The sequence below is a fragment of the Lygodium microphyllum genome, chromosome 22 (genome assembly GCF_053477565.2).
Source record: "Lygodium microphyllum isolate KBCC chromosome 22, Lygodium_microphyllum_v1.1.10, whole genome shotgun sequence".
In the NCBI taxonomy this organism is placed as follows: domain Eukaryota; kingdom Viridiplantae; phylum Streptophyta; class Polypodiopsida; order Schizaeales; family Lygodiaceae; genus Lygodium; species Lygodium microphyllum.
The window spans coordinates 65861388-65933476 of record NC_141156.1 but is presented as its reverse complement, the minus strand read 5'-3'; the positions used below and the strand labels follow the sequence as shown (position 1 = coordinate 65933476).

The 72089-nt window shown below is 39.8% G+C and overlaps 1 protein-coding gene across 4 annotated transcripts; it reads left to right on the top strand.

Annotated features, from left to right (window-relative positions):
- The first annotated feature begins 32866 nt into the window (after positions 1-32866).
- Positions 32867-45889, top strand: LOC148017244 (uncharacterized). 4 transcript variants are annotated; one of them, XR_015687870.1, is made up of 8 exons: positions 32867-33826; positions 34963-35166; positions 35494-35691; positions 35782-35862; positions 39391-39500; positions 44175-44394; positions 44498-44540; positions 45735-45889. XR_015687870.1 is itself a non-coding variant. In XM_087662877.1 (6 exons), exons 1-5 carry the CDS (start codon positions 33118-33120, stop codon positions 39465-39467), a joined length of 1269 nt encoding a protein of 422 aa, XP_087519003.1. In that variant the 5' UTR covers positions 32867-33117; the 3' UTR covers positions 39468-39500; positions 44175-44419. The 4 variants fall into 4 exon arrangements, 3 of the variants coding, with proteins under 3 accessions (XP_087519003.1, XP_087519004.1, XP_087519005.1); XM_087662877.1 differs by lacking the exons at positions 44498-44540; positions 45735-45889 and having other exon boundaries at positions 44175-44419; XM_087662878.1 differs by lacking the exons at positions 44175-44394; positions 44498-44540; positions 45735-45889 and adding an exon at positions 40104-42252.
- The last annotated feature ends 26200 nt before the right edge of the window (positions 45890-72089 follow it).

Here is a 72089-nt window from a genome sequence, read left to right as displayed (position 1 = left end):
AAGAGAGAGGTGAAGAGAGATACAAGACGCCAAACGTGGAACCCCAGAAGTGTGTCAACTGAGCACACATGATAGGAATATATAGAGGGGACCTGGGGCGCTATATATAGACGGACTATATATAGCTAACACCCCCGCTCAAATAAAGGTCCCTTACTATGGATGAAAAAACCCTTGGGGGCTCAAGGGAAAAACCCACAACTCTATATAAAATATAAAATTACAAAGTTGAACTTACAAGAGCCTATTCATAGGCATCAAAGGAGCTACATCACTCGTGAATTACAACATCAACAGATGTGTGAACTTACAAGAGCCTATTCATAGGCATCAAAGGAGCTACATCACTCGTGAATTACAACATCAACGGAGAAGGAGCTACATCACTGCAAAAGATAAAATCTCCAAGAAAGTCCTGCAACTGAACGCGGGATGTAAGCAGTATATCTGTCACATCAAAACTTACAAAAAAACGTTACAGTGACATTAGAACAACACAAGGTCTATAGAGACGGTTCGTGACGCCGCTCTATAGACAACATAACACATGTGGAGCCCCATGAACAGAATATAAATAAAACAATTTGTCATCAGCTAGAATATAGACATCCATCAGCTGGAAAGAATATAAATGAAATAATGTATCATCAGCTGGAATATAGACCCTCATCAGCTGGAAAGAATATAAGCCTTGAGTACAGGCAATCTAGCAAGTGCTTCTGACTGTGTATGTTGTTGACGACAACATGGAAGCTTTCCTCAAAGCTGAAATAAAATGGAAGACCCTCATCAGCTGGAATAACGAACGAAAAGTCGAGACATTAAGAAACTCTCACAATGAGTACCCTGAATTACTACCATTGATAACAATCAGCTTGAGAAACTACTCTTGAACTCAAAACATGACCAAAACGAGGCAAACTGTAACTCCCTGGTGATAGGGTCTCTGGTGGCCACCGACATTCTCAGCCTCTAGAGCCTGATAGGTCAATGCATTGTCTGCAATCCCACAATCAGCATAAGCTACAATCAGTGTATTCCATGAGACTGTACTCTGCGGGTGCTAAGCAAACACATCATGTGCTTCTGCAAGTAAGCCACACTTGGTGTACATATCAACCATTGTGTTGGTGACAAGCTGGTTTGTTTCCAGTCCCTTTTTGAAAAATCAGTGCTTAGTCGTTGGCCTACTTCAATGGATTGCATATCAGCACAAGCCTTGAAGCTATAGGCAAATGTGATGACATCTGGAGGTGCTTCTGCAAGTAAGCCACACTTGGCGTACATATCAACCATTGTGTTGGTGACAAGCTGGTCTATTTCCAGTCCCTTTTTGAAAACATCAGTGCTTAGTCGTTAGCCTACTTCAATGGATTGCATATCAGCACAAGCCTTGAAGCTACAGGCAAATGTGATGACATCTAGAGGTGCATCTTCCAATTGCATCTGTTCAAAACAACCCAGTGCTTCCTTACCAAGGCCATGTTCAGCATATCCTGAAATAAGAGAATTCCAAGAAACTATATCCCGAAAAGGAAGCTTTCCAAACACACTACATGCTTCTGGAAATGAGCCACCTTTAGCGTACATATCCACCAGACTGTTACCAATGTATTGGCCATTTTCTAGTTCATTTTTAACAATATCAACATGTATGCCTTTGTTTCGTTCCATGTCTTGTAGCTTAGTACGAGCTTTGAGCAGGGCAACAAACGTGTAATTGTTAGGTTGTATGCAAGCCTCTTGCATTTTCTAGTTCAGATGGAAAGCATACTCTGTTTCCTCATAATTGATATAGCAGAAAATAAGGGAAGTCCAAGAGTACACATTGTGACAGGGGCAAACTATTGAATATATGTTGCGTATCAAGCATGCCAAGTCTTGCATACACGTCCACCAGGAGGTTGCCAATCAGAAGATCTGCATCAAATCCATGTCTGATGATTTCGGCATGGATTTTTCTCTTTCTGTCAGCATCTTCTTGTTTTACACAAGCTTTGAGCAGGGCTACAAATGTGTAGTTACTCGGTCGTACAAACTCATCTTGCATGCCATGATACAGAGAACAAGCGTCCTGCACTTCTCCACATTCTGCAGCGGCAGAGATGAGGGATGTCCAGGAGTAGACATGGTGATGGGGCAATTTTCCAAAGATCTGCAGGGCATCGCACAGGGCACCACACTCGACAAGGAGCGGCACAAGGTAGTTGCCAATGAATCGATGAGCATCGAGGCCGTGTGCAAGCATATATGCATGTAAGTGTCGAGCCATACACAGGTTCTTTTGATGCCTGCATTTCTACAACAAGGAGAGGCTCGAGGCGATGGAGCTGAAGATCATGAGCATGGCCGTGATGCCGTAGACATACAACACATTACATCCCTCCTTAAAATGTTAATATGCTTTTGCATACATTCACAACCTTTGACTCTTTCAACAGTGTCTTCTCTCTCACAATTATGCTCTTCTGCCAAAATGTCAACAGCCTCATACTCTACAAAGCACTTGCTAAACCAGTGCATTTTGTAAAATCTATCTTTGATTTGCACCTTTTCCATCAGAGTTTCAGCCAATTCTGCCAATTCATCTGTATTTTCCATAATGGGATCATCATCCTCGGAAGTGATAGGAGGCAGCAGAGCCGTTGTTGGGCATTCATTTTCAAAGACATGCTTCAACTTTTCATCCAACTCTCTAGAAGCTTCCATAGCCTTGAGCTCCTCAAGGCCACCAACGAAAACTTCATTGAACAAGACTTGTGGTAGGGAGGATGTCCATGTCCTTTCCTCGAGTTCGAGGGTAAATATCAACATTGATCTCCACAAAAATGGCCTGAGCCCCTGGATTCGCGATCCCGTCATCCTCTCTTTCTACACCACAGATTCACTTCCGTTTTGCTGTCGCCGCCACTGCCTCCTCAAATACCATGAGTTGTTTCAGAGGCACCCAAGTCATGTCAGATCCCTCGATGGAGTATGTGTATGTAGAAATGGTGCTCACAAAGTCTTCCAAAACTTGAAGGGGGGATCCAGCGATGAGAGCATGCTTTCAAGGTTGAAGTTCTTAGAGAAAACCTGGAATATCTCATCACCTTGGTTGGCAAAGATAGTCTCGTGGATCCACTCATCAAAGTGTGCGTGAGCATCCATCGTAGCAGGTAGGAGGGATGTGGTGGATATAAAGAGATGAAGAGAGAAAGTGTGAAATGAAACAATGAAACAAGAACTAAACTAGTTTTACCTTAAAAATCTTAAGTTTTAAACCATTAAGGGTTGTTTGCATGTGATATTTAGTTATGGCTTTACTTACGTATTTGTAAAGTTTACATACATATGTAAATGTGTTGATGTGGAAAGTGTATAACAAGTGTATGATTCTATTGACCAAAAAAATCCGAAAATTTATAGATGTTGGATATTACAACTTGTGGTGTTAGGATTTTTAAGAAGACTCTACAATTTCTAAAATATGTGGAGCCACACACTTTCCTCTGGTAACAGTATCCTCAGCTCAACTTCGAATTTTCCTACCATCTAGTTTGAGCATGAGAATCTCCATTCTACTTCATAGGCAGGTCACCCCTAATAGCAACATAATGCTTGCCTGAGAAATATTACTTTGTAATCAATCATAGGTGAGAGTAGAGAAAATATTGCACTTGGTTCAAAGAGAGTGAGAAGTGGAAGAGAATAAAATGTTGATCCCCTTGTCAATAAGGCATCATCTCACATTAGGCCCCCAAAAATGAAGTTGAGCCTCATATATATCCTACTGAATTTGGAGGATCATGTATTAATAACTCCATCTAATGTTTAGAAAAGCTACCCAAATTATTAGGTCCATCTAGCCATAGATGATTGGTCATCAGGATTGAGGTAATCTCACGTTCCTTGATGGGATTTATTTTACTTATCTAATTAGCAAAGGTACCATACTATTACAACATAAAAAAGCAGCTTCCTTTTATTATCATGTTACATAGGGTCCATTAACACAACATCTAGCACATGACAAACACTTTGGAAAACAACATTCTATTGCACAAAAGATAATATATAAAAACACCATTCCATGGAGTAGTATAAAATCCATCTCCCTACAGAGAAAACAATTGTCTAGCCTCGGATATGAGCTTCCAACCCCATAAGATTGGGTTGTATGTGATTACACTACTTCTGTCAACAACATACAGTAGGGAACTTATTAACTTAGAGCCATGATAAGCTTCCCTCAGCATTAAAGGTATCCTATATAATAGGGTCACTTGGCCTTTTGCCTTCTCAAGCACTCATGTAATCAAAACCACCTATCTCCTAAAAGATCATGGGATCCCAACCCACTAGTGAGTATTTTGGCATCTTATAGGATGCTAAGGCATATTGGGATGGAAATGCCAATGGCTTGAACTACAATGATAAAAATTTTGTCAGATTGTTCCATGAAAAACAATAATTTTAGAGAATAATTTCAAAATATTTGTTATAATTAGACAAAATGATAATTTCATAGAGTAATTTTAAAATATTCGTAATAATGTTTTTTGGGGCCATAAATATAGTCGTTGGGATATGATCTTCACAAGTATATATGAATGGTCTTGCTAAAAATTCATGTGTCTATTATTTCTAAGGGTAGAGAAGGGATATGATAGTGCTCATAAATTTTCTTGAGTTGTTCCAAGATTTTTGGGAGCTTTGAATTACCTCTAAGGCTTGACTTATAGGAATAAGGGCTAAAGCAAGTTAGGAGGGATTAGAGGGTAGCATAAATAGACTTGTCATGGGTGTTACACTTGATGTTTGTTATGACCACAAGATGATACTAGCCAAATAGGTGCCTATAGGAGAAGTTGCTACACAAGATTGCACACATCAAAATTTTTGAATTGCCAAATGCATAGCATGATTGAAATGCTCACGGAGAGTACATTAAGATCCTCTACGGGTTCAGCCTCTCTTGTAGAGATTCAAACCTATGGTTTTTTACCCAACATGGAAGGTTTAAGATGTATAGGAGAGAATAGCCCAACATGCTTTCCTCCCCTCCTTGCTTTTTATAGTACTCTATTTTAATATTGGCCTTGTTGAGCATGTTCTTAGCACAAAAAGCATGCCTTTCTTTTAGCTCTCTTATTTTTTCTCAAAAGATAAATTCAAAATTTTTCCAATCTTAATTTGTTCTTCTTTTCCTCTTGTGTTTTCCTTTTATTATGATGCACTTTCAATGTTCCATTGAGAATTTGCAAGAGTTTCTACATTGTTTGAATTATTTCACCTACCTTTGAGATTGGTGAGAATTTGATATGCTCACATCGATACTTTTCTATGGAATTTCTCAACTTCAAACCCTAATAAAATGAGAATATCCAATGAGGATTTCTTTGTTTTGGAGCACTAGTTCTTTGTAAAGGTAATATACTTCCACCCTTGTAAGGCTATTTAGGTGTAGCCTTCTTGTTATTCAAGTCACCTCATAGTGAACCTTAAAGTAGCTTCCCATCTATCATGTTGCAAGCTTCCACATAGAGCTAGCTACAATAGTTGGCAATCACTAGAATCCTTGGTACTTATATTTTTGTGTTAAGACATGAAGTTTATAAGTTTAGTGCTAGTTTGAAAGGTGATAATATTTCATCATACAACTAGCAATGTAGTTTGCTTTATTTTCTATAGCCACATGTTTTGGGCAATGCAATTTAGCTTTTTCTCAATATGGCTACGCGCTTTGCCTTGGTGGTTCTTTTTTTCCATGTGCACTTCCATGACCAATATGGTCATGCACTTGGTAATGTGCTTTCCTTTTTAATATGGCTATCTAATTTTCATGATGGGGTATATATGATTGTGTGGTTTTCTTGCCATGCACTTTGAATGTTTGCTCTTGTTGCTCATTTGGACAATAGGGAATATGATGTTAGTGTGTGGAGTTTCTATTTAATCCATTGGTGCAATATGCTTTTTTCTCACTAATATAATCATGAGCTTTGCAATAAGATGGATGTCATGGCCATGATATATGCTTGGTCAATGTGGCCATGTACTTTGCTCAACATTGTAAGTGTTATTGTTGCTAAATGCAATGACTCTGTTGTTGGGGCCACACAGTTTGTGTTATTCATGTGTACTAAACATCTTTCTTTTAATTTTCTTTTTTGTTATTGTGATTACCTTTCAACAACTGTGATCTTGCTTTTGTGTCAATGTGAAAAGCTTAGCTATAAGTAAGTATTATACAAATGTAAATGTCTAATCAATGAATATTTATTTACTAATTATACCTAGAAAAATCATGAGTTCCAAGTTAACTTGATAGAATATCTATAATTCCCTAGTTAGAGGATAGTACTTGCTAGATATGACTAATAAAAAGTAAAATTTTCTAATTAGGTTGATATTATTACTAGTTATACAATAACTTGCTAGATAATGTTGCTAGATAGGGCTTCAATTTTCTAGATACTATCTAGGAAAAGGATGTTACTAGTTAGAAGAGACTAGCGATGGCAAAATTATCTAGTTATAACTAGAAAATTCTACATTCTTCCTAGTTTGGTTAGTAATCTTCCTAGTTCCTAAATTCAAAAATCAAGCGTGCTCAAAGAAGTACTCTATAAGACAAACTCTTCAATAGCATAAGACAAAAAATATATCTACCTCCAAAACATGAACTTTGAAAGTGAATTAAATGACCACCATGTTGACAAACGAATGATAGACTATGAATGTACAAGTCACAATAGCTGCATAAATCCACAATGTCCAAGACATGCAAAAGCATAACTGAAGTTACAATGATCTTCATTTAATATTGGCCACTGGCACACCTTGAGCATGAAGATTGTAGTAGAGTTTCTCAAAAGATACAACCAACCTGTGCTGCCTTTGAATAATTTGTTGTCAACAGGCTTATGGATGTATGGTATGTTCCAAACTCTGGATGAGGTTGCACAGCTCAGCAATTTGGAGGCGACAATCTGGAGGCAATCAACATATACAGCAGGAACTGCATCCTTCTTACTCTGCAGCTTCGCACCATCTGGTTGCACATAAGAAGGTGAATGACCTTGGCACTTGGTTCAAAGAGAGTGAGAAGTGGAAGAGAATAAAATGTTGATCCCCTTGCTGACAAGGCATCATCTCACATTAGCCCCCCAAAAATGAAGTTGCGCCTCATATATATCCTACTAAATTTGGAGGATCATGTATTAATAACTCCATCTAATGTTTAGAAAAGCTACCCAAATTATTAGGTCCATCTAGCCATAGATGATTGGTCATCAGGATTGAGGTAATCTCACATTCCTTGATGGGATTTATTTTACTTATCTAATTAGCAAGGGTACCATACTATTACAACATAAAAAAGCAGCTTCCTTTTATTATCATGTTACATAGGGTCCATTAACACAACATCTAGCACATGACAAACACTTTGGAAAACAACATTCTATTGCACAAAAGATAATATATAAAAACACCATTCCATGAAGTGATATAAAATCCATCTCCCTACAGAGAAAACGATTGTTTAGCCTAGGATATGAGCTTCCAACCCCATAAGATTGGGTTGTATGTGATTACACTACTTCTGTCAACAACACACAGTAGGGAACTTATTAACTTAGAGCCATGATAAGCTTCCCTCAACATTAAAGGTATCCTATATAATAGGGTCACTTGGCCTTTTTCCTTCTCAAGCACTCATGTAATCAAAAACACCTATCTCCTAAAAGATCATGGGATCCCAACCCAGTAGTGAGTATTTTGGCATCTTATAGGATGCTAAGGCATATTGGGATGGAAATGCCAATGGCTTGAACTAGAATGATAAAAATTTTGTCAGAGTGTTCTATGAAAAACAATAATTTTAGAGAATAATTTCAAAATACTCATTATAATTAGACAAAATGATAATTTCATAGAGTAATTTTAAAATATTCGTAATAATGTTTTTTGGGGTCATAAATATAGTCGTTGGGATATGATCTTCACAAGTATATATGAATGGTCTTGCTAAAAATTCATGTGTCTATTATTTCTAAGGGTAGAGAAGGGATATGATAGTGCTCATGAATTTTCTTGAGTTGTTCCAAGATTTTTGGGAGCTTTGAATTACCTCTAAGGCTTGACTTATAGGAATAAGGGCTAAAGCAAGTTAGGAGGGATTAGAGGGTAGCATAAATAGACTTGTCATGGGTGTTACACTTGATGTTTGTTATGACCACAAGATGATACTAGCCAAATAGGTGCCTATAGGAGAAGTTGCTACACAAGATTGCACACATCAAAATTTTTGAATTGCCAAATGCATAGCATGATTGAAATGCTCACGGAGAGTACATTAAGATCCTCTACGGGTTCAGCCTCTCTTGTAGAGATTCAAACCTATGGTTTTTTACCCAACATGGAAGGTTTAAGATGTATAGGAGAGAATAGCCCAACATGCTTTCCTCCCCTCCTTGCTTTTTATAGTACTCTATTTTAATATTGGCCTTGTTGAGCATGTTCTTAGCACAAAAAGCATGCCTTTCTTTTAGCTCTCTTATTTTTTCTCAAAAGATAAATTCAAAATTTTTCCAATCTTAATTTGTTCTTCTTTTCCTCTTGTGTTTTCCTTTTATTATGATGCACTTTCAATGTTCCATTGAGAATTTGCAAGAGTTTCTACATTGTTTGAATTATTTCACCTACCTTTGAGATTGGTGAGAATTTGATATGCTCACATCGATACTTTTCTATGGAATTTCTCAACTTCAAACCCTAATAAAATGAGAATATCCAATGAGGATTTCTTTGTTTTGGAGCACTAGTTCTTTGTAAAGGTAATATACTTCCACCCTTGTAAGGCTATTTAGGTGTAGCCTTCTTATTATTCAAGTCACCTCATAGTGAACCTTAAAGTAGCTTCCCATCTATCATGTTGCAAGCTTCCACATAGAGCTAGCTACAATAGTTGGCAATCACTAGAATCCTTGGTACTTATATTTTTGTGTTAAGACATGAAGTTTATAAGTTTAGTGCTAGTTTGAAAGGTGATAATATTTCATCATACAACTAGCAATGTAGTTTGCTTTATTTTCTATAGCCACATGTTTTGGGCAATGCAATTTAGCTTTTTCTCAATATGGCTACGCGCTTTGCCTTGGTGGTTCTTTTTTTCCATGTGCACTTCCATGACCAATATGGTCATGCACTTGGTAATGTGCTTTCCTTTTTAATATGGCTATCTAATTTTCATGATGGGGTATATATGATTGTGTGGTTTTCTTGCCATGCACTTTGAATGTTTGCTCTTGTTGCTCATTTGGACAATAGGGAATATGATGTTAGTGTGTGGAGTTTCTATTTAATCCATTGGTGCAATATGCTTTTTTCTCACTAATATAATCATGAGCTTTGCAATAAGATGGATGTCATGGCCATGATATATGCTTGGTCAATGTGGCCATGTACTTTGCTCAACATTGTAAGTGTTATTGTTGCTAAATGCAATGACTCTGTTGTTGGGGCCACACAGTTTGTGTTATTCATGTGTACTAAACATCTTTCTTTTAATTTTCTTTTTTGTTATTGTGATTACCTTTCAACAATTGTGGTCTTGCTTTTGTGTCAATGTGAAAAGCTTAGTTGTAAGTAAGTATTATACAAATGTAAATGTCTAATCAATGAATATTTATTTACTAATTATACCTAGAAAAATCATGAGTTCTAAGTTAACTTGATAGTATATCTATAATTCCCTAGTTAGAGGATAGTACTTGCAAGTTATGACTAGTAAAAAGTAAAATTTTCTAATTAGGTTCATATTATTACTAGTTATACAATAACTTGCTAGATAATGTTGCTAGACAGGGCTTCAATTTTCTAGATACTATCTAGGAAAAGGATGTTACTAGTTAGAAGAGACTAGTGATGGCAAAATTATCTAGTTATAACTAGAAAATTCTACATTCTTCCTAGTTTGGTTAGTAATCTTCCTAGTTATAATGTGAACTTTCTATATAGTAAGTGGTTTAGAGTTTCTTGTGACCTTTCTCCTTACCTTCTCGAAACCATTATTATCAACTTGAATTGAGAAATAGAGAATTGTGATAAACATCATCTTTATCTTATCCTCATTGTACCTTTAATTCCCTATTACATAAAAGTAGGGAATCACATCCTTATAATTCCTTATGTAGGGATTTTCAAAGGAATGTGGGGAATGCTCTATATTCCCTATTATAAGATGTAAGGAACGTAGGGACTTTCAAAGGAATGTAGGGAATGCTCTATATTCCCTATTATAAGATATAGGGAATGCATTTCCTGGTTATAGATGGGAAATACATACTTGTCTACATAGGAAATATTGGAGAATTTCCTATATTTCACCAAATTGCCTATGTGGGGAACAATCATGACAGGATATCACTAATACATAGAAAATGTCTACATAGATCAGGCGACTCAAAAATAAAGGTGTGTGAGCTCCAGGGATCCAAGGGCGAGCTACGTATCCTCGTCCCCCGAAAGCTCGTCCTGCCGCAAAGGAGCATCGAACGGACTCTGCAAAAAAAGAAACAACATATCAGTCCACCATACAATAATGCATTCAAATATCTCATGGTAACTACGGACAAGAAAGATGAGTGACTTACAGGGCCGCCGCGTCTATACAATCGGTCGATCAATGCAGTGAGACCGTGCCTCTCTGTATATCGAGTCTCAAGGCCAGTCGGATCGCGATTTGTAATGGAGTGCTGCAAAGAAAAAAAAATGCTAACTGTTAGAAACATGCTGGTCAGTACAAAGAATATTTCAAAAAAATAAACAAGCAAAACAAAAGAAAAACTTACAAAGTCCTCCAAATATGTCCTGTGGCTGCCACTCCCAAGATGATGGACCACTCCGGCCTCGAGTCTTGCCCTCGCCACCTCGCGCTGCTGACTCCAATGTCTTGTAGAATCTATAGCCTCCTCCCTCAGTCGGCGCCAGTTGTTTGCATCTAACCACTCGGGCTTTCCAACCCAACTCTTGATTGCCTTGCGTGTGTTGGATCGTCTATGTGACGTATGGACGCATGCAATCCATCATCCAGCCCGTAGAGAATCTATCTACTGTGGGCTGGCACCGGAAAGTCCTCATGCAAAGATGCTACTATGCAGTCCTTGCTCCCCTCCGGTATGTTCTTTCAATGATCCAAGACGTTGTGCCGAAAAACTTGTTGGCACAACTCTCTCATGCGAGCCATCACCCTCCTTCCCTCATCATTCATGATGATGGCTCCTAACCTACTATCGACTAGATATCCATAACCCCTAGGAGTCTGCCTAAGATGGGTCCTCTCCCATCTACCTCCACGCTCCTGGGCATATCCAGGAGACCCCTCTGCATCCAATGTACCGATGGGGGTAATCTCTCTAGGAGCGGCACCCACAGGGGTGCCACCCTATGACGACTGCGCAAAAGCCGGAGTAACTAGAGTAGACGTCCTCACAGGTGTGACAAATCCTGGAGGTGACGCAACTCCAGCTGAATGACGAGACGGAGACACCACGTCCGTGTCTCCATAGCATCCACCTGAGCCACGAGAGTGAGGAGTCGCACTTGTATCCCGTGTCGACCGCGGACTCACTGCCTCTGTATCTCTGCAGCATCCCCCTGATCCTGATGCACTCCCTCCCTTTGGCCCAAGTCATGAGCGTCAAGATCATCTGCTCGAAGCCGAAGCATCCGATCACGCTGAAGTAGATCTAGCAGAGCGCCCTAACGAAGAACGAGACAGCTCATGTTCTGCCATCTCTCTGAATCTGGCAATCTGGTCTGGAGACATGCGTGCGAAGATGTCTTGTAACTCCTCATCGCTCATCCCTCGACTCATCCTAAAAATGTCACCTGCACAGACAAAAAATGATGTTAGAATAATCAATTTAAATCATACAAAGCACAGTAATATAAATCATTTAAAAAAAATCTCACTTAAAATGCATATCTTATGTACCCTTATAAGCGATTGGTCAACGAATTGAGTAAGTGGATGCTCCAAGTATGAAGTATCCTATGGTCCCATATTAATCTCCTGACACAACTCCGCATACACTAGAAGGTCGATAGACATGTCACCACAAAAGAATGAGTCTGCCTCGTTCTCAAAGAATTCTTGGACTCCTGTATTTTCATCATTGTTAGCCGATTCTGGCTCCAAGCTTTCAACGGCCTCAACCCCTTGCAATATCGACCCCTCTATTTGCATATTATCTTCATCTATGCTCGGAACATCGCTTTGATCATATACTCTCGCACTTTGGGGAGTTGAAGGTATAACATACCACCATCGAGGTTGTCGGGGGTTTGGATAGAAGATTACCTGTTCACAAACACATACAAGAGAGTTCAAACCATTGTGACATAAACCATGTCGTAATACAATTAGCAAGCAAATGACTCCATGCACCTATTCACAATTGGCCGGCAACACAAAGGTATTGCGCAAATCTGTCCATTTTTTTTCGAAATCTATTTCGAGAAATCCAAATGGACCTCGTCGAACTGTTGCTCCAGCTCCTCCTTTGAACCACTGCACATCGAATAGTATCATGGAGAAGCTATGGTAATCCACCGTAATAATACTTTGCAAGTTCCCAAAATACTCCATCTCATCCACAACCGTGCTTGGAACTGTTGCTCATCGCTAGCTCTCTTGCTCGAACCTTGCCATGACACCATAGTCCATTGTGGAGCACATTTTGTCAATACGCTCCATGCGAAAATGCCGTCCACATGACCATGCTGCACTATATATTTTGTATTGTACATTGAAATACTCAAATTAGATGTCGCATATAAAATTTAGATACGACAGATTCTAAACCCCTCATCACATTTGGACTACATTCCCTCGAGAATTCCCACTCCTCCATTGAGACCTCTGTCTCTTCGCGAGACACTGCGGTCAAGGCTCCATGCAACCATCGTGTTGACATAAACCGCGGCATCTCCTCCATGCCTTCGGGATATCGAATCGGCCGATGACGCGTACTACATCGGAATTCAGCTCGTGCTTCCACTTGATCTTGCCTAGCGATCTAGTACTTGGCGAGCCAGGTCTCCATAGAGGCATGGTGCAACATACAAAAGCGATTCACCTTCTCTTCCATTGAGCCATCCATTCTTTTTTCTACCCCATTTCCAACCACCACATCTCCAGTCAGTCTATCATCATCCTTCAACGGACCATAGCATTTCATTGTCTGGTTCCACCATTGGTAGCCATTGTGAAATATGCACTAGCACCTCAAACACCAACCAACCTTCAGCCATGCTACCTTCTGGCCGAGCTCGTTGTCGCACAAAGCCTTTTAGGGTTTTCATGAAGCGCTCCAAGAAGAACATCCATCGCGTATGGACAAGTCCAGCAATCTCCACTTCATCCACAAAATTCACAAGAAGGTGGATTTGTATCATGAGCATGCTCGTGGGCAGGTATTTCTCAAAGAGACAGATCATCTCTACTACTCCCCGCCTCGCGGATTCAATAGAGAACGTCTTAATCTCCTTCTGTGAGATCCATTGCACCAAAGTCGACAACTTGTAAATGGCCCCGCAAATTTCTGGAGTAAGACATCCTGGATCGCGATCAATAGTACAAACTGCTACAAATGAGAAAGCATTATGAATAATGGCTACATTCCAAATAGCAAAATGCCCACACTAATTACAATCCATTCGTAGTACAAACCTGACATATCTTATGCCAGTCATGGGATTTTAGCCCTGATAATTGGTCGTCTTTAGAAAATGCGGACCTGAGAGAATGCATCCTACCCGTCAGAGTGTGGATAGACTTGATTAGTTGCGTCACAATGTGCTCTTCTTTAGTGGACAAAACCCAAGGAGCGCAAGGAAGCTACACGCGACCATCAGCACTCGACTACGGCCAAAGCGCCTCCATCTTACCTACCTCCTTCAAATCCATTCGTGCCTCTATAGTATCTCTCTTTCCTGTGATGTGGTCCCATAACAAGCTGCCCACATTCTTGAAAATATGCATGGGATCCAAGTGGTTGACCTGTAAGTGGGTCCAATATGGCAACTCGTAGAAAACTGAGAACCGTCGCATTCCATTTGGATGTGATTTCATGTTGACCATTTTTAACTCCTAGAAAACTGAGAACTACCGCATTCCATTTGGATGTGATTCCGCATGGAACATTTTCAGCTCATACCAGCTTCGGTATTCATACGTGTTGGAGGTTGTCCAAGGAAACCTTCCTTGGGGTCATGATCCTCCGGTAAGAAAGCAGTGTGTCCTTGATATACCATCTTCTTCATGGTTTGTGACCTTCGGGAGTCTAACTGTGGCCCACACAATGGACACGTATGATAACCTGAGGTAACTAGACATGTTCCAACATCACGACCTAGTGAATACTTGATTGAATAAGATAAAATATAGATATTACCAGCGAGAACAGAGGCCTGCTCACCTGAGCACTCTCCCAATCCCGGAAAGTCATGCATCGTCCACATGAGAATGGCTCGAATATTGGCTGATCGCCGACCATCGCCCCTGCTCATATCTTGCACAGTGACCCCCTCCTCCCACAAAATCTTAAGCTCATCGACTAATGGACGAAGATACACGTCCATATTTTTTACTTTGTAGCGGCCTGGGACGAGCAAGCTAAGGATGAGATGTCCTTTCTTCGTAGAAATCCATGGAGGGATGTTGTAGTTGACAAGGACTATAGGCCACACACTATAAGAAGTTGAGCGTAGACCAAATGGGTTCACGCCATCCATTACGAGACCGAGCCGAAGATTCCTTGGCTCTCGGGCAAAGCCTGGGAAGGTAGAGTCAATGTGGCTCCATACGCACGAATCCGCTGATATTTGTTGAACTCCATCCGTGGGCCTATTCTGCGCATGCCACGTTGTCAAGCTCGCCATGCCGGATGTACGAAACATGTGGTTTATGCGAGGGATGAGCGGAAAGTGTCTGAGAACTTTTTGAGGGATGGTTTGCCCTTGCAAGTCCTGTCAATACATGTGAGCACCGCACTTTGGACATGTCTCCATAGTCTCGTATTCTCCTCGAAACAGATAGCAATCGTTGATACATGCATGGATATTATTGTAGTCCATGCTAAGCTTCCGTAAAACATGTCGTGCATCATCACGAGACTCAGGTATGGTATTTGTAGGTGGTAATATATGATATTTCAATAACCTAAAAAAAATCATAAAACACCTTGAAAAAGCTCAAATGTTTTTGATAATAGTGCCGAAAAAAAAAATCAATGAAGCATATGTACAAGGTACCTAAACAACTCAGTCACACTCGTATCGCTCCACCCGTATTTTGCTTGCACACTTAAGAGTGCAAGCAATATCTTCAGCCGAGATACTCGGCACCCATCATATAATGGTATGGATGCTTCCTCTCTAAGCAGATGAGAAGTCTCGACATCCATGGGAATCGATGCATCGATCATTGCCTCCATCTCAAGCTCCAAGATTGTAGGTAGGTTTGGAAGGTTGCATGTCTCCTCTGGCATTGACGGTATACATTGGCCTTGCAAGTGGTGGATTGGCTTCTGCACTCCATCCATCGCACACCCACATACTCTTCTAATTGGCCACAAAGGGTGCACTCCCCCTTGGGATGAGACATCACCTCCCTAGATAGAAAATTTGCCAACAATACCCAATCTTATTGTATGGTATTCAATTAGCTTGCAAGTACAATGCATGATTGATATTAACTTCAAATTACCATTTGCTGAAAATCTGCAATTGCCTGATCAATGATCTCAGATTGAAACTCGCCAAATCATCGTACGTGTTCTATAGACAATCGGCGTTTTCGTCTAATTGCCAACTTGCATTGAGAGCAAGGACATGGGACGCACTGATTAAGATACACCTCGCAATCTTGAACAACAGGACCTTCTTCATTTTCCATCTTGTCTACGTTACAACAAACAATTTAATGGCTTGTAATACAATTTGGGAAAACCCTTCACTCATTGTTTATTGGAGGTTCTAGAATGCACTTGGATTGAGATTGAAGCTTAGTCTCATTGAGTTTGACTGTCACTTCTCACATCAAGCATTAATTTAAGACACTTCATGCCTCTTATCATTGGATGATACATGAGCCATTTGTTAGACATATTATAGTGAGACGATAGGACTAATTGTGACATGTACATGCTCTCTTGATACTCATTGGATGCAGTACCCCTATCGTAGAGGATGGTTTGATGTTTTGTCTTGGATCTATTAGCACCTTCCCCATCAAGTAGAAAAAAATTCAATAGTGCATAAAGCTTCCATTGATATAGAATGCTTGCTTTAGATTACCTAAAAATTGTATGTCTTTCTTATTAGTTCCTATCAAAGAAGAGGGCCTTACAAATAGTTTCGACATCAATACTCTTTTCCTTTACCTATGTGGCATATGACTATGCTTTGATTTCCCACCAGCCTAAGTGACTTGGAATTTGAAGTGTTGAGGGAGGTCACCTCCTACCCTTTTCCCCTACATGCATCCATAAGGAGAGGACAAATGCAGTGATGGAGGAGTAGTCTTTCTTGTCAACACTCATCTGATGCCATTTTTTGTGGACAAACTCAAAAACTCATTCAGTGCCCTTGAAATTTTTAGTGACAAAGGTACTTGCCATTATATAAACATAAGAATGGGTATACATATACGATACAAACACACTAGATGATCTCCTAGTAGCACTTGTTGGGGCTACTTGTATTATTGTGAAGTTGTGAGTCTATATCTTGCTCATGCATTATCATGCATCTACTTCTCTTTGTTCATAAAAGAAGAACATACAATAATTTTTGTTCGGTACAAATGATGCACTAAGTAATTATATGCAAAACCCCAACATTCTCAAGAGGTAGAATGGTATACTTTTACCAAATTAAAAATATTATTACAAAGAAAACACATTGATAGAAGAGCAAAACTTCCTTTTCACAAGAATTATATATAGAATAACATAATTGAATTGTAATTAGTTATAGTAAAATGTCAAAAGTAAATCATTACAATCGGTTAGTGTGCCTAAGTAGAAATATGAGCTTAGAAAGTAGAGACAAAGATGGCCTTTTATTGAGAGCATCTCCTTCATACCACAAAGGTTTTGCCCACAACCTCTTCCATTTTCTCCCTCTCCCTCTCCCTCCCTCCCCTCTCTCCCCCTCTCCCTCTCTTTCTCTCTCATTTCCTCTCCCTCTCACAATATATCCTAACACTCTCCAAAAGCAAAAGGGAGAGGGAGAGAGAGAATGCACTCTCCCTCCCTCTCCCTCACCCTCTCCCTCTCCCTCTCTTTCTCTCCCTCTCCTTCTCTTTCTCTCCCTCTCTCATTTCCTTCCCCTCCCTCTCCCTCTCTTTCTCTTTCTCTTTCTCTTTCTCTTTCTCTTTCTCTTTCTCTCCCTCTCTCTTTCTCTTTCTCTCCCTCCCTCTCCCTCTCCCTCTCTTTCTCTCTCATTTCCTCTCCTAAACAAGCAAAAGAGAAAGCCCTAAACAAGCAAAAGAAGGAGAGAATAGGCTCACCAATGAGATATGGCGACTGTGGGGCGGCTCCTCTTCGCGATGAAGGCTCCTCCTCTCCTTCGCGAACAACGGCGGCGGCGGCGGCGGCGGCAAGCCTTCTTCCTCTCCCTCTCTCACGACGGTCACTCTCTCTCTCGCTCTTGCTCTCAAAACATAAGACACAAAAACGCGAAATAAACTCGCGCTCGGTTTCGGCCTATTTTTTTTCCCTGTGAAGCATCGCTATTTGCATCACTTTTGCGACGCAAATAGCGACGACGGTATCCGCGTCGCTACCCGCCGTCGCTATAGGCTTAAATCCTTGTAGTGTGATCTTAAGATTTTGTGGGAGGAGGGGGTCACCGTGGAAGATATAAGCAAGTGCAATAGTTGATGTCCGTCAATATATGAGCCATTCTCATGTGGACCATGCATGACTTTCCGGGATTCGGGGAGTACTCAAGTAAGTAGGCTTCCATTCTTGTTGGTAATATCTATCATAGCTCATTCAAGTTTGTATTCACTGGATAAAGGTGTTGGGACAGGTCTGGTTACCTCAGGTTATCATGCATTTTCATTGTGTGGACCACAGTTAGACTCCCCAAGATCATGAACCATGAGGAACATGGTATATCAAGGACATGCTGCTTTCTTATCAAAGGGTCATGAACTGAGGAAAGGTTTTCTTGGATAACCTCCAACACCATGAATGCCCACAAGGAGTCACATCCAAATGGAATGCGACGGTTCTCGATTTTCTACGAATTTTCATATTGGATCCACTTACAAATCAACCATTTGTTGGATCCCATGCATATTGTCAAGAATGTGGGAACCTTATTATGGGACCACATTATAGGAAAGAGAGAGACTGTAGGGGCACGAATGGATTTGAAGGAGGTTGATAAGATGAAGGCATTTTGGCCACAGCCAAGCATTGATGGTTGCTTGCAACTACCTCACGCTCCTTGGGTCCTATCCACTAAAGAAGAGCGCTTTGTGAAGCAAATTATTTCGTCTATCTGCACCACAACGGGTGTGATGCATTCATCAGGTCCGTTTTCTCTAAAGATAACCATCTATTGTTGTTGTTCTCAGGGGTGCTGCAAAGATGTGGATGTTGTGAGCTCGTGGTCGGTTCTAGATAGGGGTGCTACTCCTGACTCTCATACAGGTTTCAGAGAGAGGGTGACTCATGTGGGTGTTGTGGAGGTACCAATACAGTGTCTCCATCTTGTCAATCTAGTGGATACTTGTCACCTCTACGATTTGTCACAAGTCTAGGGACATCTACTCTAGTGACTCAGGGTTTCACTCAGCCATCCACATGTAACACCCCTATGGGTGCTACTCCAAGAGATACTACCCCCATGGGTACGGTAGATATATAGGGGTCTCTTGGTTATGCCCAAGAGCATGGTCACAAGTGGGAGAGAACATAGCTTAGATATATCCCAGCAGGGTATGGATACCTCATAGATGACAAGACATGTACTGTGATCATGAACGATGAGGGGAGGAGGGTGATGTCTCGCATAAGAGAGTTGTGTCAACAAGTATTTAAGCACAACATTTTGGACCATTGGAAGAATATACTAGACCAGAGCAAAGACTATATAGTGGCATCTTTGCATGAGGAATTTTCAATACCTACCACAGGGTAGACAGGTTTTTCACTGGGAGGATGATGGAGTATATGCATGCATACATGTCACATAGATGATCGGACTCACACAAGGCACTCAAGAGTGGCACCTCAAAGTTCGAGTGGCTAGACGTAGAGGATTGGTGGAGACTCAAGGAGGAGGCTACAAATTCTCTAGGATGATGGCGACAGCAATGGGAGGCAATGAGGGCACCATTGGAGGCAGGGGTCGTGCATCATTTGGGAGTGGGCGGTCACAAGACTTATCTAGAGGACTTTGTAAGTTTTCTTTTGGTTCTTCTCACTTTCTTATTTGCAACATCACTTGTACTAACAATCATTTTTCTAACAATTGTATTTTTTTTTCTTTGTAGCACTCCATCACAAACTGCAATCCCATAGGTTTGGAGACTCGATATGCAAAAGAGACACGGTCTCACTGCACTCATCGATAGATTGTACATGCACAGCGGCCTAGTAAGTCAATCATCTTTCTTGTTTGTAGTCACTTTTTTTTAAATGCATTATGTATGGTGGACTAATATCTAGTTGTTCATTTTGTAGCGTCTGTTCGATGCTCCTTGCATCAATATGAGCTTTCTAATAGCAAGGATCTATAGCACGCACTTGGATTCATGGAGTGCACACCCCTTTTTTTCTTTTGATCATTTGATCTATGCAGGCATCTTCCATGTACTATTCATTAGATGTAATTATCATCCCTTCTATAAAATCGCATCTTAAATTTGTTTTCCTTTGTAGCTATCGTTATTAGCATCGCTAATTTCTCTGCACGTGTTGCTATTGTCGTCATTATCTATGTCGCAAACCATCGCTATGTGCATCGTGACACAAATATAGTGACAATTTCTACGATGATTTTGTAGAGACATTTATACCAACGGTTTTAGAGATGACAGGGGTAACTTTTTTTATGAATATTTGCGTCGCTTTGAACGTCAATATGAGGTCTATATCTTGTAGTGCCAACTAGTTGGGTTCCTTCACGAGTTCTTTTTTAACAAAAATTCATAGAAACATGGTCAAATGGTGGCTATTTGGGGTCATATGATAAAACTTGACTAGAATAGTTTTAGGGGAGTGATTATGCCTTATGGGAAAAGAGGCTTATCTCCCCTTCATCTTTCACTCTCTTTGCACCAATCTGGTGATAGTTTGCTCTCAGTCTTGATTGATTGCAAAGTGATCCTTCTTAATTGGGTTCTGGAATGGTGATAGAGAATGATAGGTACACTTGGAAGTTGCCAAACCAACTAATTCCATAAATTCTAAGGGTTTGGAGAATATTGCTTAAGAAAGGAATTTGTGTGACTACCAAACATGTTCTTGCTTGGCTTGGCTAAGTGTATTGATGGGAGTTGGTAGAGCAACACAAACTTATCCTTTATAACATATTTCCCTCTTGTACTTCCATGATTTGCACAAAAATCAATACAATACATTCAATGCAAAGCATAAAATTTATAGATAACAACCAAGAACTTGTCTTTGAAATATTTAGTCTTCTATATTTCCAAGCATATATATCACAATTTCTTCAACAGACACAAAAGTGAGATGTCTCTAGCATACAATAACAAAGTCTAGGAGTGGCTTTTTGGCTTAGAACATTGTAGGCTATACACAAGAATTGGCATTGGGTATTTTGACAACTAATATTACTATGATAGAATTCTTTAAGTCCTTTAGGTGACATAGACTTGGTCCAAAAATGTGGTCAATGCCCTTATATACTTAATTTGTATATGAGATGAGATGGTTCTGATGGTTCTTAGAAGGGTCAAGGATGGGTCAAGTTTGGTCTCAACCCACCATTCTAATAGTATTTCTTAAAGCAATCCAACCTCTTTCCTTCCAAATAGGGTACTAGGATATTAGAGTATATACATGGGTTTTAAAGCTAGGATTTGAAGTTTCTTAATGGTGTTCAATTTCAATGGTGTCAATGTAGCTAGTCTCAATATAAACGTTCTAAATCTCTCTATGGGGCCATGGATCTTTACCACCATTATCTATGTGGAAATGGTCTAAGCTACCTTGGTCAAGTCTTGTTCTTTGTGTGTGATGCTTGAAAGGTTACCATATACCTATAGTATTTATGTGCTTCAATATGCTCAGTTCAATGCATACTCCTTGATCCAAGATTTTTGGCAAGATTTATGCAATGAGAGATTCAAGATCTAGGGTTTAAGATGTATTGAAGATGAATCTTAAGTTCTAGGTCCATCCAAAATCTAGATACCCTAGCTCTCGGGGGGTCCACTAGGGTTTACCATATGGTACCACGTGAGTGTAAGGGAGGGGGGTTATTTAAGGGAAGGAAGGTACATTTTATAAGGTAAGGTCCCATAAATAAGGGGTAGATAAGGGGTATTTTCATACATTTCTTACACACAGGCACTACAAGGGAATGGGGCAATAGCAATGGCCATTTGTGACGCAAAAAAGTGGTGTCATTAATAGCGATGCTAATAGAGACGCTAATAGCGACGCCGGTCTGAGGAAAAAGTTTTGAAAACCCGAGCATAACATTTTTCGAGAAAACATTTGCGAGAAAGAATGAAAGAGAGAGCGAGATAGCTTAAATCCTTGAGAGAGAGAGAGAGAGAGAGAGAGAGAGAGAGAGAGAGAGAGAGAGAGAGAGAGAGAGAGAGAGAAAGGGAGCTCATCACCATCGTCACCGCCATCGCCGCTATACACGAAGAAGAAAGAGAAGTGTGCAAGGGACAAGGGAGGGAATGTGCAAAGAGAAGGTACAAAGGGTTTCATGAGGTAAGTGCATTATCTCTTCTCTCTTTGTTTTTCTCTTTTCTTTACTTCTCTCTTTCTTTTTGTTGATGAAGAGTGTAAAGAGAGAAGAAGTGAGAGAGATCAACGTACGCAAGGGAGATTGAGAGAGAGATGTCACTGCCACCGCCAATCCACCACAAAAAGAGAGGGAACAACTACAAAGAAGAAGGAGGAAATCCGTGAAGAAGAAGAAGAAGAAGGAGAGAAGCTCGAAAGGATTCTTCTTCAAGCTTTGAGGTAAGTGCATTATCTCTTCTCTCTTTTTTTCTCTCTTTTCTTTACTTCTCTCTTTCTTTTTGTTGATGAAGAGTGTATAGAGAGAAGAAGTGAGATATCAACGTGCGCAAGGGAGATTGAGAGAGAGAGAGAGAGAGAGAGAGGGGGGGTCCCTGCCACCACCAACCCACCACAAAAAGAGGGGACAACTGCAAAGAAAGAGGGAACCCATGAAGGAGAAGAATAAGAAAGAGAGAAGTGCGAAAGGATTCTTCTTCAAGCTTTGAGGTAATGCATTATCTCTTATCTCTTTGTTTTTCTCTTTTCTTTACTTCTCTCTTTATTTTTTTTTATGAAGAGATGTATAGAGAGAAGAAGAGAGACAGATCAACACAAGGGAGATTGAGAGAGAGAGAGAGAGAGAGAGAGAGGCTGCCACTGCCACTACCATTGCCACCGCATCTACTAAAAGAGAGGGGACAACTACAAAGTAGAAGGAGGGAACCCCCAACCTCTGTCTCTTCTCCATCTTGCCCTCCTCGAGCTTGCATGACAGGCACCAAGCAAGCATGTCCCCGTTTCTCAGCCATGGGAATGCCTCATGCCAAAGCCCACCACCTGGAGCACAAGGTAGAGCCTCCTCTAGTGCAGACAGGTGCTGCCCATAGAGCACAACCACCACCAGAGAAGAAGAGAAGATGGAAACCAGGCACTATCACCCTTCGGGAGATAAGGAGAATGCAGTGTGGATACGAGCTTCTCATCTTGAAAAAATCTTTTCATAAGGACATTGTTTGAGAATTCATGCAAGACTTGGAGCTGAAAGGGATGGAAAGATTTTGGGCACGAGTGTGGGACGGCCCACCAGTAGGAAGGTAGACTGCTGCAGCTATGATGACAGAAAGAAGAGCCTATATGATATACTACATGTACCTTCTATTACCAAGAATCTATTGTCAATTGGACAGATGGCAGAATAAAATTTGCAAGAATCTACTGTCAGTTGGATAGATGATTTCAACTGATACACATGGCTATACATTCGGAAGTACAAGGATAAGGTACTCGATATCTTTAAGCAAATGGGTTTATAAAGAGAAATGCAATTCAGATGGTTAGTTAGAAAGGTATAAAGCCCGGCTTGTTGCAAAGGGATATGCACAGCAGTACAGCCTAGATTATGAGGAGACTTTCAGCTCGGTTGCCAAGATGAAAATGGTGAGAATAGTCATTGCATTAGCGGCTTCTAAGGGCTGAAAATTATGAAAAATGGATGTCAAAAATGCATTCCTAAATGGTGACTTGCTTGAAGAGGTATACATGGAGTAGCGTGAGGGTTATGTACACAACCTGAGGTATATATGGATGCTAGCTAGCAACCCCGTCTATCATGCTAGATCCAAACACATAGAGATTCATTACAATTTCATCAAAGAAATGGTACTTGCAGGACAGATTGATCTACTTCATGTGAAGACAGAAGACCATGTAGCCAATATCTTTACCAAATCACTTGGTAAAGAGAAATTTGTTCCTTTTAGGGATCTACTTGGAGTACAGCAACTAGTCTGAGCTCAAGAAATGGAGTTTGAGAAGGGGGAGGATGAGCTTGATTCTTTTGATCTTAAAACACCTCCATCCATTGAGATTGAGGGTGAAGACAAGAAAGAAGAGATAGAAGATGGCTTAGACATAGGTAAAAACAAGAAGGAAGAAGTAGAGCTTAGAGATACTACCACTCCCTATATAAGTGTTTCTGACTCCAACACCATGGTATAACTCTTACAGATGTCCAAATGCTCCCCCAAAAAGACTTAAACAAGTTTGGAATAAGCTGGAGTGAGCAGAAGATCAATGGGACTTATTCATATCTCAGGGTCCTGACTATAATGAAAGCTTGAAGTGAAGCTCTTCTTCTTGGGCCTAACAAGTGATAAAAAAACTCCTTGAGTAATACTTTCTTGAATTGATTATATCTAGATTTTGCAGTCACAAGCTCTTTTTCTTTTCGGGCCTAAGCAAGTGATGAAAAAGCTCCTTGCGAAATACCTTTTCGAATTGATTATATCTAGCTTTTGCAATCAAAGGATTTAGTTTTTTTTTTTAAATCTGATACACAATTTTTAGACATTAGGTGTAGGTGACATTGGCAAATGAATTGTGCAAGAATATTTAGTGCATATAGCTAGAAGGGTGGTAGGGATGCATGCCCTGGCACCTAATTTTTTTCTCCTCTGTAACCGTCGCTATTTGCGTCAAAAATTTACTCTGCAACCGTCGCTATAAGCGTCGCTATTAACATCGCTAACCCAATTAGCGATGCTAATAGCGATGCAAATAGAGACGCTAATAAGAATAACGATGATGGGGGGTAATTTTTTCCATGAATAATTCTATCACTTTAAACATCGCTATTGGGTCTATATGTTGTAGTGAGGTGACATCTCCTTATTACTATTAGTGAATCCGCCGTGCCCTAGCTATGCATGCTTTCCTTAAGATATCAAGGATGGAGTTAAGGATTAAGATTTAAGAGAAATAGGGTTATTTAATGGAGAAAGAGCTAAAGGAAATTGAGGTAATTTTAGGCAAGGCTTGAGATAGGTGAGATGAAGCCAACTCGAGGTAGTAGTGGATATCCAACTAAAAATAAATTGTGTGAAATCGAGGTGGGTCTCATTGTGAACTCGAGGTAAGTTAGGATGTGAACTTGGGGTAAGTCTTACTATCAACTCAAGGTAAGATGATGGTGAGACTATCTTGGGATAACCATTACTCAAGTTGGAGAGATTTTAGGATTGCTACTCAAGGTGCTATGTGACTCAAGGTGATCAAAGTGGTGAGTTTGCAAAAGAAGCCATGAGGATGTGGCATAGTAACATGCTTGATTGGAAGAAAGTAGAAAAACCCCTCCCAAAAATTCATCAAATGGAGCCCATGTAATGAAACTTTTCATCTCCCATGTGATGAAACTCTGATAGCACCGAATGCACCAAAAGTAGTTGTTGCTAGTTGCTTTATTGCGTACAACTTCTTTGAAGCATGGAAAAATAGTACACTATCATGTTGTCAAAATAAGATGGTAGCTTGAGCAATGTGATTGGTGGCATTAGTGGCTATGTAGCTTGGTGTGGTTATGAATCAACTTGAGGTGGTGCAAGGACTCGAGGTGAGGTACTTGCTTAGGGCATTTGATGTGATGCTCTAACTTGATGCGATTCATTGAACTCAAGGTGCTATTCGATAACTTAAGGTGGTCTAGATTGATAACTTGGAGTAGAGGTGTCAAGATTGAGGTAGTAGTCATTGACTTGGGATGATTGCATTCCTTATATGTGAGGTAGTAAGCTAACAAAGGGCTTAGGATAGTGTGTCCTAGTGGTTGCCAACTCAAGGTGGAGAGCACTTAAGATGGCGTTGCCACTCGAGGTGGTCATCAACTATTTAGAGATGTCAATCCTCTATGGAACTTGGGATCAACAATTGTCAAATTGATAGGTAGATGTCAATCTTTTTGGCTCTTGATTTCATCATCAAATGTGAAGGTTCTTAAGGTAGCTACATGTTGTTAGTTCAATATGGTTGATAATGGAGGTGATAGTCTTCAACATGGTTGTGAGGGCTAGACTTGGGGGTAGAGGAATGGTTGATTGTGGCCTCAATGTGACCATGATATGAGGGACTCAAAGTGATTGCCTACATGCAAAAGCTTTAGGGTGGCCAATGTGTAGCTCTAAGCATACACTAAAACTAAGGCTTCCTTGGAGATGTGTGGTGGTGTTCTAGGTGAAAATGGATTGGGCCTAGACCAAAAATTACTTGTGTGTCAATATACAGTGTTGTGCCTATTACTAAGCTACACTATCAATTATGTGTGTGGATCTATGCTTGTGAATTAGATGAGTTTAATGGTGCTTTATGGTTGCAATTGGTGAAGAGTGAGACTATGAATGTGTTATTGTGATTAAAGTGTGCTAGGCTGCATAAGCCAAGAATCACAGGGTGACTTGGCCGAGCTGGTGGGCCAATATGAGGTGGTCAAACCACAAGGGTGTCTAAGATGGCCTATGGTAGGCAAGCAGTCCACATCTATAGGCCAATTAGGCATGATTCTACATGATAGGCTTAATTACCTTTGGTGTTTGGATCACATTGTGCTGCTATGAGGATTGGAGATGAGAGATAGGGCCAAAGAGAGATATGATAAAAGAATAAAAATACAAAACCCTATCTTAATTTGCAATGAGGCACACAACCATCATAGGTAATCAAAGTGTACTTGTGCATAGAAGGCAATGGAGCTATTGTTAGAGATTGTGCTATTATTGATTGATCTCTAATTCTCCTTCTCTTGCTTGACTCGCTTGTGTGTGCAGCCCTTGTCACGTGTTTTCACGTAAACGGAAAACCCCTAATAATCTATCTTGTAGGTAGGATTTTGTGTGCTTGATTGTCTGTGAAACTATTTGTCTTGTTATTTTTCTAGCTAGATTTTTTTGTGGTTTGTCTATAGTAGAAATTATTTTTGTCATAACTTTGAATTTTTTGTGCTTGTCTTGGTTAAGATTGGTGTTTTCTTAAACAAATTGGAGTTGGATTTTAATTGAAGTTGTTGGATATTTTGAATCATGTATAGCAAAGGAGTCCATTCTCTTACACGTAAACTTGTGGGATCGAGGAGTGCAAAGCCACGAAAACATGCACCATTGGAATTGCCAAGAGATTTGGAGCTTGTTGAAGATCACCTAGTGAGTTTCCATAGTACCCCCGTTTACTTTCTTTTCTTTAGTTTTCAAGAGCCAAACTTGACCATAGAGTAGCATCTTTGGTGGGCTAGGCTAGTGAGATGACCAAGGCATGGATATTTTGCAATGTGACAGGCTGTAGAGAATTTGTGGATCAAGAGTACATGATCCAATATGCATAATTCTATCTAATTTTGACAAATTAAGCGTAATTGAAAAACTACATTTGTGAGTATAGAATCTCTAATTCATTAAGCTTATGAATTTCTTGTTTTTTGTTGTTGAATTTTTTTCTAATACATGGACATCTTGTTGCTATTTTGCAAATGGATCATATGGGTAGGCTTCTAACTCTCCCTAAGTATATATATCATCATCGACATAGTAGACGACATGTCAGACATAATAACCTTCAACCGGGCAAGTAGCCCAAGACGGCCATTAATTAGTGTGTCTTGGACAAGGGCAAGAAGTGCCAAGGTCTGAAGCTCGAGGGATACCCTCAGATTTCTTACTAAATTGGGCAGGACTTGTCTATTTGGGAACACCAGTCGGATGCACCATGAAAACAGGTCCTAGAGACCTGATTAAAAGGTGGGAAGAGGGTATATTTGGCTAGGAGGTGAGTAAGACACACAAGAAATTTTCTTCTCTCTCTCACATTTGGTATCAAAGCTCGCGGGTTTCCAAAAAAAAAATTTTGGGGTTTTTTTGTTACAATCACACAGGTGAGATCGTGCTACAATCGCGAGAGCGCACAGGAGTGGGCAACATGAAGGCATCTCTACAACACACCATAGAAGACAGCACATCGTGAAAAGCCTCTTTCTTTGTAGGTGGCGGCACCCACTACAAGGCCGAATGGCAGCCCAATGAGCTAATCACGTGAGCTATCATCGGCGACCAATAGCACTACCAAGGCCAAGGCACACTCCATCACACAAGAGAGCTCTCTCTCTTTTACTTGAGGGAATGATCATCTCTATTTCACCTTTTATCCTTGGTAAATTCCTTGTGGCACTCTGCATGTGGGATAGAATCCCCTTTTTACCAAGCTATGCAAGAAAGCCATAGGAACTGACATCACTTGAATCGAAGTCCGTTGGAGCCCAAAAAAATCCCAATTTTTGCATGCCTCTCTCGCATTCCTTCTTCTTTTTTCTCTTCCTCCCCCTCTCTCATTTTCTTTAATGATCGCGGCTACGACTATGATAAAAACCACGACCGTGACCACGACTATGACTATGACCACGACCATGACCACGACCACGACCACGATCATGACCACGACCATGACCACGACTACGACTATGACTATGACGACCATGACCATGACTACAACTACGACCATGACCACGACTACGACCATGACCACGACCACAACCACAACCACCACTACGACCATGACCACGACTACAACGACCACGACCACGACTACTACGACCACGACCACGACCACGACCATGACGACCACAACCACGACTACAACTGTGACCACGACTACGACCACGACCACGACTACTTATATAGAGAGGAAGAGAGAGACAAGAGTTAGGGAGAGAGTAAAGTTAGAGAAAAAGAGGAGAGAAGTGAGAGAGGTAGAAATAGAAAGAGAGATAGAGAGAGAAAAAAGATAGGGGGAGAGAGAAGGATTTAGGAAGAGTATAGGAAGAGATAAAGAGGGAAGATTGAGGGAGAGAGAAGGGTTGAGAGAAGAGAGAGGAGAAAGAGAGAGAAAGATCCGACTAGAGCATTTGACACCCATAGCCAACACACCATGGAGAACACAAGCACAAATTGGCATTGACTTATGGCAAGAAAATCCACCACAAAACAATGGTTATAATACTCAAGGTAGGATTTCGAAGTCTTACTGATTTCAATCGGTCATGGATGCCATACTATGGGTAGGTTGCACTCACTAAGAATAGAATTGTCTTTTCTACCTCATCTTCTCTCCATCATCAATAGAATTCCCCTTTACCATTTACAATTCACCCACCTTCTCTCCACACTATTGCACACTACAATCTCTATGAGTGCATGAGATTGGGATCTCCACAGATCCCAGAGCATGATCTCTAGCTTGATGGTTGCATATATACTACTACTCCTCATGGAAGAAACCTTAAAATAGTTATTATGCTCAAATATATGCTTGTTAGAGCAGAAATTTGTTCCTAAGACTATTCTAAGGATGAAAGAGGGTTAATGATAAAAGAGTATCCTTCCTTCCAAGTGATATTATATTATATTTTTTAATTAAAATTGATAGTTGAAGATGAGTTTCCTAAGAGATCTTGTGGTGATGAACATAAGGGACAATCTAGAAGTTATGTAGAAAAGAACCTTTACTACCTAGGCTACTCATCACCTAATGTACTACAAGGACTAGTAACTTTAAATAATGTAAGATAAATAAAGTACAATTATATACTTGGGATGGAATTGTTTATCTTTAGTACTAGTTATTATTGTACTTAACATAACAAGGGTGAGTTATTGTGGATCGCATCTTCTTTTGCGAAGCATATGAATGATGCTATTTTAGTTTTTTGTATTTGTCTTTTTAAGAAGAGATTGATTTTTATGGAATATCCAAAGTTATTTTTGGATTTACGTTATGAAAAATGAATGTCTTTCTAACTGATAGGCTAATTGCCTTCATTGTATACTTCTATAAAAGTTCTTGTACCCTCATAGGTGGATATTTGGTTACACACTAAACCTCCCCCAAGGTTAGTGGCTAGATCCCTTCACCAAGGGGATAGTTTGAGCATGGTGGAGGCTAGGACAAGCCCCATATATGAGAGTCTCTTTGTAGGAAGGACATTATGCTAGAAGGCACAAGTGTGCTAGGGTTCTCTAGCAATATATCCCTTAGGTTTGTTGAGGATAGGCCTAAGCCCTATGAGCCTAGGATGAGCTTATTGTAAGGTCTTATTTCATTTTCTCTCTTTCTCTCCCTCCTCTCCCTCTCTCATTTTTTCTCTCTCTCCTCTCCCTCTTTCATTTCCTTTTCTCTGTTTCTCTCCCTCTCTCATTTCCTCTCCCTCCCTCACCCTCAGCCTCTCTTTCTCTCTTTCCCTATTAGGTTTAATGATGTTTCTCTCTTTTTCTCTCTCCTCTCCCTCTCTCATTTCCTCTCCCTCCCTCACCCTCACCCTCTCCCTCTCTTTCTCTCTTTCCCTATTATGTTTAACACCTTTTCTCTCTTTTTCTCTCTCCTCTCCTTCTCTCATTTTTTCTCTCTCCTCTCCCTCTCTCATTTCCTTTTGCTCTCTTCCTCTCCCTCTCTCATTTCTTCTCCCTCCCTGACCCTCTCCCTCTCTCATTTCTTCTCCCTCCCTGACCCTCTCCCTCTCTTTCTCTCTTCCCCTATTCCCTCACCCTCACCCTCTCTTTCTCTCTTTCCCTATTATGTTTAACATCTTTTCTCTATTTTTCTCTCTCCTCTCTCTCATTTCCTTTTTCTCTCTTCCTCTCCCTCTCTCATTTCTTCTCCCTCCCTCACCCTCTCCCTCTCTCTCTCTTTCTCTATTATGTTTAATGTTTTTTCTCTCTTTTCCTCTCCCTCCCCCTCTCTTTCTCTCTCCCTCCCTCCCTCTCCCTCTCCCTCTCTCATTTTCCTATTATGTTTAATGTCTCCTTTCCTCTCCCTCTCCCTCTCCCTCTCTCATTTCCTCTCCCTCCCTCTCCCTCTCTTTCTCTCTCATTTCCTCTCCCTCTCTCAATACACACGGATTATACCAAAAACAAGTAAAAGAGAGAGAGAAAACTCCATCTCCCTCTCTCATTTTCTCTCCCTCCCCTTCTTTCTCTCCCTCTTCCTCCCTCTCTCATTTCCTCTCCCTCCCTCCCTCTCTCTCATTTCCTCCCTCTCTCTCATTTCCTCCCTCTCCCTCTCCCTCTCCCTCTCTTTCTCTCTCATTTCCTCTCCCTCTCTCAATACACACAAATTATACCAAAAACAAGTAAAAGAGAGAGAGAAAACACAAAAGCAAAGCAAGAATGGACAATGCACTCACCGTAAAGACTCGAAGAAGGGTTTGTCGGCTCCTCTTCGCGACGGCGGCTCCTCTTCGCCCTCCGCATACTAGATCCTCCTCTTCTTCGCGAACGGCGGCGGCAGTGGCGATGGCGGTGAGAAGCCTTCTTTCTCTCTTTCTCTCCCTCTCAGGAAGATGGTCGCTCTCCCTCTCGCTCTCTCTTTTGACAATGCGCAAAAAATGATGCGATCGGGTTTCGGCCCGCATTTTTTTACTCTAGGTACCGTCGCTATTTGCGTCGCAAATGCGACGCTGCTATTTGTTGTCACTAACACACGCCGCTATAGCCTCATATCCTTGTAGTGAATGTCAGACATAATAACCTTCGGTTGGGCAAGTAGCCTTAGAGGGCCATTAATTAGTGTGTCCCGGACAAGGTTAAGAAGTACCAAGGTCCGAAGCTCGGGGGATACCCTCAGATTTCTTGCTAAATTGGGCAAGACTTGTCTATTTGGGAACACCGGTCAGGTGCACCATGAAAACAGGCCCTAGAGACTTGATTAGAAGGTGGAAAGAGGGTGTATTTGGTTGGGAGGTGAGTAAGACACACAAGAAATTTTCTTCTCTCTCACACACGAGATACTTGGGAGTACTTCTATTAACGAAAAAATCCCCGAGCAATAATATTGTTGCATCATGAGAATAAAGATATACAAAGAGCTAATTACAGCTTGTTATGTCATTTACTATGTTAAGTATTGTAATCTTTTTCTTAATATTGATATATTAGATGGATCATATGTATAATCTCAAGCTGATGAAGAGGGAGAGGAGGAAGCAAGATCAAACAAGCCTAATGGATTCTATGGGACTAAATAGATCTGATAATAGTGGTTTCATGGAGAGGTATATTAGTGCATGCAACACTCCAACTTAGGTTTTAGTTCTCCTATATTGTAATGTAGCCAAACTTTAGCTTTCAAAGCTTTATATATGCCAATGCTTCTATATAATGCAAGAAAGAACATTCTATATAGATTGTAGTTGTTCTATTTTGTTTGCAAGCCAAAATTTATTTTCAAAGATTTATGTACACCCATGCAAATTTATAACACAACAAAGGATATTGTTTGGCCAAACTCATTATTATTTCATATTGGATTGTATATTTGCTATGGTGAATTTTACTATCGCTTACAATCTTTTAAGATGTAATATCTATGCATTATGGTATTTTGCATCTTGGTTTGACTCGCTATAATGTATGTATCCTTATCATGAATGATGCTCTACATCTACACATATATGCTAAAAAGAATCTAGGAAGTTATTGGTTGCCTTGTTGTAGCTCCACTCTTAGTTGCAATTTTGCAACCATCACCTCCTTGGTTTTTTTAGCTAGTAAGCATCGCATTTATACTCCCATGCATATCCATACCTAAGTATGTGTCTAAGTTACATACTAGATAAGCTAAGGACATAGTTATCGAGACAAGAAAATAGAAGCATCTAGAGATGTGTTGTAGCTTTCTATTCTAAAAAGCATGTGTATTGGTTGGTTAACATGCCTATTTCCGTGTAGTGGGCTAGGGTCGAGGCAATTTGGGCCATTTAGTTGAAAGGGTATGTATGTGAGTTTGGTAAGGTAGAGTGTTCAAAACCTTGACTAGGTGGGTGCCTTACCTTGGGGTCTATTGACCATATTGAGCACAAAAGAGTGACCTACAAAATAAAATCCTCAGGGGAGAGGGGGCAATAAGAGAAAAACTACTTCAACGGGTAGATTTGGCAACTCGATTGAACGCCACGACGGCGTAGGGGCACGACATTTAGAGAGAGAGAGAGACAGAGAGAGAGACAGAGAGAGAGAGAGAGAGAGAGAGAGAGAGAGAGTGTGTGTGTGTGTGTGTGTGTGTGTGTGTGTGTGTGAGAGAGAGAGAGAGAGAGACCTTCGTCTACATTGGTCGGGACCATGATTTTCAATATCTATGAAGCGGCGACTCAAGCGGCAGAGATCAGATACAGATGATGAGCGCCACGAGCCTCATCGATAGAACGATTCGGTCATGGTATAACTGGGAAATAATGATTGGAATCAGGATGCCAGAAAGAGGGATCAGATGTTTCATTTGAAGTCGAACCGGACGATCATGCAGAGAGGGTGGCGCCATGCAGTTATTATTATCTCAGCAACTGGCCCCGCCCCAGCCTCCATGGCCCCTCACTGTGGAGAAGCTATGGCGTCTCAGACAGCAATACTGGGACGACAGCCTCCGCTTAATTAGAGGAAGAGACCATCCCCCCTTGGCCTCCTCGCCTGTCTTTGATCGGCATTCGGCCAACCTTGATAATCAGTACTCTAACCTTAATCGTCCCTTTGATCGTCACCCTGACCTTAATCGTCCCTTTGATCATTGCTTTCATCTTCATCATCCTCACCTCAATCTAGCCACAAGCTTGCAGCCCAAGTCTCATGGCAAGCTATATAACCATGAGACCACTTGTCCTTCGAAGCGAGAAAGAGATCACAATCTCAATATTACCCTACCTCATAAAACTTCCCCTCCCACAAAGAGAAGAGAAAGGCAACCATGGTGCATTACCTCTCCATCATCCTCCTCCACCCTTGGTATCATTGCCAAAGAAAAACCCCCACATGACCATCCCAAAGCCACGACGACTAAAGCCCCTCTAACTATTCAAGGGAGACCATTACTTCATCATGTATATCCCAAAGGCTACACCACCAAAAAGAAGAATCATAGGTCGCCTCATCATGTACCCTTAGCTCAAGTTGAAATCCCGGGATATTGTCAATATGAACTCCAAAGACCACCATCTTCACAGCCTTCTGGGTTGAGGTTCTCTCCTTCTCAAGGTAATTCAACTTTACATATTTATTATGCATTGTTTATTATTATTAAGTGTCATCATTGTTTCCCTCTTATCTATCTCACCCTTCCTATAAATACAATTCATGCTAGACAATTTAGACACCAAGCCTACCAAGTTATTTATTGTTTTGACATGAATAAAAACATTAGTAATATTCTCTTTATAGAGCTGAAGTCTCCAAAATTATTAAGTTCATGGATAAGAATATTAACAATTTAATTGATGGAGCTCAAATCAATAATAACATGAAAAACATAGATTATAAGTACCCTTATTTAGCTAACTCATACAATTATCAAATATTCAAAAGCATCAACATTTTGACCATCCCTCTTTAACAAACATCAATTCCTTCTCTTAACCACCACATCTTTTTTTCCTATTATTTCTCATAATATCATTCCTCACATATAATATACTAAGTAAAAAAGTAAGAAAGTACTATACTGAAAGGTCCATTATTAGTTATGTATCCATTGATTTTAAAATTTTCATCTTATAAAGGAATTTTATCTCTTCATCAAAATGGTATATACTTCTACACAACCATAACATGCAAATCCATCATTAAAAATGTTCCTTTTATTTCATTCAAGAGGGATTAAATAGCAACACATCATTTGTGTTCAATCTTCTATTGGTAATGGTATCACCATCTAAATTAAATCATATGCAATTTAGCTTTTTTGGATAAGGGCTTTATTTTTCCTCAAGAACATAACATTTTCAAAGCTAAATATCTACTTGGAGGGAGGAATCAATGACCCTAGTCAAAGACTTAGAAAGCAAAGCTCTTTTCCATTGTCCATTTTGTAAGAGCAAGTCAAAAGTGTGAGGGAACTAGTTAGCCATGCTAGAGGCACATAGTGGACCAACCAATCTCCCAAAGAATCAAATAGATATCTTCTACCATTGTTAATGATGGGTATATTTATTGCACATATGAAGATGTCATTAACTGGTAGCATTGTCATACACCACGTGGAAAGTTCTTTGGTCAGTCATGCATACATGTTGACCTAAATATAAGATTGTAGTGCACATAGATTTAATAGATGATTTGTAGAACTACCACAGGTGTATGGTTTCAACTAAGTATAAGAACTCAACATGTTGCAGATTTAAAGAAAGAAGTTACTATACCACATACAGAGACCAATTCTCGAGTAGTGAAAGAGTTGTTAAAGAAAAGTTTTCAGTCTTATATTCATCAACTCAATTCAAGGCTAGATTATGGTGTTAGTGATGAGGATCTCAAAGTCCCAAAGGCTCCATCACATGTTTCAGCAGGGTCATTATACCACTATCATCCTCTTGATCTAGGTATGCACTTGTAAGTTATGTCTTATGCGTTTCAATTGGTCGTAATTAATTTTCTTCTAATGATCATAAAATTTTGAGGATATGTAGAAGACTAATCACCATGAATTAATTTGTATAAGCTTCTACGTATATTGTAATCAAGGAAGACACCTTGATAGAATACCATTGACATGTTTATCATAATGAGAATTCTCTTTCTAAATCTAAACATCATTACGTATGTTTCATTTATACACTAATGTTTTATTTTGTTTAGAAATATCAACACACTTTGAATACAAAAATAAAGTGCTATTTACATATATCACAGATCCTGATTGAGTACAGGAAAAAGGAATCTCAAAGATTGGTTAAGGAAGCACCGATATGGGAAATCCAAAAAATGTTCAAACAATGTTGCATTTGGTAGAAGTGTCACTCCTAGACCTTTGAGGAGGTTTCTTGTCACTCCACATGATGCATCAAAAGGAAAAGATAAAGAAAATGCTACTGGGACAATGAAAAGATGCATTGAAGGAAAGCTGAGTGAGTCTAAATTCATTTATTCAATCTAGAGCTTGAAAGTCTAAGATTCCCTTTTACAATCTAACAATGTGATTGTGTTGAAATACATAGATGCAAGAAGGGAAGTTTTGAAAGCCATACATGACTATCACATTAATTCCCAAGCTCGACTACAACTTGAAAAAAGAGCAAGTAAGTTCGAAAGCAATCTATGCAACTTTGTAATGAGAATTATTGTTATTAATGGTTAAAGTAAAGTATTTGCATAGCTTCCTAGATACCTTCAAAATAAGTCAAAATAATGAATGCTTATTGGCTTTATGAGATCTATTATAACCCATCGTGAAGCCAATTTTTCTTTCCTTATGGCCACTGAATTCTATTTTATCTCCTCTCTAATTGATTTGCACTATTCCTTGTCCACCCTTGAGATAGGGGCCCTTTGAACAAAACTGAATTCCTAACTTCCAAGTGGATCATAGGATTATTATTTTGACCACATGCTAAATGTCAAAACAATCTTCATCTATGAGAGTCCCCTAGTTTGGCATCATTTATATCAAACTATAAGAAAGCCCAACGGTTTGAATATTTTACCTCTCCACATTCATAAAAGAGATTAATAATGTATTTGATCTTTGTAAAGAAAGAAAGGATGAGAAATACACTCTTGAGCTTGTCTCTTCTTTCGACCTATTCATTAGTATCTTTCAATGTGTGATGTTCATCCTGTTAGACTCAATAGATTTCCACATAGTTACAATCCACCCTTTCCAAATTTTAAGGTTGTCCTTGGAAACTTGTATTTCCAATGCATTTAGATTTAATAAATTGAGAATTTTCCTTCCCATCAATATTGCCCTACCTTTTACAATACTTCGAGGGTTTTATCCCCCTTTTAATACAACTACTTTTGAGGGTATAATGAAGAAAGGAAGTAGGCCACTCTTGCTTCTTCTTCATCATGACATTGAATAGCCAATCTTGCTCCTTTGCCTCTCCTTTGCATTGTACCTAAACTATCATCCCATACTATTTAGACGCAAAAAGGTAGAAGTTAATTGTCCCAAATGTCAACCCACCTTTGAATATGTTTGTTAAAGCATATTCTAAGAGTGGGGCTTAATCATCGTGAATGGAATGAATCCATCCTAAAAAACATCAAAGAAGGTCCAAATAGCTTGATTTAATGATGAATTAGAACTCTTGTGTATGGAAAGCTTCCACAAGGATTTGGGTTAGTAAACTTATTCAAGGACCAACATATGAGTAGCTTGTCAGTATGCTACTTTGATCAATTCTTCTATATGTGGGGAGTATGTGGGTGCTTATCTTATAAGATCTGAGATACACGCTTGACTTTCTTATATACTTAAAATATATATGGTGAATATTATGCTGGCACAGAGGGAGAATAGATGAGAGAAAAGAAAGATGTAGAGAGAGAGAGAAGTAGAGAAATTGGCAACACACTAGGGACTGGAAGATGGGCTAGTTCCCCCCCTGGTGGAGTTATATTATTGATAAGGAGCAAGCTCTTCCATTACACATAAGGCAGTTCTCACTTGTAGATCTTGGAAACAAGATCACGGTTCCTTGCACGGTATACAACCGGCTAACACTTGCACAACTTGGAAGTTGGCACCTTTTGATCCTTCTTTAGTCTCCTTCTCTCCTACACAATATGTGTATGGCTTTCCTCTTAGCACTTGATTTCAGTAGAGCTTCCGTAACACTTGCACCTTCTCTTCTCCTCTTGGATGCATTCAAAGTGATTCTTCCTTTACCTCCCTCACACCCAAGGAGAACCTCCTCTTTTATAGGCTTTCAAGAGCTTCGACACTTCTTGGAAAGGGACTTGAGTTGATCTTCATGCAAGATGTGGTTGTTCCAGGACCTACTCTAGAGCACTAATTTCGAGATATCTCTATGTGCGTTGTTCGGATGAAAAAACGTCCAACACAAAAGTTGTAGATCTCGCTGTTTTTTATAAGTCTAGTGGCCCATTTTTAGAGATCATCTTTCTATCGCAAGATATTTTAAAAATGGATTCACCGTGTCTTTTTTAAAAAGAACAACTTCTCAAACTGTACTCTTAACTTGTGGTCCATGCAACCACCTTAAGGAGAGTTCATTAAATTGCCTTGGGCCTCAACCTTAAGATTGACTTCCACACAAAAGCTTGTGTCTTTTTAGACCTTAGAAAGAGAAAATCACTTCTCTCCTCACTTCTAGAGGATCACATTTCTTTTCTTTCTTAGTGAGAGAATTACCTCTCTTGTCTTTCTTAATCAAAGAAAAGACCTTAAACCTTGACTTATAAGGGAGAGGATGACCCCAAATGAATGCAATGCTCATTACACACAAGTAAACATTCCCACGCGTCCCTTGATGCACACATAAATACATATACACAATGCTAATGCACTTCCTCTTCTTAGAACTTAATCCATTTTCATTTATGTGTCACTCATTGGTTCTTGTGTACACTCTTACACTTGGTAGACACTTCTTTCCCCCTTCATAACTTGTACTGCCTGTACTAGATATCCCCATCACAGTGCTCTGATCACCCCATTAAGTGATGCACTAGGAATATTGGTCTCTAAATGGTCTCATGGCCATTCTAGATCATCATCAACACTTAAAGAAAAGTGAGTCATTAATTTATTGACATGAATTTATTAAATAGAGAATGTGTAATAAGCAATCAATTTAGTGACATTATCATACCATTGAATTTCATCTCAATCCAAATAGGAAAGGAGCTTGTGGAATCCAAAAATTAAGGATGATGGAATATTTCCACCCATGGTTGTTCTTCTTAAGTGAAACACTCAATATCCTAGTTTCATCTCCTCTCTAAGTGTCATGACGTTCCTATTATGCCTAGTGAAATTTTAAAAAATCATCCTTGAGAATGATAGAGCTATATCCATTGATTTGTTGGTCTAAAGTTCAAAGCAAAGAAATGTAAGCTTATTTTTTCATTAGTAATCATCATACCTAGTGAAATTTTTAAAAATCATCCTTGAGAATGTTAGAGTTAGATCCATAGATTTCTTGGTCTAAAGTTCAAAGCAAAGAAATATAAGCTTATTTTCTCATTATTAATCATCATAGCTAGTCCATGTAAATTTTCAAGTCCAAAACATGTCATATTCTAGTCACCTAAGAGCATACAATAGTCCTTAACTAACTTGCCTTTAAGATAAGTGCATGCCGTAGCATGCTCTGAGTGCTTATTTGCCCTCGCATGCATGGATTAGGAGAGTAGTGAGAGGGTGGCCACCATGTGGTGACATGATACCTAAAAAGATTGTAGTAACTAAAGAATCTCAATGGCACATTCCCGCCGCTCACCTCAAGTCGCCATTATGTCCATTGGCGCGCGTGCGCACACACACACACACAATGAATGAGTATTAATATCACAAATGTGTTTCTCAAATTAGACTTTAAAGATTTAATGGGTGTAATTCTTCTAGGCCTTCCTAACATGTGGCAAATAGCAGTATGAATAGTATACAAATAATGCATGACTAACTATATGCCACTTAGTGAATTCACTAGAAGATCTTTCAATAAATGCCATACATTCATGTTCCACTTCAAAATTTGAGACAACAAAATCTCTATATGCTTTATAAAAAAGTAATAGAAAAATAAGTAAAGAGTTAGTTGCATTTATGTGATGCGCATGATCCGTTTCTGAATTAGATGAGTTTCTAAAAGAAAAGAAACAGAGGCAACAAAAAAAAATTATGCAAGAAAAAAGGAGGAGACAAGTGGAATAAGGTTTTGAATTTTTTTCAAAATTGAATTCAATGGTAAGTGTTTTCTCATCTTTCTAAATCTAGCTGAAATCTCTCTCTCTCTCTCTCTCTCTCTCTCTCTCTCTCTCTCTCTCTCTCTCTCTCTCTCTCTCTCTCTCTCTCTCTCTCTCTCTCTCTCTCTCTCTCTCTCTCTCTCTCTCTCTCTCTCTCTCTCTCTCTCTCTCTCTCTCTCTCTCTCTCTCTCTCTCTCTCTCTCTCTCTTTCATTACTTCAATGGACAAAATGTTCACATTCAGTATGGAATAGTAATATTTAAGGCCCAATATAAGGGAGCATGTTTAATGTTAGACTTGAATTAGTACAAGTATTTAGCTACCAATAATGTGAGGCTTTTAAAGGACTACAAAAGATAAACACAAGAAATGTGAAAGTTTGATATTTTAAACCCTTTTGAGTTTTATATACCTCTCTTAAAATATCTTCTAAACAATTAAAAGTAAGCTTTTTGGAAGATATAGAGTTTCTTTGTGAGATGTTATTAAGCTCAATGTTGCCTATAGTTTTATTGCTAATGAGGTTTATGCTACATAGATTGATGCATTCCATTGTTGCTCACAAAATATTCCTAACTATCTGAACTTTGATTTCTTTTTCAAGTCAATCATTTGGATCTCTTGTGTGGACTCAATGACCCAAAGTAAGTGCTTCCAAAATCCAACAACTTGGACTTGTGACTTTATCCCACATGGATTCTAATTATCATAAGCCATACAATTGTAAATCCCTAGTGGAATAGTAAGAAGACAAAGGAGGGAGGAGGAGGAACTTAGGAATGAAAACAACAAAAGCATGCCACTTCATACTCACACATGTCACATCCTTCATACGGTCAAAAAAAGCCATTTAAGCAACAAATATTGGACCTAAGTAAATCCCATGAAAGGTTTAATTTAGCAAAAGAAGAAGGGAAATAGGAAAACAATGATGAGAATTGTTTCTTCACCTAAGTTTTTTTGCCAATACATGGGACCACTACTAATGTATATTGCCCCTTGTAGATGTAGGTAAGAATCATGCTAGATCAAGGAACAACCTACCTAACTTAAGAAAGCCATGTTAGCCAATAAGAATATTGAGTATTTGTTCTTGGAAATGGCCAAAAGCCACACAAACACACTCAAAATAACACTAACGAGACATATGTACATCTATCCATGATATTAGAGGACTTGAAATCAAAAGTGCATGCTTATTATCCCAAGTCTTAACTAATAGTATACTGTTTTGCTGATTCATTTAGAATTTAATCTCTATCATTCCAAGTTTTAGCTAGTAGGATATAGTTTTGATGAGCCATTCCAAATTTTCTCTTGTGGTTACTTTGTGGTCACATACACACACACACACAAAGACTGGGGGGAGAGAGAGAGAGAGAGAGACACACACACACACACACACACACACACACAAGGAATGAGAGGATAGATGGAAGAGAGCTAGAGAGAAAATGGAATGATATGAAATTATATATTAAGGTTTGCAAACGGGCCAAAACGACCTATGAGACCATGTCATTTACATGATGGTACAACTGTCTGAAAAATAGTAAATGGAAATGTAATAAAAAATACAAGAAGACTAAAAGCTATAAGTAAGGGAAATTGTAGGCTAGTAGCTCTGATGATCTCATGTGGTATCGAGGCCTTGAATCTGATCATCTTGGAAATCATGGATACAAGTGGCCTCTCCATCAATCTCCATCCATCATATGGGCAACCCAATCAACTCTGGTGATCCAGACTACTGGAATCCCATACTTGTACTCCATAAAGCAGTGTGGAAGTGACCAACAATGTATCAAAGAACCACATCTCGATGCAAGGTTCATAAAATTGCACTTGTGAACACATTCTCTCCAAGTGTCCTAGTGTTGCATATCCTCGGGTCAGTGTAGTATGTACTACCTCCCTCATAGAGAAAGTGGGACCTGTGTATAGCACTCCCAAATATATCTATGAATCCACATACTCCAACTCCTCTTGTCCATACGTAAGTTTAAGTGTTGATCTCCTAACCCTCTATGGGGTAGTATTAAACACCATCACCTTGGTTTTTTTCCATGTGTAGATGCAAACCCAAATCCTAACATACATTATCATTGGAGCAATTGCTCTTGTGGAGGAATACCACATATTGTTAGTTGATTTTTACAAGAAAAGATGGAGATTCTTCTTTACTTGGAGAGGGCAACTCCTCTCACTCCACTTACATCTTCTTGAGGAAATCTTGATGCATGTCAGCACTCTTCCAAAAGAGGGAACCCTAAATGCACCTCCAAGGTGCACACAACATCAATAATTTACAAATTAATATGTAAGATACATCTTTTGTGTACTTTTTAGAGTCATAGAAGTTAAACAATGGGATTTGAACTTATATATATTGTATAATTATTACCATTTTGTATTTTATTTTTAAAATAAATAAAGTGATTTTGTTAGGTTTTACAATCCCATTTCAATCAAATAGGTGGTCCTTGTGTAATAGAATAATAGGCATGGATAGTAGGAATCTTGTCTTGTAAGGGGCTAGATCCTTGCTAAATTTTTCTCCTTCTCGATTGCATTGATATATGCATTGGTATAATAACTAGATGCATCAAAACAAATGTGAGAATAACTTATATTAGTGATTATTATTCCAACATGTTTACTATTGTGTATTTAGACAATCATACTAATGTACTTGCACCATAATTAATACCAACACTAATGTCAATGGTGGGGGCTAATATTTCAAAATAAATGTGTGCCTATTTTTGTCTTATATTTCATTGGCATACCCTTTGTATATTGTAGTGAAGTGAAATATCCCTCTACATCATGATGCAGTATGTTGTTTGTGTGTGTGTGTGTGTGTGTGTGTGTGTGTGTGTGTGTGTGTGTGTGTGTGTGTGTGTGTGTGTGTGTGTGTGTGTGTGTGTGTGTGTGTGTGTGTGTGTGTGTGTGTGTGTGTGTGTGTGTGTGTGTGTGTGTGTGTGTGTGTGTGTGTGTGTGTGTGTGTGTGTGTGTGTGTGTGTGTGTGTGTGTGTGTGTGTGTGTGTGTGTGTGTGTGTGTGTGTGTGTGTGTGTGTGTGTGTGTGTGTGTGTGTGTGTGTGTGTGTGTGTGTGTGTGTGTGTGTGTGTGTGTGTGTGTGTGTGTGTGTGTGTGTGTGTGTGTGTGTGTGTGTGTGTGTGTGTGTGTGTGTGTGTGTGTGTGTGTGTGTGTGTGAAGGTGAAGACACGTAATTGAATATTTAATTAAATGTAACACGCACACTACACACACCTATTTGCTAAGTTGTATTTATACACACGTGTTATAAAAAGATATGCTTGATATGTTCCATATAGCCTATAATCTATATCATACCTTAATTACTATGCAATCACTAATCTTTCGTATCAAAGATTTTTTTCTCTAAAGATATACACCTCTAGAGCTCATAATTTAAAATCCATTCGTATGAAAGAGCTAATCCTATCTTACAACTTGTATCATAGTAGCTTCTATACACTTTGAGGATTTCAAGCTCACCCTTAAATGAAAAAGAAATGCTCAATTAATTTGTTATTTTATAAACCTTGGTGTAACATGCTTGCATCCTATACCAACATATCAAAATTACTTATATAAATAAATAAATTTAAAATAATAAAAATAGTATTTTGTATTAGTAGCACTTTGGTCTAGCATGCTTACATCCTATGTCAAATTTAGGATTAGAAAAAATTAAGTTCTAGGAAAAGTAACACATTGGTGTGTTGTATTGTTAGCAATGTGCTTAGAATTGGGAAAAACTATGTATATCAAATAGTAACATCTTGGTGTAGCATGTTGGCTTCTCCACCAACATGTTTAGCATTAGAAAAAAATTTACATTAATGACACCTTGATGTAACATGCTTGTATCTTGCATCAACATAGAGCTATTTTACACCAATATGTTTAGGATTAGAAAATAATATATCCTAAAAACTAACCTTGGTCTACAGAAACATGCTTAAGATTAGAAAATAATAGATGCAAGTACCCATCATCATATTATCAATATTTTGATAATGTGTAATACATATTTATGTAAAAAAAGGTTAAATAAATTTTAATATTATTTTAATAGCTAAAAGTGTTAAGTTTCCTTAAAATTTTAGTTTTAGACCCTAGTGAAAAGTGGAAATGAATTTTTCTCATAAATGCTAAAATGAAGACTTCCATTAGCGGAGTGATTAAAACAATAGCAAACATACATAAAGAGAAATTTAGAGTCCACTTTCATAACAATCATGTTGAAGAGTTTAAGAGAGCATTTAGTTACTCAAGGGGACAAAGAAATGGGCTAGTTACTACATCAAGTTTCGATAACTTACCTAAAAATTCTTCTTAAATGAGGTTCTTTAAAATAGATGAACTCTAGGAGGTTTATCTACACAAGCAAATAACTATATCTAATGCAACTATCAAAATTTTGAGACAATATGAAATTTGTTACATGCACAATTTTCCACTATGCAATGAGTTGTTTGGTATGATTTTTAATACTAGTTCATGATGAAGGATTTTTATAGGAGGTTTATGCTGCAAAAGAATTTCAAAATCAAAATGCATTATTCTAGTATTCACTTGATTTACTATTTGGAGTGGTTTATATTAATATAATCTATTTTGATATCAATTCTTATGGTTTGACAGAGTGATAGTTGACATTCTGGATGACCGCATTGACTGAGTGCAGTCACAAAGAAAAATGGAAGATAGTTTTGGGACACTCAATGTGCTTGCCCTTTTTATCTTATTTATGCCCTTGATAACAAAGCAGGGATCCCTTTCATTAACATCCTTAAATGAATCATAATATTTGTGGAAGCTAAGGCTACAATGATACTAGGTTCAATTTTTTTATATTGAAATGGTGAAAATATCTCACACTATGACTTTCCAAATTCTCAAGTTCCTCTTAATATTATTGGTTGTGATCATTTCATGGTTCAATGGTTGTGTTTCCAAGTTTCCAGGATCCCATAGGGTTTGACATATGCAACAAGCTAGATAAACTAGGTATGATCATGCCCTTACGTGCTTGCTCTAAAGAGAATTCCTCTTCCATTATCTTAACCCATTACTTGACATTGTCTATGGTGTCTAGCTGCTACTTACGGTAGCAATATTCCCCAACTTTAGCCATTGTGGCTTCTTGCATTTGGGGTACTATCGTGGCACTTTTTGCACTAGAAGCAGCTACATTTCCTTGAAGGGTGTTAGATCTTCACCTTTCAATTTAATTTCACTGTACATTCTTCTCTTTTTGGCACATTTCTTTCCTACTATGAATCCATTAACAATTGTAAAAATCCCTCAAGGACTCCTCTTTTTTTAATTTGCACTATGGTGATGGAGTTTACTAGAATTGGGATCATGCCCTTGTTCTTAATCATTTCAATTGCAAAGACTTAGAGAGGGACTAAGGTACAATTGTTGTGTAGCTACTAGCTTTTCATGTAGGGCAATTTATATACATGTGAATGATCCCACACTCAAGATACCACTAGTTGAACCCATCCTCCTTGTGTTATTCTTGCTTTTGAGGACATCATGAAGACACATGACTTGGTTTTCTACATGACTAGTAAGCTATTATCTCTCATGATTAAATCATTCCATGCATCCTTCCATGTCACCATATCATGATCAACACTAGATGACAGTCCATGAGGACGAGATGACCTTCATTGTAGTAGACAAAGGGATTTGTGTACTTATCAACTTCAACAAGTTCTTCAACGTACTGAGCAAGATCATCACTAGGGGGATAGGTGATGATCAACAAGTCTGGAGGTCTAGGGATTCTTAAGGGATTAATGTGTGCTCTCAAGAGTTTCTTATCTCTAGTTTTGGGGAATTGGTAATGCCAATTGTGGTTGTCTTAGACATATGAGACCTTGATTAAACTATTGGAAGTTTGAGTTCAGTTTAGGGCTCGGGAGTCTCCAATGGTGCTCTATAGTAAGCTACATCCGGATTGAAGATTGTCATAGGTGGTGAAGTGCTTATGCGGTAGGTGCAAGTTATGTGCTATTGGCTCATGTTTCTAGTGTGCCCTACATGAATGTGAATGTGCTTACGATCTAAGAGTCCTAATGCATGTGCTCAAGAGTGAGTTCTATTTATTTTGGCCATATGTGTTTTAGCTTATGTGTCCGATAGTGTGTGACCTAGTGCACTAGTATGACATTGTGATTTGTATGTGCCTAGGTAGGAGCTTGATATGGAATTGTTTGTGTGGGTGACTACTAGCATCTTTGTATGCAATTGTGCGGGGCTCCTATGATTGCCTTGGATGATGGTTATGCTACATGTGGAAGGGTGAGGGTGAACCTGACCTTAAGCCTTGGAGCAAATAGATATTGATCTTCTAACAAAAGGTTGGTGCCTCCTTGGCAAGAGGGTGGAGGAGTGTCCTAGGGTGAGGGGATAGCTCTTCCCAAGGAAGAATGATTTCTGATATGCCGGATGTGAGCCTAAGCCTCGACACCTAGGGTACCCAAAGTAAGATGGAAAGATAAAGATGTAACGCTTATAATATTCCTTTATGTGCGATGGAGATCTTGGAATTCCGTGGCTATGTACTCAAAGTGTATCTTTACGGATTGATGCACGGTGCACGTTAGCAGGTGATCAACAAACTCATGCACGGGTTTAGGAGGTGAGGACGGCACACAGCGGAATGCTGCACATCAGCGGCGGGCAATATTGAAAAGACTCGTGCACAGGCAATGGCAGATCATTGCATGAGGACAGGACGGTAGACGTCGACAGACGATCCTCCAACTGTCATGCTTAATGACTGCGCGAACCCTAGTCTTGTGAGCGAGCCTGGTGCTAACTACCATTAATGACTCCTTGACCTAAAGATTGAAGGCAGTGGTGCCACCGATATACCGGACGTGTAGGGTGGTTTTGCTGATATATCAGAAGGTGGTTCGGTACTGGGCAGAGGGTGCTCTCCTCACTAACTAAACATGGTGGTGTTGGTGGCTTGGTGGTGTTGTAACCATCTCTTTCTTATTGTGCTCTCACACACGTTCTTACTGCACAATGACCACTTTCTCTCAACCCTAATTCCTCTCCTGCTTGCTTTGTTAATTTTCCTTCTTTAAACCACATAGATTATCAACCAAACATTACAAAGTGGGAGCATTACAATACCTAGTTGGGAGACCCCCGATGCCCCTTCTGTCAAGAACCACTACAACATATACATGCTATAACGACGTTTATAACGACGTTTTCTTTATATATAGAAAATATCCCCGTCGTCGATATTAGCGTCGGTATTAGCGTCGCTACAAAACCGTCGCTATTTGCCTCGCTATTTAGCGACGCTAATACCGACGCTAATACCAACAAAGATAGTGACGGTTACAGAGGAATTTCCTACGCTAATACCGACAATTGCAGAATTATTTTCCGACGCTAATATCGACGGTTGCAGAGAATAAAAATTTTTTGTGGCAGAGTTGCAAATGCAGCCCTACCACAGTTAGAGCCACACAGGGCTAAGAGACAATTCCTGTTGTCAAAGAAGTTAGACAATCGATCCCAAATAATTACAAGACTTTGCAAACAAGTACTTTTATGACATTAATTAACAGAAATGTGCACTGCATTGATAAAGAAAATAACAGAACTTAAATTGAGAAGTGCTACTGTGACAAAGCAAATATGGAGTCATGCTACAACATAGAAGTCCAAATCATATATACTTTGCTATTATATATGGAGGATAGAGGCCATAAGGCCTTACATAATACAAGATGGGGAGTAATCCTATGTAGCCTAATCTGCTCTCTACGACTCATTTACATTAAAAAACTCCTCTCGCTGTAGTGGCACAGATTTCTCAAATTAGGAATGATATTTATTACTACTTACCGGTCCTTCGTGAGCATAGAGCTTCTCGATCAGGGCACTCAAGCCATGCTTCTCCCCGTATGTCACCTCTAGTGTAGTCGGGTCGCGATTCGTAAAACCTTGCTGTGGCACACAAACATTGAAAAACAACGTACTCGAGATTCATGTTCGAAATACATACATCAACATGGATGTCATTAAATTAGAGTACTCTACCCTATTAATACTTACGAAATCTGCCACGAATGTTGCATGGCCGCCGCTACCAAGGTGGAGTGGATGTCGCCTCATCCTGGAGATTACTCCAATCCTCTATATCCAGCCACTCTGGCTTCGATTTGCCCTGCTTGACTGCTTCGCATGTATCAGACCGCCTATGCGACTGATAGTCACGCATACGCGTCATCATCCACCCTCTCGAAAATATATCATTGCTAGAGGGCTGAGGGAACTCTCGATACAATGTATCAATTATGTACTCCTTGCTAGCATCTGGGATCTCCTTCCACTTGTCTATAATGTTGTGCCGAAATACTTGTTGGCACAACTCATGCATCCTAGAGATGACAGCTTTTCCATCATCATTCATGTATAAATGGCCAGAGGCCTTATCTATGAGATACGAGTAACCTAGAAGATTTTGCAAACGGGTACTTTCATGACATTAATACAAATGTGTCAAACACAATTTGAATTGATAAGTGCTACTGCGAAAATACATACCTGGAGGAGTGGGTTTTGTGTACTTCTTGTCGGCCTTGGGAGTGATTGGTGGGGTGCGTGAAGGAGTGGGAGCAGTAGACATCTGCCCTCCACCGCCAGTGAAAGACTGTGTCGACTCCCTGGTGGCAGTGCGAGTGGGAGAGACTGCATCGGCGTCCCCACAACAGGAGCTACCTCCTCCTCAACCACGTGACTCTGAAGCAAAGTGAGACCTGCAACTGCGTCTACTGGAGACCGAAGCATCGGACCTGCCGATCGTGCTCAGGTGGAATGGGAAAGCTGTGCATCGGCTCTATCTCTGACTCGTACTAGCTGCTCCAGTGAGAAACGCGCTAGCATCGCGTCAATGTCGTCATCTGTAAAATCCCGACTCATCCTGCCGTCCGTGCCCAAATCCTAAACCTGCACATACAAGGAAAAATAAGTCAATTAGATAATGAATTGCAAGACATAATAAAACTAAGACTTAATTTGCAAGACTTCATTTTAAAATAATAATAATAATTAGATAATACAAAACACCATACTCCAAAAACATACAAACTGTCCTAACCGATTTGCGAAAAGTGGCATTGCTGTAGTGGGAGGAACGTTTTGATCGAGTCACTTTTGTTTAGAGTTCCACAATCTCATCTTGACATAGCTTAGTATACATCGGGAGATCTATACAAAATTCTCCACAAAATGAGGACTCTGCTTCATTTTCAAAAAACCCATCCTCTATCTCCTCTATCTCCATAGGTGAGATGTCTTGGTCCTCCAAGCAGTTCATCCTAGTTTCTTGTATGCCTTCTATCATTGCCGCTATTAAAGGTATCTCTTCTACGATCGGTACGGGGGTTCTGGCAAACACGGAGATACTCCTAGATGGCATGGGAATGGCATACCGCCATTGAGATTGTTGCAGATTAGGGAAAAAGATGACCTGATCCATATTACGATTAGTATAAAAGTCCACTTTGAGATTGCTAAAGCGCATCAAGTATTAGGGACACTTACCTGCTCGTAGTGATTTGGCAAAACAAATGTATCACTCAAATCGGTCCACTTCTTCATTGAGTCAATCTCAACAAAGCCACTCAGCCCTCACCGAACAGTTACACCTACTCCTTCGAGAGTAACCTTGAACCATTGCACATCAAATATGGTCACGGAGAAACTTCGATAGTCCACTGCAAGGATACTCTGTAAACATCCGAAATACTCCATCTCTGCAACTACATGGTTTGGATCTGTGGCACGTCGTCGGCTTTCCTGCTCAAACATTGCCATCACTCCACAGTCCATTGTCGAGCATAACTTGTCGATGTGCTCTACTCTGAAATGTCGTCCACGTGACCATGCTGCACTAGGGACCTTATACTGGGAGAAGAACAAGTATATTAGTTGCAATTTGCAGTATAGATTGTAATTTCTTGGGATTGCATACCTTGGGATTGCATCCATACCTTGGGATTGCATCCACGTGAGAAGTCCCACTCTTCTTCAGTAACTGTTTCTCCATCTTGAGATGCTTTGGTTAGGGCCTCATGTAGCCATCTAGTGGACATGAGTAGAGGCATCTCCTCTAAGCCCTTTAGATATCGAATGGGCCGTTGCCGCGTACTCCGTCAAAAGTCAGATCCTGTAGACTCTCGCTTAGCGCGAGCATCCTCATACCGTTGCAGCCACTTCTCCATCGTAGCACTATGCAGCATACAAAATCGGTTCACCTTGGACTCCATGGATGCGTCCATCTTCTTCTCTATTCAGTTTCCCACTAGGACATCTCCATTCAGACGATCATCCTTCTTAAGTGACCATATCAAGCCTTTGTCCCAGTCCACAGTGGACAACCACTCAGAAATGTACACCAAGGTCCGACACTAACCAACCTTTAGCCATGCTACCCTCAGGATGAGCCCGTTGTCGCACAAATCCCTTTAAGGTCTTCATGAACCGTTCAAGGAAAAACATCCATCGACTATGGACTGGACCTGCAACCTGCAATTCATCTACAATATGCACTAGAAGATGGGTTTGTATCGTGAGCATGCTAGTGGGAAGATACTTCTCCAAAAGACAAGCAGTCTCTACTGCCATGCATTTCGCGGATTCAATCGATGATGTATGAATCTCTTTTTGGGAGACAAACTGAACCAACTCGGACAATTTGTAAATGGCTGACCCCGCGATTGCGATTGGCAATACGAACTGTGAAAACCATGTAATTAACATTGTGTATAAACAAACGGAGATTCTGAAATCTAATATGCAGAATCATGCCATACGCAGCCTCATACCGTACATACCTGACACATCTTATGCCAATCATGGGATTTGAGACCTGTCAGTTGGTCATCCTTTGTGAATGTTGTCTTGAGAGAAGGCATTAGGCCAGTCGGCGTGCGAAAGGACTTGATGTTTTCCTTTACTCGTCGCACTTCATTGCCAGACAAAACCCAAGGAGCGCGTGGCAATTGCACTCGACCGTCGACGCCACTTACAGGCCAATATGGTTCCATCTTTCCCACTGCTTTCAAATCCATCCTCGCTCCTAGTGTGTCTCGCTGCCCAGTGAGGTAGTCCCATAGCAAGCTACCCACATTCTTAAAAATGTGCATGGGATCTAAAAGGTGGTTAATTTTCAGTTTTTTCCAATAAGTCGGCTCATAGAAAATTGAGAAGCGTTGCATTCCACTGGGAAGCAAGTCTTGGTCCACCATCCTGCTATCAAACCAGCTCAGTGCATTCATTCTCACAGGAGGGCGACCAAGAAATCCTTCTCTCATGACATGACCCTCTGGCGAAAAAGCCCAATGTCCCTCAAATACCATCTTCTTCATAGATTTTGACATACAAGAATCCAACCTTGGTCCACACAGAGGACATGCATGGTAACCTGACGTGACGCCCTGCAAAACACACATGTACAATGAGGCATGTCATAACACCAACATCGCTCAAAGAAAACTAGCAAAATAAGAAAACAGGCTTTACTAGAGCATTCTCCATAACATGGAAAGTCATGCATGGTCCACATAAGAATTCCCCTTATAGTTGCGGATCGCCTACCAATATGTTTGCTCATGTTCTCCACTACAATTTCCTCCCACAACTCCTTTAGCTCATCAATCAGTGGAGAGAGGTAGACATCCATATTCTTGACTTTGTATCATCCAGACACAAGCAAGCTGAGAAAAGGTGTCCTTTCTTGGTGGAAAGCCATGACGGTATATTGTAGTTAACAAGGACCACGTGCCATACACTATAGGAGGTGGAATGTAAACCAAAAGAATTTACCCCATCCATGGCAAGACTGAATCGTAGATTCCTCACCTCCTTTGCAAAGTCAGGGAAAGTCATCGATGTGATGCCATGCTTCTGAGTCAGCTGGTGTACGCTGTACACCATCAGTGGATCGATTTTCCACATGCCATGTAGTCAAATTTGCAAAACTCTAGGTCCGGAAAATGTGACGAACATGCGGTATCAGCGAAAAGTGCCTCAAAACCTTCTGCAGAACAGTCTGTCCTTGCAAGTCATTTCAATACCTGTCTGCACCGCACTTGGGACATGTGGCCAACAATTCAAACTCTCCCTGGAAGAGAACACAATCATTGGGGCAAGCATGAATGCAATTATAATCCATGCCTAGCTTTCACAGCACTTGTCTTGCATCGTCACGAGACTCAGGCATCGTGTTTTGGGTAGGTAAAATATAAGATTTCAACGTTCTACAAATTGCAATGAAGCACGTTATTAGAGTACTACATAGACATTTTAATGGCTTTCAATAAAGAATCATACACATCATAATATACATGAATAGCTCTGTCACACTCGCATCGCTCCATCCATACTTTGTTTGTATGCTCAACAATGCAAGAAGTGTCTTCAAACGGGATACCCGACTCCCATCATACAATGGAATGGCAGCCTCCGCAATTAAAGGATCTTGGGATTCCGAGTCCATTGAAAGCAATGATTTGATCATGTCCTCTAACTCGGGCTCCAAAAAAGCAGGAGGATCATCCATGTCTCCAGCATTCTCACCCATAGAAGGGGGTTGAGAGTTATCACCTTCTATGAGACAGTTAGTTATCTCGGACGGCATTTGTATAGAGCACGGATGAACCCGTCTTACTGGACGCAAGAGATTTGCGGACTGCAATGTATCGACATGGCCCTAACCCTGTAAAGGACATTAAGGAGCTAACTTCTAAGATAACCCCAAACTGTTATACTTAAATCAATTACATGTCATATAGTACGTAATGAGAGAGAACTTACCGCAATCTCGTAATTCAAGACTGCTTGGTCGATTATCTCAACTCAAAACTCTCCATACCATTGCACATGCTCTATGGAGAAACGACGTTACCGACAAATGGCCAATTTGCATTGCGTGCATGGACTGGGGACACGTTGATTGAGCCAAGCCTCACGATCACCACCATGTTGGTCGTGAGTGCTAGACATCTTGACTGCGATGTAATGGAATGATAATTTAATATCAATTCTATATTGTATATTGTGACCACTCCACTATATATATTTCAGGTCTTTTTTTTTTAATTTTCATACCTATCTCTTTGTGTTCGGCTCTAAACTTATCTATCTTTGAGGTCGGCTCTAAACTATGCTCACACACATACATTTTTGTACCTACATCGCAAAGAATAAAAACCAACACAAGAAAAAATTTGAAAACACTCGCTTCCATTTCTCTCTCTTTCAATACTTCCTAACCTACATTGCAAAGCAACACAAAGCAACACAAAGATCGAAGACAAACCAACACTTTCTAACCTACATTGCAAAGCAAAACAAAGATTGTAAAGAAACCAAAACAGGGCATACCGTCGTGCTCTCTTCTTCTTCCATGACCTCTTTGTGCGGGCGACGCTCTCTCCTCGTGTGCGGCTCGCGGCTTGCTTCCTTGCTCACCTCCCTCTCTTGCTCACCTCCCTTTCACTTTCTCTCCGCCTTCGCGCGCTCATATGAAAGAAACGTTCGGGTTTCAACGAAATGTTACCGTAGTAAGTCGTCACTATTAGCGTCGGTATCTGCATCTCTAAAAACGTCGGTATTTGCATCGCTAAAATATAGCGATGCAAATACCGACGTTTTTAGAGACGCAGATACCGATGCTAATAGCGAGGCTAATACCGACACCAAAAAAAAACGTCGCTACTTAGCATCGCTATATGTGTGTACCCTTGTAGTGAACCTAAGCTTTGTCTTGAGCCAGAGCATTGTCACAATCCAAAAGCTTTGTCTTGAGCTTCCTCTTTTCTCCCTCCTCACATCCTTTGTCTTGAACCAAAGCATTCAAGGTGGCAAAACACTTACAACAAGCAAAATTTTACTGCCTTGCAAAATTTACAGTCTCCTTCCCTCTCGCTCTTTACCACACCTTTGCTACCAAGCTTTTGCAATACTTTCAAGGAGGCTCAATGTATTTTTTAATTCTAAAACCCTAACCCTTGAAGGTGATTTCCTGCTAAACTCCATTAGCCCAACCTATTCTTTCCTATCAACTAGGATGACACGTTCAACTAAGTAAAGGAGTATCAAGTTCCATGTGCAATTCTTGCATGTTTGTTATATGGCAGTTTTACTGATGGTGTTTAGACGTGTGACATGTTTTAAAGTGAAGTACATTTGTAGATTCACTTTTATTTTTGCTATATTAAATGAGGTTTCTTCTCTTCAAAAAATAATGTTTTTTACATCTTGTTGGGTGTATATATAGATTGTTATGTCCTATCACAATTGCATTTTTCTTACGGATGGTGGCCTACTCAAAATTCATAGACTTTTCTATGCTATCAACTATGGCTTCTATGTTAACCTCGAAGTTATCCTCTAACGACTCGAATATGCCTATGTCTTTCTTCATTTTCTTAGTGGGATTTGTTTGGCGTTGTTGGATTCTTTTCTCGATGTTGGTCATTTGTCCTACGTACTCCTTGCCATTTTTCTTACATCTTATGTTGTAGATGAAGTACTTGCTTTTGTGTCTCTATGTTGGTGCTTCTAGACTGGCTCGTAGGTTTTGGTTGCAGATGATGCCACATGATATGGAAGTACTTGAGCTGATGGCAGGACTTGCAGTGGTTGAGGCTGCATATTTGACACTAGCAAAAGTTTGGTTTCTTCTTGGTTTTGCTTCTGTCTACAGAAAAGTTGAATTATTAGTTTTTTTTTTCATGTTTGAGAAGATGTCGTGTTTGAGAAATTGCCTGCTACATAGATTATGTTGTTGAATGAATCAAATTTGGAACTATATTTCTAGGTATATACCTCTCTGCTCAATAGGTATGTGACTTTCTTCACCATTATTGCAAGATTGTCACGACCGTGATTGTAGTTGTTCTTTTTCATGTAATCTTCTAGTATATCCTTGCCTTATTTTTTCATGACTTCTACCAACTAGTTGAGTGAGATGTTAAATCTATAGTGCAGCAGCTCAATTGGGTATATTCCAATGTTGTTTGTTCTTCTGTCCAGAAGTGCTTGGGCCGTACTTGTTCATAGTAGTGGATTGTCAAACTGAGTCTTCGTACTCAAGTTTGTGTCTGTCGAGTATATCTTTAAGGAGTCATGCATGTTAAGTACATACGGGTTAGCATTTTTGTTTCAAGTAAAAATGAAGGTTGCAAAGTTTGTAGGAGATCAATTGTGTACCAGTTGTGACCTTGTCATCTGATGCAAACGTCATTCGTTGTCAAGAATTTGAATAGATGTGGCTATCAATTTTTGGAGGTCATTGTACATTGTGAAGCCATTGACATATGTTGATGGATTTTGCCTCTAGCAACATCTGCCATTCTCATCTGATTTGTCATTACGTACCTGCAATTCTGTATATTTGCAGGACAATTCTCAATATGGCACTAGATGTTCCTATGATTTTGAATGTATAGCTAGAACATCTACATGTACAAGTCAATGTGGTCAGGTGAAGTAATATATTTGTCTTTTTATATATACTAGGTATCGTTTGGATTGCGCATACCTCATCCGCAGTCATCTTTGCCTTGACAGGTCATGTGTATCTATAAATGAGAAAATGAGTAAAGCACATTAGTATGTTAATAAATCTATTAGTAGGGGAAGGAAATTAGAAAAATGCATTAGTATATTAACAAACAATGTTTGAAAGAAGATTAGAAGATTGCTTTATCACTTGCTATAAGAAGCGTATGAGATTGTTGTGTGATGGAATGTGATGTGTTAAATCTTTGTTTGTTTTTTGTTCACATGTGTTATTTCTCTACTTGAGTCATGGTATCAGGAAAGGTGTCGGAGTGAAGGATAATGGATTTGGAAGGTCGAAGATACGCAAATTTCTTCTTTCATTTATGCAGGAGAGCATTATGTAGCATGCTTCTTATGTGTAGAAGCGATTTTTGGTTAACTATGGCTCCTTGCAATTTGTGATCGGTGAATGCTTCTTATGTGTAGAAGCGATTTTTGGTTAACTATGGCTCCTTGCAATTTGTGATCGGTGATTGCATATGCGAGTGTCAATGAAAATGTGGATTTATGATACCACTTGCTATTCAATGCCATTGTGTTGGTACTTTCTGCACCACATGATGAGCTGTTGGTTTCTTGACTAGATCATGACCTGATTCTTGATATCATTTTCTCGTTTGATATGTCAATATGATTTATCTTAAACATCACACTATTTGTTGTATCTATGTTGAGGTCAATGTTCTCAGTTATCATTGTAATCACCCCAATTGATATCTCCTCTATCTCATGGAAATTTTTGTCATGTAGCTAGGTTTGCAATGTTGGCTTGTCATTTGCATTTGTCTAAACTTTCACAGTGTGGATCTGTTCAACTGTGTAGTATTTGTGTAGAATCTGCTTGTAGTTGTGAACGTCTTCCTTGTTGTGCATACGATTGTTTTTTTCTTGTCAACAAAATCTAGGATGTCCTTGTCAATCATGCATTGATATAAGCATTCATATATCTCTCACTTTGTTGGACAACAAACCCTAATCACTTGTTGAAACTTAGGAATGGTAGGTCACGTATGTGTCAAACTGAGGTTTGGAGCGTGAGTTGCTTTCCATGTGCCCAATCCAATGAGGAAGCGATGTGACATTGTTAACTGAACTCGATTTGATGGTTGCAAATAGGTGGTAGCTATGCAAGATTGCCAAATAGTATCATGAACTTCTTACTAAATGGATTGAGCAGCAAGCCTTGGTAGACACTTACTATCTAGCGTACTATTATATCAAACATTGTCCTTGTTAACATGGATATCTCATCAATGATTGCATCAACTTTTCTTATTGCAATGTAGCATTCATCCATCTCTTGCAATTGTATTGGATATTGCTATGGACATACTAGTATCTTGAACTGGTAGTGGAATATGGTGGATAGGCTACATAGTCTAGCTGCACAGCTGCTTCTATGCTTGCTATTAGCACTACACTCTTATTATTGGCAATGAGGTTGTAACTATAGTAATGTTTGGGAAAGCTCTTTCCACTGCCTAGTATGTCGCTGACTAACGATGTGTAGGCCATATGTTGCATCAATGAGGTGATTTTAGACAACTTTTTGTTCTATTGTTAGAGTATTTTCAGGAATTCTTTGAAACTATTTTTGAGCTGTAACATCGATGCAATGCTACTTTCATAGTTAGATGCTGCTAGAGTACTGTGAATGTCACTATGTTGTCTTTGATGAAAGGGATCTTTTGAATGATCATGCTCATCGATTGGTGAGTGAGTCTCTTTGCATGTAGTTTGTGATGAAAATTTTGAGGTCTTCCTCATTGGCCACGAGACCACGGAGTTGTCACTCGATGTAGTATGATTGTGCTGAGTTCTCTGCATTTATTAGTTTGTTCTCTAACCTAAATCTTGTTCGAGTAATGTGTTAAAGAAAAAACCTTCAGTTTGGTAGCTTGGGTGAAAATCAGTGAATCGTACCAGTCTAGTATACTGCTCCACATTATTGCCATAGGCATCATGGAGAGTGGGTTCAAGATCAGATGTAGTGGTGGTTTTGGTAATGCTATAGTCTTTGTAGTAGTGATATAATGTTACATACTCTAAGCTTGATGGCCAGGCACAGTAAAGGTTTGCAGGGTGCATGATGATATTACGTGTCCTTGTGAGCTTCCACTATGGTATTTGTGTAGAAAAGTTGTCGATGTGCTCGATAGAATCGCTTCGTGTGACTATCGAGATCTAGATGCAATTCAACATTGCTTTGGTGGGTGACAATGGCTTGCACAATATTGCAGCAGAAATTACTTTTTGCTTATTTGAGTCCAATTCTTGCAATCCCAGTCTCTTGGCATCTTCTATCTGGATATTTAACCATCCAATCAGCTCCGCCTTCATTGCATTCTTGAGCAGGTAGTAAGAGATGGAAGAGTTTGTTACTCATTGAATATTCATTTATGCTCCCCAGAGGAGCAATAGTGTTGCTTAATATGATACAACATTTCAGTGCTCATCTCTAGGATGGTAGTAGATGTATAATTGAGTTTTAGGGTTTATTGTTGGTTCCAAATTGTCACGAGAGGCATAAGAAAATCAGTACTTGCATTTATCGTGACTGTTACTTTTTCTTATGTAGTAAGCACGATGGCACCTATGAATTTTCTTTTTCATGACAAGGGCTCTTAGTTTTCTTGTTGAACTGTATCGATCATTGTTGGATGGAATATACACGCATGCCTCGTTTGTCATATTTACAACATCTGTCGCCTTGTGTAACCATAGGATTGCACGTGCATGTAAGGAGCCCCTATGTTGAATCTCATACCTAATGACATGGTGCTAGTGGACACACCCAATGCAAGTAGCTCTACCAAGAATGTATTGGTTGAAGAAAATGTGAAACTTGGTGTGGAAGAGAATGGCACACTCTATGGGACAATCTTTCCATGAGAATTCAGGATTGAAATCCTTTGCAATGCATTCCAAATTTTTTATCTTGGCCCACCTTGTACTAATGACCTCGTCTCAAGTGAACGTAAGGGAGAAATGAGGTATGCCCCATACATCAACCATTGCGATAAGATCCTTCAAGGTACACTAGTGCCAAGATTGGGATAGCGGGAACACAATAACGGTGTTAGAGTGTTTGGGGTTGAAAGTCTACCACGAGGGTAAGCGATAGTAGGGTGAAGGGAGATTCAAGGAGAGGAGTAGATGGAAGAGAACGGGTTTAAAGAAATAGAAGATGTAGAAGAATACTCATTGAGGTGAAGCTTGAAAATTTATTTTTGTATCCTGAGAAGATAAATCTCTTGTAGACCAAAAACGTGCATAAAACAATAGCTTCCTCTCTGCTACTCAAGCTACCAATTTGATGCTTCCATTGGCTCTGACAGGGGCGTAAAATACAAAGACACCTAGTCAAAATTTTCCCAGATCGCTCCTTCTTCTCCCAGTTCAAAGTATTGTTTTCTACCTGTTAATTGCGATCACGCATCACGCAATTTCGCTAATCCTTATTTTTACATAAAATCTCCTAAAAATGACTGAAAGCCACTTGCTTTTTTTTACATGTCATCCTTTTCTAGAAGTTGTCTACAGCTTTTGGATATTTACAAGAAATAATATCAAAAATAAACTAAACTTGTCCAAAAATCTAGTATTTTTGAGCCATCCACACTACAGACACTAACACTAATGACTAATATGGCATTGACTATCTAGATCAATAAGAAAGCTGAATGACAATGCACTCTAGAGTTTTTCACAATGAGTCCGTGTAGTAGCACGACAATTGAGGATGTGCATGATTACCTTCTCATTGAGACTATTCTTGTTTGCACACCTATAGTTGTCAATGTCCCTTTGTAGGCAAGTTTTGCTTGTGATGAACATGATCAAGACAGCTTATTTTAGTTGATATAGAATCAAGATGTAAGGCTTGTGTAAGGTGTATATAAAGAACAGGGTTGATACCTGCATCTTGATGTATTCACTAAGATAGATGTTGCCATCATAGGCGCCATGGCCAAGTAGGAATAAGAACGGAAACACTACATTTTCCAAGATGATATCTAGGTGGGGCGAGCTTCTTGTAGGCAAGCAGTCTATCCTAGATGTTGTTATTCTTTCTACGAGACAGTTATTATTCTATAATATGATGCATGCGAACTCATATTGATCGACTCTTTGAAATGCCCATCATCGATTTTGGCTTGACTATATTGTCAAGCACGTGCTAAGTGTAGACGTGTGGACCCATCTAACCAGGTGGTCCATCATCAATGTCCGCATGTGTTGAGCTTGTCATCTCAACACTCCCCCTCAAGCTCAACTGCATCTCTGCAACTCCAAGTAAGCTTCGAAACTTTTGAAGCTTCTCTGTACCCAATGCCTTCGTGAAGATGTCAGCTATCTGATCCTGTGTGCTGACATACACCAACTCAATCTCACCTGCTAGTACCTTCTCTCTCACAAAGTGGTAGTGTACCTCAATATGTTTTGTCCTGGCATGGAACACAGCGTTCCGAGCCAACTGTATACTGCTCATGTTGTCACAATAAATGACAACTGGACCTTCCACCTGGACATCCAAATCAGCCAATAGCTTTTGCAGCCATACTACCTCACATGCTGCAACAGCAGCACCTCTATACTCAGCCTCTGTACTCGACAAAGCAACTGTAGATTGCTTTTTGCTGCTCCATGCAACTGCTGCACTACCAAGAGAGAACATGTATCCGCTGGTAGATCTTCTATCAGACATACTACCAGCCCAATCTGCATCTGTGTATCCAAATACATGTACATCTGTACCTGCCTCATAGAAAAGTCCATAATGTAATGTGGACTTCACATATCTCAATATGCGTCTGACTGCATCCAAATGTGGCTTTCTAGGTACTTGCATAAACTGACTCACAAGACCAACAGCGTAGCTCAAGTCTGGCCTTGTAATGGTCATGTAGATCAAACTCCCCACTATCCTCCTGAACATAGTAGGGTCTTCTATCTCATCCCCAACATCAGCACTCAGCTTTACATTCTGCTCCAACGGGACTGAAAGTGGTTTGCATGCAGTCATACCATACTTGGATAACATATCCAAGCCATACTGTCTTTGGGACAGCCATATACCATCATCACATCTAATCACCTCAATGCCAAGGAAGTACCTTAGTTCACCTAAATCCTTCATCTCAAACTTCATCTTTAAACAACCCTTGACTTCAGCAATCCCACTATCACTATCACCTGTAATAATCAAGTCATCCACATAGATGACTATGATGACCAAACCTGCATCTCCCTTTCTCACATAAAGTGAGTGATCAGCATCAGAAACATAAAAGCCAATATTAACAAGATACTCTCTGATCTTGTCAGACCATGCTCTAGGTGATTGCTTGAGCCCATAGAGTGCCTTCTTCAACCTGCACACATACGTGGGATGCTCTAAATCTTCATAACCTGCTGGCTGATCCATATACACTTCTTCCTACAAATCACCATGCAAGAAGGCATTCTTTACATCCATTTGCTGCAACCTCCAACCTTTGGCTGCTGCCAAAGCAATCACACATCTGACAGTTGTCATCCTAGCAACTGGACTGAAGGTTTCATCATAATCTATGCCATATGTCTGAGCATAGCCTTTTGCAACCAGCCTAGCTTTGTACCTGCTAATAGAACCATCTGCATGGTGCTTAATCTTATAAACCCACTTACATCCAATAGCTTTCTTTCCCTTCGGCAATGATACTAGATCCCAAGTCTTATTGGCCTCTAATGCAGCCATCTCCTCATCCATTGCTGCATCCCAATGAGCATGACCAACAGCCTCCTCAAAACATGTGGGCTCAACATCCTCAACTAGTTTCACCATATAAGCATAATGGTGAGCTGCATAACCTTCAAAACCAAATCTTTTAACAGGGTATCTCACCCTGCTAGACCTGCGTACCACTGGATCACTCAATGGAGTCTTTGCATTAACGCGTGCTCTTTGCACACCTGGAGTCCTCACTGAAGGAATGCCAAGCTCATCATCCAAGCTCTCTGAGCCACTGGAATCTCCATCAAGAACTGCATCAATGCCTTCTGACACTTTATTCTTTCCTTTGTCTTTACCTATAGTGCTACTAGATGCACCCGAAGATGTAGAGGTACTCCTTAGTCTCCCAAACCAAGGACTACCAGATGATGTCTCTGGTCCACTAAGAGTTCGTGATTCTTGCTTTTCAGCTTGCACATGAGTGTCATGATCATCATCATCCAATGCATCACCACTAGATGTATACCAACTGCTCATTTCATCAAAGATGACATCCCTGCTCACTCTGAACTTACATGTGACAGGGTTGTAACAACGATACCCTTTCTGCTCTAAAGAGTATCCAATAAAGACACACTTTTCAGCCTTTGGATCCAGTTTCTTCCGCAACTCATCTGGCACATGAACATACGCAATGCAGCCAAATACTTTCAAGTGTGAAACATCTGGCTTCTTACCTGTAAAACATTCTTCGGGGGTCATACCATGAACTGCAGCTGTGGGAGTTGTGTTCATAATATAAACAGCAGTATGAACAGCCTCAGACCAAAAATGCTTAGGCATATTCTTTTCAGCCATCAAGGCGCGTGCAACTTCTGCAATATGCCTGTTTTTCCTTTCTGCAATCCCATTTTGCTGTGGGGTATACCTGCATGTGAACTGTCTCTTTATCCCATGAGACCTTAGAAAATCACTGAACTCATTGGAGAGGTACTCTCCCCCTCCATCTGACCTCAAGCACTTTACTTTCAAGCCTGTTTCTCTTTCAACTGCAGCCTTGAAAGTTCTAAAGTGCTCAAAAGCTTCACTCTTTTCCTTCATAAAATATACCCACAACTTTCTAGAACAATCATCAATGAATGTGACGAAGTATGAACTACCTCCAAGAGATACATTTTGTGTAGGCCCCCAAATGTCTGTATGCACAACATCAAGGACATTTCTGCTTACATCTCTGTCATGTGAAAAGGGTTGTCTTGCCTGCTTACCAAACTGACATGCTTCACATACCTTCTGAAATTCTGCAACTTTAAATGTAGGCAAACCTGTAACCAACCCTTTGGACTGCATTAATTTCAGCCTTTGTACATTTGCATGTCCAATGCATTTGTGCCAAATTTCAATGTCTGCAACAACACCTTTTCCTTTGGCATACATAGCAGCATTCATAGTAGGAATTCCAGCATCTAGAGTGAACATACGTCCAACTCTACTTCCCTTTGCTACCAATCTGCACTTGTCATTGAAGTCTTCTACAAAGCAGGCCTTTGCATTAAATCTGACTTGCAGCCCTTGCTCTACCATTTGACCGACTGACACCAAGTTCTTTGTAATAGATGGCACATGTAATACATCTGAAAGACTCTTTGTCTTACCATCATGCAAGGACAAGGGAACTTTTCCAATGTGTGAAATTGGGTGGCATGAGTCATTACCCGTCTGCACATAACCTGCATTCTGCAAATCCTGCATCTCTCCAAACCATTCTGCATGGCTGGTCATATGATTGGATGCACCTGAATCAACATACCAAACATCTTCATGTGTTCCCTTTCCTGTAACAGCATTCAACATATGCTGCATAACAAACAAACGTTCATTTTTGTCTTCATTCTGTCGTGAAGACGATGCATAGTTTCCTTGCTCCAACTTACCACTGCGGATATCATCTTTCTTAGCATAACATTGGGCTGCAATATGACCTGTTTTGCCACAGTAGTGGCACACAATACCAGAGTTGTTAGAACCTCTGTTCTGCCATCCACCTCTTCCTCTAAAGCTCCCCCTGCCTCTAAAGTTACCACGACCTCCTGAAACCTGCATATCGCCAAATTGTTGATTCAATCTGTTTTGCTGGTTGTCACTACCACGTCCTGTACCACAGCCTCTTGAAGAGAACCTGCCACGTCCCCTTCCTGAACTGGAGTAGAAAGCCTGGACCTGTTCACCACTTCTTTCAGATGTCTCACTCTGCATGTTGATTTCTTCAGTGATCATTAGAGAGACCAACTCATCGAAATCTGGAAATGGCTTTCTAACATATACAGAAGTTACAAAAGACTTCCAAGCCTTTTCATTGTTAAGTCCACCCAAGGTAGACGACACCAAATCATCATAATCGGGCATTTCATCAATCGCTGCCAATGCATCTGCAATGCTTCTTACCTTCAGTGCATACTCATTGATAGACATCTTCCCTTTCTTTAATGTATTCAACTCTTGCTTGAGTTGAATCTTTCGTGCCTTTGTATTTACAGAAAACATACTTTCAAGTATGGTCCAAGCTGCATATGAATTCTCTGCATTTCTAATGTGTCCCAGCATATTATTGTCAATTACTGCAGACAACCAATACATGACCTTTTTATCCTTTGCATTCCATTCTTTCCGTGCCTTTGTCTCTTCTGCAGTTGGAGGATCACTCATCTCCGGCTCCTTTTCTTCACCTGAAACGAACTCGTAGAGGCCTTTTCCAATAAGGAAGTTCGTGACACGAAACTTCCATGATGGGTAGTTATTCTTGTCGAGCTTCTCAATGATGGGGCTTCCACTTTTCTCTGCCATTATCACAAAATTAATGCCAAACAGCAAGCAAATCTTCTGCAACCCTTGACCTGTAGTGCATAGCAATACACCAGACAGCCTTTTTCACTGTCTGCTCAACAATACATGCAATCTGCAACCAGTTTGCAGATAAACCTTGTGTTTACTCACTGGTAAACACCTTTGAACTTACAGATCTGAAATCTGTAACCTGCGCACCCACGTTCGGTCAATACAGTCAAAGTCACAGTGTACCCTGAAACTGTTGTCCGCAACCTTGCCGCTCTAAAACGGGCCCTGAAACGGCCTCAAATGCCCAAAATAACAGCAGGCAAGCCCTAAAGGGCTTATCTGCAGAATATACAGCGCTCTTCGTGCACACCAAATCTCACTGCAATCTGAGATTTTTGCTCTGCCCTGCTTCCGGTGCCTCCACAGGCACTATCCAAGAGAAGAAGTGGAAGAATGGGAGAGATTCTTACCCGTAGCTTGCTTGCTCGAACCTTGCTTCTTCTCCTCCACTTCAGCCTTCGAAATCAGCCTCTCTCAATGGCGCGGCTCTGATACCATGTCAAGAATCGCGTGGTGGAGGGGGTTGCTCAAGATGCTGCGCCGAACACACACAGAATGCACAAGGAGAAGCTCACTGAAGAGACAAGAAGAGAGATGGAGGCCAAAACGTTTTCTTGCTAATTTCTTCTTCTTCTTCCACACACTTTATAATGTACACAAAGTATAGATAAGATACAACATAAAAGGAAAGTGACATACTAAGTCAAACAATGCATAACCGACCACACTAGTCGATTGGCGCTATAACTATGCCAGCTGTAAATAGGTGTAACGACCTGAATATAATAAGTAATGAGTCAGTGGCCACGTGAGATGCATAATGACCACCGACGTGCTAAGTGTAGACGTGTGGACCCATCTAACCAGGCGGTCCATCATCAATGTCCGCATGTGTTGAGCTTGTCATCTCAACATAGATTTGGTGGATTATGTAGCATGTTGAAAGCAAATTGTAACGTACTTGCCTATCGACTGTCCAAGCACATTTTAGCGGTCCATCGAGAAACAAATCTCAGTGTCGCCGCCCAGCACTCCCATGAAATGTTCTAGTGTTTGTCACCTAGTGTTTCTCGAGTCCGCCTTGCAATGGAACATTCACGGCCGAACCCACTAAGATCAATCTGAAATCTGGGTTCCTGGTGGTCAATGTCTCCTGACAGCATTCTAGCATCAAGTCTTGGACATCCTACTTCACATAGACATACCCAAGGAGAAGTAGATCCAAGCCGCACTTGGTTCAAAGAGAATGGGAAACGAGAGGGATGCACTGCTCAACCTCTCTACCCGTAGGGCATAGTCCCACTTTGGTCCCGTAAAATGGCATGAATCGGGTTCTAACTTAATAATACCTAAAGTCGAATGGTGATAAAACCTTGTGAGAAGCCTTCTAGTTCTCTGAGACCACCCTACCATAAGATAGACCCGTCGAGGGTTCCACCCACCCACTTCCCTCAGTAGGCATTCTTTAATTACCTAATTAGGTCATATTACATTTATGTGTGACATTTTAAATTAGCTTCATTAAATTAATCCTTTTAAGGAACATGGTTTGTTTGTGTAACTTATAGCACAGACACAAAAACAGTGCAAGCAGTCCCTTTGACAAACAAGTTCCTTAACTTATCTTCAAGTTAATCTTTGTCTCTTGCCCATATAGGAGAAATTATATATCCCTTCTGTCCAACAGAAGTACGTGGTCCAAATCACATGGCACCATAATTTCGATCGAGTATCTAGAATAGGATCTTCCAACGCCCTAGACGTTGGGCTCACGGTAGTCTACAACTCTGTTCCGAACTAGGCAAGGGGTGTCCAGAGCTCCATTGACCCCAAGTGATCTAGGAGTAAGACACAACTTTCGTGGTTGGCCTTTCACCAGTCAACCTCGACCCGTGAATCGAGCAGTGCCCTCTCGGGTGGGAACGTGGCTGACCTTGGAGATGATCCACCCACGCAAAATATCCTTCCTTAATTAATCAAATTAAGAATCAAGCACAATCAAGGCAATCAGCCTAATATCATCTTCCAGGAAAACATTCCTTTATTCTCCATGGCAACTTGTCAACACTGACCTCTACCATGCATTTACCATCAAGCATAAGCACTAGGAATAATCATCCAAATCACATCCCAACAATTATTTTAATGCAACAAACATTTAAGACAATGCTAAATCAGTCCACAAAACAATTATATCATTTTCCAACATTGCAAGAATAGTCATGATAACCTTCCATCGCATATTTTCTCTCCCCCTTGGGATCAGGAGCGGTTCTACGTAAGATTTACTTAACACACCCTTCTTTCCACTAAGGCATATGTTAAAGTTTCAACATTGTACAAGACCTAAGTTCTATTAATCTCTTACATTGATCAATAACCCAGCCTTCTTCAACAAGGACAAAAGCATCAGTCTTTCCCTTGACTTAGGGTTTCCTAATCCCTCGAGGGGTTCACTATATATATATTCTCTATATAATGTGCGTTCATAGCCTATTTATAAATATCCTAATCTGTGAATTTTTCTTCAATAAAACACAACCCTTTTCTATTCAACCCCTTATTTTGAACTCATGTTATATATACATATACTCATGAGTGACCCCCCCCCTCGAGCCTAATCCTTGAGTTCTTCATTTGCCCTAGAGTTGTTGTTGCATCTAGCCCAACCCTGAATAGGATTGATAAACATAGTAGCTATCGGGTGGATCTCAAGGCATCCTAGTGTTAGTCCTAAGTCAACCCTTGTATGTTTGTTGAGCCTCGGATCAAGCAAACTCACTCCCCTCAAGGGATTCTCCCATTTCGATCAAGAGTTCAACAATCTACTAGCAACAAAGTATATCTCAAAATTCTTGGCATAAACCAAAGCAGTTTCATTTGAATGCTTTACAAGGAATGATATAGTCCATAGCCTTCTTCTCCCAAGGAGTGTAATTAGGGATTAATACATAGGTTATGGGTCTATCAATTGGTTCCAAGAATAATATTCCCAACTTTGAAGCCCAAACCAACCTAATTCTAGTGGTAATGATGGTCCAATCAGCTTATTAATGTGATAACCTACTTAATGAGTTAGATAGTACCTGGAAAGTTTGCAATGTGGGAGGGATAGACGTTACACTGCAATTGGATGCTTTGGGTCCGAAGTGCTCCTCTTGGGTTCCATGCTTGTCCTTCTCCTTGTGCTTTGACTTTAAATGCTTTGATCATCAACTCTTTAAGCTATGGCTTTAATAGCCTCAGAGACCTCTCTCTCTCTCTCTCTCTCTCTCTCTCTCTCTCTCTCTCTCTCTCTCTCTCTCTCTCTCTCTCTCTCTCTCTCTCTCTCTCTCTCTCTCTCTCTCTCTCTCTCTCTCTCTCTCTCTCTCTCTCTCTCTCTCTCTCTTTCTCCCTTCTCACCTCTCTTCTTCTTCTTCTCTCTCTTCTCACCTCTCTTCTTTCTTTTTCTTCATCTTCTCTCTCTTCTTACCTCTCTTTCTTCCTCCTCTTCTTCTTCTTCTTCTCTCTTCTCACTTCTCCTTCTTCTTCTTCTTCTTCTTCTTCTTCTTCTTCTTCTTCTTCTTCTTCTTCTTCTTCTTCTTTTTCTTCCTCTTCTTCTCTCACTTCTCACCTCTCTTCTTCCTCTCTCTCTCTCTCTCTCTCTCTCTCTCTCTCTCTCTCTCTCTCTCTCTCTCTCTCTCTCTCTCTCTCTCTCTCTCTCTCTCTCTCTCTCTTTGTCACACCCTCTCTCTCTCTCTCTCCTCTCTCTCCCTACCCGTGCAACAGTAGATCGAGCCCTTCTAGGCCTTGTCTCTACCTTGCCCTTCCCTCCACCTGGGCTGCCGGCATATACAGTCTCTCTCTCTCTCTCTCTCTCTCTCTCTCTCTCTCTGTCACACACATAAACTCTCTCTCTCTCTGTCACACACACACACACACACACTCATCTCTCTCTCTCTCTCTCTCTCTCTCTCTCTCTCTCTCTCTCTCTCTCTCTCTCTCTCTCTCTCTCTCTCTCTCTCTCTCTCTCTCTCTCTCTCTCCCCCCATGCCCGTGCAGCAGCAGGTCGAGCCCTTCCACCTGGGCGGCTAGAGTGGGGCTGCTGCCATGCAGTCTACCCCTCCTCCCTCGCTACGATCGTATTCTTCCTCCACTTCGTCCTTGTCAGCTTTGTCTACTCCTCGTCGGCTTCCTCCCGCCATGGCGTCGTCGTCAACCTCCTTCCCCTCGCCACCTGTTCGGTGGTGGTTGGGGGAATTAAAAAAATTTCACTAATTTTTTTTAAAATTGTAGAGGGGTGTTCGTATGGGGTGATACTACACAAACACATCCGCAATGTCAAATGTAGTCAAGTCAATTCTAGTAGGTGGCTGTAAAACTGATGCATCATTCCAACAAACAAGAGGATTATCGAGAATTGATCAATGGTCCAAGGTTCCATTGGCAATCGTTGTTGTCATTTTGGAGACTGAGATGGATGTATCAATGATGCTCAAGAGTTGAAGCCGTAATAGCTTTGCATTGAGAATTCATTTTGTGTAGTCTGGTAATAGTGAGACCACGTATTTGTTTCTGTCTTTGTTCGCAAGACATGGTCGGCATTTTGTTATCATCATGTTGAGTTCATGTTGTTGGCATGCAAGGATGAGAATAGTGCTTGACAATGCCATCGTTACTTGTATTAATTCTTCTGTAGATACATCATTATTTTGCAAGATGACAACATGATGTTGCATTGTGACGATACCACAAGATGCACACATTATTAGTGTTCCAATGATGCTTTCACATTCTATTGCCTAAGATGATTCAATTTTGTCTATGTTGTACCAAGTTGTAGTAAAGGGTCTTAATGATGCTTTTCTACAAGCCATAGTTTTCCTTTTTCTAGAAGTCCTAAAGGATGCCCTATGACTTTGTTTTTGGATAGCGTCTATTAATGTTGATGAGAACAATACATTTTTATCATTCAACTATACTACACTTGTTCATGAAAACAACATGCTATACTTCGTAATTGCATATTTTTAAAAAATAAAAAAAGCTAGTTCATCTCTTTTATGTACAAGAATGATTATTTTTATTTTTTTTCTTAATAGTAATTCAAATAAATAAATTCAATTAATATAAATTAATAATACTTTAAAAATTAAATAAAATTAAAAAAACATATTATATAGCATGTCAAAGAATTTGCACATGTCTCTTCATATTTAAATAATTATGGGGAAATGTACCATTCCCCCATCCATTTAAATATGTTGTTTGTTCAAAAGAAATACAGTTTCTTTTTTTTTATACATTTCATTATGCCTTCATTTTTTCCTTACATTCAAAAGATCTTTTTCTTTTCCTTTCATTTCACTACTAATTAACTATTAACTACTACAAATACTACTGATGCTACATAAGTCTAACTAATTAACTAATAGTACTACAACTAGTAATACTACTAATAACTCTAATTAGCATACGTCTAACTACTAATACTACAACTAATAATTAACTATTAACTACTAAAGATACTACATAAGTCTAACTAATTAACTAATAATATTACAACTACTAATAAGTCTAACCAACTAATATTGCTAATAAACTAATACTAATTTTATAATAAGTCTAACTAATTAACTAATACTACTTAAACATAAAGCATACACTAAAGTCAACCATTTCAAAGCCATGGTATATTTGGGAGATGAAAGAGACCACAAGATCAAGAAGATCCCTTTGTTTATTCAAGGTCCAAGTCTAGTAAGCTTTTGTGACAACGACTAAGCAATTGACACTGGCAAAGTGATTATGAAGCTATATTTCACCCTCCCATCCATGTAGCAGATACGTTATTATATTGATCAAGTATTCATGGATTTTCTCAAGATGGTAAAAGTTTCTATCCTTTGTCAAAGAAGCCAAATAAGCCACCACCTAATGATAGCCATGAAACAAGACTTGCACGTGTTTAGGGGTGAATCACAAACATTTTGAGTATTCGGCCATTTGATTATGAGTGAAGTTAGAGACCATGATTATGAGTGGAGATAGTGGGCATGATTGCATGCCAATGTAGGAGGGTAGTGATTAAAACTCATATCATGTGCCTGCTTACGAGGGGTTGACAATGATTGCGATAATTGCGAGTGATGTAGTGCTGAATGCAAATTTCCAACTATGAAGAGATTGCAAGAGACAATCAAGACCCATAAGATTGTGAGTGTAAGGTGGACCCCCCCCCCCCCCCCATTGCAACTTAGCATCGTGTGATAAAGCAAACTATGCAATTTGAACTATAAAGCAAAGGACTCCACCTATATGATGTGATGTAGTTGAATGCACTCCACCTATGATGCAATGTAGTCAAATACCAAAGATCGAGTTGACGTGAGCATGTGATGCAGTCAGATGATGCTGAAGATCAAGTCACAATAGCAACACCATCAATCAAAAAAAGTCAAAGGCATTAGGTGCATACTTGAATGCTGAGAGGAATGGATGTGTTGAAATCAACACGCCCTTGCTTCAAGCTTTTCACCTTACTTCCAAGCCTTCCACGCCGCAACACAATGATGTGCCTAGCCTAAGATCTTAAGTAGCAACAACGAAGCAAATGTAAATCCAATCCCTATACTTAAGCCTCGAGGAAAAAGCAAAAGCACTTGATACCTTTACCTTGTGTCCATAAATAGTAGAAGAGTCACCTAATGATTAAAAGAAAAATCAAATCATAATAGTAGAAAAATCTTTATTTGTAGGATTTTACTACTAGATAGGTAAAATACCTGGTTTTCATTATCTAGAGACATTAGAAAAAAGATAAATAAATAAGCTCCTTTAATTGAATGTGTAAAAATTGCAATATAACCAATCTTTAACTAGTCCAACCCTCCTACCTACTCCTATGCATTTCAAAGTTCGATTTGTCAGGGGTATTAAGCCAAAGACCTTAATTGCAAGGGTTTAACAAAGAAGGGTGGAGAGTGTACGATTTGAAAAGGAAAAAAAAAAAAAGATCCAATTAATTTGAGAACCAAGAAACTCTAATTAAAGCTCTCACAAAGCCCTTTGATTCATATGAGGCACAATAAAGCAATTCTAATCAAAATCCATGAAAGCCATAAGTCCACCAAGATCAAAAGGTAGCATTACATCTTTCCACCTCCCTTTTGCAATTAGTTTACTTGGACTTGGTACATCAAACATAACTATACTTACCCCAAAACCATGCATAGAAAAGTATACATTCTTGTCTACTTTTTCATCATACATATCAAAGTATAAAAGCCATGTCTTAAGCAAAAGAAGTAGCATGCATGACAAATGTCTCACTATTTTGTGTTTCAGAATTGCTTTGCAATATAAGAGCACACACACAACACACACCCCAAAGCAATGGAGACATGAGAACACAGTAAGTTAGGGCTAAAATCTTCTTCTTCTTTATTCTTCTTCCACATGAAAATACTAAGTCTACAACATGATAAAAGATTAATATGAAAGTACCACAATGTATATACACACAGTCACTAAGTGTGAACCCGCTAGGAAAGAAGAGATACCACAATAAATATGCCATAACCAAGGATGGACTACATGGGTATATTCCAGTTGTAGAATCACTCGTGTATCCTCATGTCAGTACCGATGAGATTATCACCGTAATGATCTTCTACAAAAGCATTAATAAAGATATCATTGAGAAATATGAATGAGGCTTTTTTCTGTGGCATCAAGTTCACTGAACCAAGCTTGCCTCTTTGCTCCTTGGCATCATCCAAATTCTTGCCTATTTTTAGCATCATCCATAAGCTTGTTCACTTCACAAACTTGCTTGAACTATTCAACAAATCCATAAGGGTCGTCCTTGGTGTTATCGATCTATTGGCCATGAGAGGAATGCTTGCTCAATTCTTAGCTCTTAATGTGTCCTCCATCATCCTAGTCAAGACTCGTTTGAGTAATGTGAATCCCTAATTAAAGCATGTCTATGCAGCCAAACCAACATCGCTAAGATCCAATAATAGATCTTGCAAGGAACCTATGACTCCAACATTCAACAACATCCTTCAAATCATATCCATTTCCTCTTGCATGGTTGCAAGTTGATGTCTTGTATAATTGATGATGACCATCAACCAAGTAAGGGTGTTTGTACATTGACCGTATAGCTCTATGAGCTTCTGTTCCATGGCCTTTGGGGTCATATTCAACACATCAAAGTTAGCAGCATACTAAAAGGTATCATTAGTAGCCTAGAAGTCATCTAGGATACTCCCAAGGTTTTGGTTCTTTCCATTCTACTAGGTGCAGTGTCCTTGGTCTATAGGTCGACTAATTTGATGACTTGCTTTATG

Bases quoted from the DNA above. Each gene is read 5' to 3' on its own strand.
- LOC148017244 (XM_087662877.1), top strand. From the start codon at position 33,118: ATGCAGTTATTATTATCTCAGCAACTGGCCCCGCCCCAGCCTCCATGG. The intron at 35,692-35,781 runs GTGAGTCTAAAT...TGAAATACATAG, and splicing joins ATGCATTGAAGGAAAGCTGA to ATGCAAGAAGGGAAGTTTTG. The intron at 35,863-39,390 runs GTAAGTTCGAAA...TTTCTGAATTAG, and splicing joins ACAACTTGAAAAAAGAGCAA to ATGAGTTTCTAAAAGAAAAG.